The sequence below is a fragment of the Callorhinchus milii genome, unplaced genomic scaffold, assembly GCF_018977255.1.
Source record: "Callorhinchus milii isolate IMCB2004 unplaced genomic scaffold, IMCB_Cmil_1.0 Scaffold3, whole genome shotgun sequence".
NCBI classification, from domain to species: Eukaryota; Metazoa; Chordata; class Chondrichthyes; order Chimaeriformes; family Callorhinchidae; genus Callorhinchus; species Callorhinchus milii.
In genome coordinates, this window is record NW_024704744.1 from 63,193,852 (window position 1) to 63,265,940 (window position 72,089).

The following is a 72,089-nucleotide window of genomic DNA, read 5'->3' on the forward strand; positions in this document are numbered from 1 at the left end:
TAGAAATAAAGCAAAAGCTGAAAACGCAGCACTAAATTCAATAAACATTTTCTGCCAGATTTTTCACTGATAATTTAAAACTGAGGATTTATGTTCAATGAGTATTAGAATACTGTGATGTTATTCCCAAATTCATTTAGAAATTCTACACCATTTATAAAACCAGCACAGATTAGACAAAGTCAAACTGTCATTTAAATGTGCAGTAGTTATTAACTAGATGTAGCACTAAACTCATTTATTTTTGAATTCTGCCAGCAGACTAGCATTTGTAAGGATTTGAATTTGCTAGATCTGCGTAGTTGCCAACTGCCAGCTATGCTCATGTTCACTTCCAACAGCAGTCTAACAGAGACTCAATTTCATAGATGTGCTTTAAGTCTTCCAAAGCTGGAATAGGACTGAAAGGGTTTTTTGTGTACTTCAGAGGTAAAAACAATGAGATTAGAGCACTAGTCATACCACATTAATACCTGTAATCAAAAAGTGTATACAGTCTGTATCGGTCATTTAATTTGTGCAGAAACAGACTCAGCACTATGTTAATAAATGACAGCATTATTCTTCCCACAAGCAACAACTAGCAAGTCAGGAACAAAAACAAGCTAGTCAAACGGAGTGGGTTCTTGCAAAGTTTTATCAATTTAACCCTAGATTAAAAAGAAGACAGCATCACAGCATTAGGTGTTTCTCTGGATACAATGACACCAGATCACTATTACATTTTCACAGTAAACTTAAATGGTGTTTTAAGTTCTCAAATACTAGACTGAAAGGGGTTTCTGTGTAAGTGCCATTTCACCACCCTCTCCAGATGTAATATAAAAAATAATCAGCTAATCTTGTTTTTTTTCAGATAGGAATTTCTTCCTCAGACCCAGAGATAGTAAAAAGTCCTACCATTAAATATGTGTACAACTTTTAATGACATTGATGTACGACAAAGTATATTCTTATACATACTCAGTAGTGTATTTAATTTTTAATGCCATAAAAAGTGTTTTGCACTAAGGAGACATGATTTATAAAAGCTGCAAAGAACATTTTCTGTGGCATATGTAATATATACACAAACACTTTGACAAAACCTTAAAATATACAAAATTTAGGCTTGTAAAAAATTACATATTATTTCAAATATTACTTACACCAATATCATCCACCAACATCTTATCCAAACCAACTGGTCCCAAGGAGCTTTTCACAATGTTTGCAATGGAGGCTGCTGCCATCACTGAAATATATTATAAATAGCTTTAAACCAATGGAAGAAAGTAGACCACAATAATTTAATTTAAATTTTTCAATCATTTGTACGGGCACTGTTAAGTCAAGCAAACATAGAAAATATGTATTTTATAATTATATCTACTCTATAAAACATTACTGTACAAAAAATGATTGCCTTCAAAATAGTCACTACAGTAAACCCGGTGAAGCATTTGGAGATGTCCTCCTGACATGAAAGACGCTATATTATTATGCTTACCCTAAAATAGGCAAATCAAGCTTCAAAGAAATGTTCTGCCATGTCATCCTGGAAAGACAGTCGCCTTCTTTCTCAAGACACATAGCAAAGACTCTCTTTCCCATGAGCATAGCCACCCATTCTGTGGTTTCAAATGAGCGGTACTAAAATGGGATCTTTTCTCTCCGTAACTTCAAGACCCTTTAGACAAGAAAATAAAAGCTCTTCTCCAGCACAAGAGTCCCAAGTCTAAATTGCATTAAAGGATACATAAGAAAAGTATCCATTGCTTCACATCTAAGCTACGGATTGGAGAAAACAGAGAAAACAAAGGTCTTTATTTAAAGATCCAGCTTTATAATCCAGCTGTTTTATTTGATTTGAAATCCACAAGGTGGAAGATATAAACGCGAGAACCCTGAATTTATCTGCATTTTAAATTTCAGCATTTTCAGCATTTACAATCGTATTATTATGAATAATAAAAATGAACGGATATGCTATGGGACACTCGGGTGCTGGAGAAGAGCTTTCGTCCCCCAAACTACTCCCGGCAGAAAACAAAACACAGTTCACATTAATTTTGAAAACGAATCCGTGGGAGGGGAGGGGGGAGGGGGAGGGGAAAGATCTCCATTTCCACAGCAATTCTCCAGATCGGTCGGTTAAACGACTGCAGAAAATACAGATCGAAAATCATTCGTTCTGAAGAAAAATAAATCCTGGTCTGTCGAGAGGAGACATGAAATATATTACACGGTGTCAAGGCGCTGTCCTGAGATTGTGTCCACCAGAGCCTTTTGAATGGCTTTTGTCTCCTCCATTTAAACCGCTGAGTGCCCAGTGGCGGGCGGGCGGGGCCGCGGCTTCTGGAACTTTCCAACCGTCACCGGCTGCTGCCGCCCGCCCGCCCGCCCGCCCGCCCGCCGCACACAGCCCCGACCCCGGCTATACGGCCGCCCGCGACTCCACTCCCCGCACACGCCGAGCCTCTCCTTCTCTGCCCCACGCGGCCCGGGTCCCGCACTCCCTGCCTCCCCACCGCGCACGTGTCTCCGAGCCGGGCTCCAGGCTTCTCACGCGGCCAGGCCCCACAGCCCGGCTCCTCCATCCATTTCCCTCCTCTCCCGCTCCTGCCCGCCCTCCTGTCCGCTCGCCCTCCTCTCTCGGTGTGAAATCGCCACCACACGCGGCACGGCTTTTCCCTTCTCACCGTTTTGTGTCCGCACCGACTCCCCTGAGTGTCTCTGGCCGAATACATTGAGAGCACCTTCCATGGACGCCATGGCTGAACAGAGCCGGTACCGCGAGAGGCAGCCTGGGTAATCTGCTCCACCCTCGTTACCATGGACACAGCTGAGCGTCTGGTCTGCGCCCTGCCCTGCCCTGCCATCAGCTGCCCTGCCTGCCCTGCCATCAGCTGCCCTGCCCTGCCTGCCCTGCCATCAGCTGCCCTGCCCTGCCATCAGCTGCCCTGCCCTGCCTGCCCTGCCATCAGCTGCCCTGCCCTGCCTGCCCTGCCATCAGCTGCCCTGCCTGCCCTGCCATCAGCTGCCCTGCCTGCCCTGCCATCAGCTGCCCTGCCCTGCCTGTCCTGCCATCAGCTGCCCTGCCCTGCCTGCCCTGCCATGTCATCAGCTGCCCTGCCCTGCCATCAGCTGCCCTGCCCTGCCTGCCCTGCCATCAGCTGCCCTGCCCTGCCTGCCCTGCCATCAGCTGCCCTGCCCTGCCTGCCCTGCTATCAGCTGCCCTGCCCTGCCTGCCCTGCCATCAGCTGCCCTGCCTGCCCTGCCATCAGCTGCCCTGCCCTGCCTGCCCTGCCATCAGCTGCCCTGCCCTGCCTACCCTGCCATCAGCTGCCCTGCCTGTCTGCCATCAGCTGCCCTGCCCTGCCATCAGCTGCCCTGCCTGCCTGCCATCAGCTGCCCTGCCCTGCCATCAGCTGCCCTGCCTGCCTGCCATCAGCTGCCCTGCCCTGCCATCAGCTGCCCTGCCTGCCCTGCCATCAGCTGCCCTGCCTGCCCTGCCACCAGCTGCCCTGCCCTGCCTGCCCTACCATCAGCTGCCCTGCCTGCCTGCCATCAGCTGCCCTGCCTGCCCTGCCATCAGCTGCCCTGCCTGCCCTGCCATCAGCTGCCCTGCCTGCCCTGCCATCAGCTGCCCTGCCCTGCCATCAGCTGCCCTGCCTGCCCTGCCATCAGCTGCCCTGCCCTGCCATCAGCTGCCCTGCCCTGCCCTGCCATCAGCTGCCCTGCCCTGCCATCAGCTGCCCTACCATCAGCTGCCCTGCCCTGTCATCAGCTGCCCTGCCCTGCCATCAGCTGCCCTGCCATCAGCTGCCCTGCCATCAGCTGCCCTGCCTGCCCTGCCTGCCCTGCCATGTCATCAGCTGCCCTGCCATCAGCTGCCCTGCCATCAGCTGCCCTGCCCTGCCCTGCCATCAGCTGCCCCGCCTGACCTGCCATCAGCTGCCCTGCCATCAGCTGCCCTGCCCTGCCATCAGCTGCCCTGCCTGCCCTGCCATCAGCTGCCCTGCCTGCCCTGCCATCAGCTGCCCTGCCTGCCTGCCATCAGCTGCCCTGCCTGCCCTGCCATCAGCTGCCCTGCCCTGCCATCAGCTGCCCTGCCCTGCCCTGCCATCAGCTACCCTGCCCTGCCATCAGCTGCCCTGCCTGCCCTGCCATCAGCTGCCCTGCCCTGCCATCAGCTGCCCTGCCTGCCCTGCCATCAGCTGCCCTGCCCTGCCCTGCCATCAGCTGCTCTGCCCTGCCATCAGCTGCCCTGCCCTGCCATCAGCTGCCCTGCCCTGTTATCAGCTGCCCTGCCCTGCCATCAGCTGCCCTGCCATCAGCTGCCCTGCCTGCCCTGCCATCAGCTGCCCTGCCCTGCCATCAGACAGACTGAGCCAAAGCAGGGTGCAAAGGGCTCAGAAACCTTCACAGGACTCACTGTGAAGTGTAATCAATGACGGTGTCTCCATTCGTCCACAAAATGTACAGTCTATTCACTTTACAGTATATTCTGTACATTTTGAGACGTCTGGAAGACATGATAAGGCACTATATCAAATGCAAGGATTATTATTATCTTTGTTAACGATCGCTGCAGCCCAGTTTGCGCACAGCAATGCCCTACAAACAGCCGTGGAGTGAACCACAGAATTTATTTTGGGGGATTGTTGGGCAGGACACTGGGAGAAACTCCCTTCTCNTTTTGAATCATGCCAAGGGACCTTTAAGTCCTCCTGAACATGCAGTTCAGGTGTTACTCACCTTGAAAGCCATCCATGGCCTTGCCCCCTCCTACCTCTCTGACCTGCTAACTACCTACCAACCTGCCCGCTCTCTCCGTTCAGCGGGTTCCGCCTGCTCCATGTCTCCTGCCCAACTCACCCTACCATCGGTGGCCGGGCTTTCAGCCTCTCTGCCCCCACACTCTGGAACTCCATCCCATGGTCCCTTCGCCTCGCTTCCTCCCTTGCCTCCTTCAAGGCCGGTCTCAAGACCTTTCTCTTCGACCGTGCGTTTGGTCTTCCTCCCACCTCTCTGCCTTCCCTCACCCCTACACCACCCCTCCCCCATGCTCGGGCCCCGACACCTGACTGTTCAGCGCTTTGGGACGTCCTCCCGATGTGAAAGGCGCTCTTTAAATGTAATTTTGTTGTTGTTATTGTACTAATTGGTTTTATCTTCTCATCTGAAGGATGGCACCTCTGACAATGCATTGGAGTATCAGCCTGGACTGTAAAGTCAAAGTTCCATCTGAGGTTTCAATCCACGTGGGAGTTTGTCACGTTTCAGTGCAAAGGAAGTGCTTTCTGTATAAATGTACTCTCTTACATGTGGAAGAAAGCATGCATTTACTATAATTTTCTCCCTGAAGAGGGGAATCAACACTTTTCTACATTATCTGCAACAAGGGGACAGAGTCCAGAACAAGGGGACACGTTGAAATTAAAGCTAGCCATTGATGCAGAAACCATTTCATCATGCAAACGGCTGTGAGAATATGGAATGCAGACCTATAATGTGTTGAACAATAACAACAACACCAAAGTTACATTTGTATAGCGCCTTTCATGTCGGGAGGACATCCCAAGACGCTGGACAGTGTACAGCATTTTAGACCCGAGATGGGGTCAGTGGGGAGAAGCGAGGGGAGGGGAAGGGGGTGACCGATGGCATGGTTGAAGAGGAGGGTTTTGAGGCGGGACTTGAAGGCGGCTAAGAAGGGGGCGAGGGGGAGTGATTGTGTGATGGCATTCCAGAGGTTGGGGGCAGAGTGGCTGAAGGCTCTCCCGCCAAAGGTGGGGCAGGTGGGTCGGGGGACATGGAGCAGGGCGGAGCCGGCTGAGCGGAGGGAGCGGGCGGATTAGAGAGGATTAGGAGGTCGCAGAGGTAGGGTGGGGCGAGGCCATGGAGGGCTTTGTAGGTGAGGACCAGGATCTTGAACTGGATCCTCTGAAGGATAGGGAGCCAATGGAATCAGGTGAGAATGGGGAAGATGGGGGTCACGGAGTTTGATGCGGAAGAGGACATGGGCTGCAGAGTTCTGGATTATCTGCAGCCTGTGGAGGGAGAAGTTGGGAAGGCCGACAAGCAGGGCATTTGCATAGTCGAGCCTAGAGCTGATGAAGGCATGAACAAGAGGTTCAGAGGCCTGAGGGGTGAGGTAGCGGCAGAGTCGGGTGATGTTATGGAGGTGAGAGAAGACAGAGAGGGTCATGGCATGGATGTGAGGAAGAAAGGACAGTTAAGGGTCGAACAAGACACCGAGGTTCCTGACTGGCTTGGTGAGTTGAAGTGTGCAACCATGAAGGTTGATGCTGCCAGAGCCTGAGGTGCTGAGGCGCTGGCGTGAGCCAATCAGGAGGGCCTCAGTCTTGTTCACATTCAACTGTGGGAAGTTTGCCCTCATCCAGAACTTGATGTCCGACAGGCAGTCTGTCAGGACAGCAGTGGTCCTGGAGTTGAGGCTGGCGGCAGAAAGATAAGAGTTTTCACAAGAGTGTGGATAAGGTCTGAAATATATTAAAATGAAATTGACATTGGAATCCTCAGCAGGAAATGTTTTTAGTGTGATACTAGGGTTTCCATTTGACAATAAGTTCTATAATAATAATAATCCTTGCATTTGATATAGTGCTTTTCATGTCTTCTAGACGTCTCAAAGCGCTTCACAGAATAGACAGTAAAGTGAATTGACTGTATATTTGTGGGTGAAATGCGGCAGCCAATTGCGCACAGCAGTGTCCCACAAACAGTTGTGGATTGAAATGACCAATTTATTATTGGTTTCTTTGAGGGATTATCATCAGGCCTGTGGAGTAAGGACACTTGTCCAAGGTTTCACCCTGCCGGGAATCAAACCCAGAGTGCTCTAACCACTGAGCTACAGGACTCCACAATAAATACATTGTACTCTACCACGCTACTTATTTTATATCTACATTGATGTTGAAAGCTTATATAAATCATTAGGGCCCAATTTACACATCTGTTACAAAGCATGAGTTATTTTCTCAAACTGGAATGTTTTAAAAATGTTATTGGATTGTGTGCTGCAGGCTTCAAATTGCTCTGTCTGGAGCTCAATATTTTACTTACCATGAGATTATATAAGCCAATAACAAAACACACGGTCAAAAGACCTGAAGTGGAATCTTAACAATCTACATTTGTACTTCAAGGTAGTGTCTGGGTGAGTAGTAACAACAATCTGCATGTTTTTAACGTCTGTTCGTTAAAGTTCTACTAAGCCTATTTTCCAGCACCTTATTTCTGTAGATTTTTGTTAACCCTAGTGTCTCAACATATGTGTCTATTAGGAGGCTTGGGTGATACTTTCCATGCCAAGTTATGATCCATGTCATATATTTACCTCTCAGGTCAATGCTAACCTTGCTCAAGATGGAATCGGTAGCAGGACGGAAGAAGCTCAAGCATGTGTCCAACTATGACTTTCTGCTCAGATAACAGGCCTTGCTTGATCTCTTAGTGAAAGTCCCTACAGGCCAGCAATATAGCTTACACACTGCTGGTCTGTAGGGCTGACACAATATGGCAGCTAGTGTACCAGAGCGGTGAGACATTATTTATCCTGCTGTCTCAAGTGTGTGATATATGGAGGCATCAGTCTAACAATATAACAGCGGTGTTTGCTTGCTGACAAATTAAACAGTCACAACAATATATGGTAAATCCTGTGAAGTGTTTTCAGTCCTACCGATGTGCCACGTGCTGTGTCAAATGCAAAGGTAACTTTACTAAACGATCACGTCTCCTTAACTTTCAATTCCCTTATCCTCCTGAAAACCAGGTCCATTTCCAAGCCTACTCGCTTCCCCTAGTACAAGAGTTACCTCTGTTCCCTCAAATCCCAATCCCAGTTGCTCGAGCGCAGATGGACAAAACCGGCCTCACGGTTCACCGCCAACTGTGACTCAAGCAACTTCATACCTACTGCCACTCTCTCTCTCAAACTCAAACCACTTTCTTCTCACAGGTCTTTATCGAGGACAAAAATAACCCCAAATCGTGTTCTCCACAACCCACCACCTCCTCCACACCCCTCTCAAGCACTGTGAATCCTCACTTCAGATGCCAAGAGCGAAGAGATCCTGGACTTCTTTATCTCTAAGATACAACAACAACTTGCACTTATATAACATGCTCCACGCAGGATAGCGTCTCAGAGCGCTTAAAAGTGGTGGAGCCTGACTCTGAGCCGGGTGGGGGGGAGTGACCGTAAGTACAGTTGAAAAGGAAGGTTTTCAAGCAGGACTTGAAAAAGGGGAGAGAGGGGGCAAGGTGGAGGGTTTGAGAGAGAGTGTTCCACAGTTTTGGGGTGTAGTGGCTCAACCACCACCCCCCTCACCCACCTTGCTGCCTTCACCACCCTCTCCTCGCACCACAGCCCACACCCGACACTCCTTTTCCCCCATCTTTCCCTCCTCTCTTTCCCCCACCATCACCCAGATGAAGCCAACCACCTGCTGCCTCGAACCCCTCCCCACCCAGCTCCTGGTCACTCAACTCCTCTGCCCCCTGCTGGCTGACACAATCAACTTCTCCCCTGTCCTGTCAGCTTGTTTGAAGGACATCAAGGTCTGGAATAGCACAAATTTCTTACAGCTGAATGTCGGCAAGATGGAAGCCATACTCTTTGGCTTCTGTCAACATCTTCTTTCCTGCGGGTCTGAACTCCTCAACCTCCTCGAGTGCTCCCTCAGACTCACCAAACCTGTGTGCAATTTAGGCATAAGGTACGATCCCCAGCTTTCTTTTCTAACCCACATCCATCCCTGACCATGCCCTCGCACCTTTTTTCACCTCCGTCACATTGCCACCTTTGTTTGTACCTCAAAACGAAAGAGCCAAAACCCTCGTCCATACCTTCATCACTTCCCGGCTGGTCTATTCCAATGCCCTCCGCGATGGTCTCCCCAGCTCCACCATACACAAAATTCAACCAATTTAAAAACTACCCAGCCAGATACTCACCCACCTAAAACTCCATACCCACTTCACATCAGTCCTTACCAGGCTCCGCTGGCTCCCAATTATGATTTCAAGGTCCTCTCACTCGTTTTCAAATCCTATCATGCTCTTGCAGCTCCCTACCTACCCGATCTGCTTACCCCCCACTCCCCCGCTGCCTCCGCTCAGCTGGCTCCAGCCTCCTGTTCGTCCCCCATCTCCTCCGCTCCACCATCGGTAGCCGTGTCTTCAGCCACTACGCCCCGAAACTCTGGAACTTTCTCCCTCAATCCCAACCTCCCCACTTTCAAATCCCGCCTAAAGACCTTCCTTTTTCATTGTGCTTGCAGTCACCTTCCCCACTCCCTCTCCCCCTGACTCAGGGTCAGATTCCACCACTGTCATGCGCTCTGGGACTCTACCCTGCGTGAAGGGCGCCATATAAATGTAAGTTGTTGTATTAGGCCTACAATTGTGTTAGGAAGTGCCCAAATGTAAGCAAGAAAATCCCAGGAGAGGGCAGCAAAGCTCCACTCTCGTTAAGTGCAACTTTTTAAAACAATTTCCACATATTGTTTATGAACCAAAATTCCACCAAGACTTAGCATGTAAAGACTATTTTGTCCTAAAATTTCAAATTGTACAGAATTGTGGAAAATACATCAATTCATCTTAATTTGGAAGCAGGTTTCCTGCAGTTCTTAACAAAAACGGCTTCCAAATCAAGATACAGTTGACATCATCGACCACTCTATCTTCATCCACCGTCTCTCCTCTCACCTCAACCTTCACGGTTCTGTCCTCGACTGGTTCAGATCGTACCCCTCACACCACCTCCACTTCATCTTCAAAAACATCTTCTCCTCTAGCCCCTGACCGTCATGTGCGGCTTTCCCCCGGGGCTCTTTCCTTGGTCCCCTTCTCTTCAATATCTATATGCTCCCGCTTGGTGACATCGACTGCTGACGTGGGGTCAACTTTTGCATGTATGCGGATGACACCCAACTGTACCTCTCTGCCTCCACCCTTGACTCCAGGACCACTGCTGTCCTGACAGAATGTCTGTCAGACATCAAGTCCTGGATGAGAGCTAACTTTCTTCAAGGCCCAGACCCTTCTGATTGGCTCGTGCCAGTGCCTCCGGGTCTCAGGCACTAACAGCATTAGCATCCCTGGTTGCCCACTCCACCTTGCTAAGCCAGTCCGGAACCTTGGCATCTTATTTGACCCTCAACTATCCTTTCTACCCTGTGCCATGACTCACTCTGCCTTCCTCCGCAACATTGGCCGACTCCACCACTGTCTCACACTGCAGGCTGCCTAAACCCTCATACATGGTTTAATTACGTTGAAGCTTGACTCTATAAACTCCTTGCTTGTCTGCCTCCCCAACTCCTCCCTCCACAGGCTGCAGATCATCCAGAACTCTTCAGCCCACGTCCTCTCCTGCACCAGGCTCCACGACCGTATCACCCCCATCCTCACCCAACTCCACTGGCTTCCCATCTCACAGAGGATATAGTTCAAGATTCTGGTCCTCACCTTCAAAGCCCTCCATGATCTTTCTCCCCCAATTCTGCGACTTCCTAACTCCCTACCATCCTGCTTGCTCCCTCCACTCAGCGGGCTCCAGCCTGCTTCACTTTCCCCCGCCTCGCTTGCCCCACTATTGGTGGGCGGGCCTTCTGCCACTCTGCCCGCACCCTCTGGAACTCCATCCTGTAGTCCCTCTGCCTTGCCCCCTCCCTTGCCACCTTCAAGACCCATCTCAAGTCCCACCTCTTCGACCGTACTTTCGATCTCCTTGCTTCCCCCCCGCCCTCCGCCTACCCTCCCCCACACCCCAATCCCCAGCTTGGGTCCGAAACTCTGTCTGTCCAGCGCCTTGGGACGTCCTCTCATCGTGAAAGGCGCTTTACAAATGCAATGTTGTTATTGATATGTTTAAAGTATTTTCCACTGATCTGGGCAATAATAGATAAGGGCGAAAACTAGATGAAATTTCTAGCTTATAGTGTTAAGGATTTGTGATTTTTGTAGAAAACTGGCAAACTATTTATGTTTTCCTTGTAAATTGCCTGACCAACATCCCCCACCCCCCCACCGCCAGTTCATACTTGGATTTACTTGGTTAAAATGATTTACACGTACCCCCCCATACTTTGTACAGCCGTAGACAGAAAAGAAAAAATGCTCCTAAGCAAAACAATGATTTAAGTGCTCCCGGGTTGGGCTGGGTTGAAAGTGGGGGCAATAGTGGCTCTTAATTTGAGATGTTTTCCTGAAAAACAAGATATTTTGCTTCATATTTACAATCCCTTTATAAAAGTGTGGTAAAAATATTGTTAATTTTAGCTATCAAGATAACTTAAACACCATTGTATGAGAAGGGATGCAGGCCAACGTTCAATACTGGAGATGTGGGAGTGGACGCATATTCAGGAGTTTGGTTTCATTACCTTTGGGGATCGAGAAGTAGTTGTATGGAACTTTCCTACCGCAGTAAGTTGCTTGGGTGCAGTCTCTGAAAAGTTTTTCTGTGGTTTGTGAAAACATATGGCTTGATGGGATGAGTGGACTTTTCTCTTTACATACTTTATGTTTTGCTGAAGAGAACACACAAGAGAATGCTTATTTTTTATATTTCTTGATTGGTAGATTTGAAGAGCCCTAAAAGACTTCAAACAGAATTTAAAGATTGTTTATATAATAAGAAATGCCTCATAGACTAAAGATGGATAATACGTAGTAGCAGATTATTTCCTTACACTTTGTTTGGGACTTAATAATTAGGATTCAAATGACAAAGAGCCCAAACCAGAGGAATTGTTTTTACAAGCCACACAGCATCCATTTCAGAACCACGAAAACCACCATGTAAGAATTTAAGACATCTAGCCATAGCTAAATCAAAGTAATCCTAATTTTGCCATAAATTAAGCTTCTCCTCCCTCTCCTACTATATACATTTCATCTGCCATTCCAGATGTGCTGATTGGAAACTTGTGTCTGCCCAGCACCTTGGGACGTCCTCCCGAAATGAAAAGCACTATACAAATATAATTTTGTTGTTGTTGTGGATGTGAACTCAGACAGGCCCTTTATCTTGCTGGAGGGCAATAGTGAGCATTGGCATAGAAACTCAGGCTATTCTGTTATTGCTGATGTGGCTACACTGAAGCACTGATTTTCCTGGACTCTGTTGTTCTGATTTTATTTTCTCCAACCCATTTAATATCTTATACACTTCTGTAAGCATCTCTTTTAGACAGTTGTTGAAAATATACTGTAGACCACTGTACCGCCACTCAAATTTTGATGCTTACTAAAAATAACACTTGCAGTGGAAGGCCAGAAAATAACATGTATATGAAGCTCAATTTACACAATTATCACTGTAAGCAAGCAGGGAAACCATACAATAGATCCCTTTTCAAATACAAAAACAAGGAAGCAAGGTCCTTGATGCAAGACCTTGGTTAGGCTCAGTTAAGAGCTTATTTTTGCTCAGCCAGGTGTCTGACATACAAGGAAACCAATCACCATGCTTAAGAGTATCTAAACCAAACTGAGAGTTCCATGCATCCCAACTGCACATGGAAATTCCTGTATTTGGACTGGAAAGTGCACTCTCCCTCTGGAAGGTAATCCTTTTTACCTAATTTAGGTGAATACAGTGTTAGGTGCAGATTGTCAAAATCCAAGACTTGGGCACCCCAGTTTTGTGTGCATTAGGGTACTGGTGGACGTTAACCAACTAACACTGCATAGCTTGCCATTGAAAGTAGTGTTTGGCAATCTTCCTGTTGCTTGTCCAGCCAGGACCAGCCTATCCATAAGGATTTGGGCTTGCAGGGTAAACAGGAACTGAGTGGGAAGAATCCCGACCCCCAGTAATCTCTCTGCCCTTCCAAGTCTTACGTCATACGAATGAGCAGGTTAGCTGGTCGGTTATCAGTAGTTGCCAGGGCACTACAGACCCACCTGACTCAGGAACCAGAGCCAGCTGGGTCTGTGGAGTCCTGTAGTTTAGTGGTTAGAGCACTCGCCCCGCAAGTGAGAGGATCTGGGTTCGATTACCAGTAGAGCAAAACGTTAGGCAAGTTTCCTTATTTCACATGCCACTGTTTACCTAGGAGTATGTAGGAACCCGGTTGTTAGTCGATTGCAAATCGCTTTCTCAGGGATAATAATCCCTTCAAAAAATAAATAAATAATATATATTTTTTAATTAGGTCACTCAATTCATAACTTCCATCCCAATTCCATCTCAAAATTCAATTCAATTCACATTTGTAGGCAAACGGCTTCCACGTTTCGACCACAAAATATACTGTCAATTCACTTTACAGTATATTCTGTGAAACGCTTTGTGATGTCTCAAAGACATTAGAAGGCACTCTATCAAATGGAAGGATTATCATTATAATTACCACACACATCCTAGCCATTAAGTAATGGTTCCATCAGTTGAGATGTGTAGATGGAGTAGCAGTTGCTTACCTCTCTGCATACCAATCGGTGGATTCCAAGACCTGCATACATGAACAACAACTTACATTTCTATAGCCCCTTTCATGTAGCCCCTCAAAGCGCTGGACAGTCAAGGATGTGCATCCGAGCTGGGGTTGGGATTGGGTGGGGGTGGGGTGTTAGAGGGCGGGGGGCACTAGAAGGCAGGGGTGAGGTGGTAGGAGGGCGCCCAAAATTACGGTTGAAGAGGGCTTTGAGATGGAACTTGAAGGAAGCAAGTGAAGGGATGAGGTGAAGGGACTGTGGGATGGAGCTCCAAAGGCACTGAAAGGAATGAAAGTGTGTTGATAAACTCGGACTCCAGGTAATGGCTTCAAGCAGCTGTTGTCCAAGCCTCAGAATTTTCTTATCAGCTATTTGATGGACATCTATCTTCAGTGTAGTGGGAGGACATTTACAGGATAGCCTGTGATGTACCAGCCAACTTGATGATCTAGTTGTGAGTGCAACGTACAGATCCGGATGCCCCATTGGAGAAAGGATATCAGAATAATGGAAAGTGTTTAATGTGGGTTAACTCAAATTATATCAGGGACAAGAGGTTATTATATTAATAATCCTGGCACGACACGTAGCACTTATCACATCATCGAGATGTACCAAGGTTCTTCAAGACTTTTACTGAAAGTATAGTGACTATGTATTGTGAAACGCTTTGAGATGTCTCAAAGACATTAGAAGGCAACAGCATTGTTCACAGCAATGTCCTACAAACAGCCATGAAGAGAATAAACAATTTTACCTGGAGGATTGTTGGCCAGGCCACTGGTAGACAGACACTCCCTTCCCTTTCCACATAGTGCATGGGATTTTCAGCATCCACCTGAACAGGCGGATTCTATTTAATATCTCATCCAAAGGATGGCACCTTTGACAGTGCAGAGCTCTCCCAGGACTACACAGGGAGTTTTAGCCTAGAATTTGTATGTAGTAATAAACTCGGCATTGTCAACTGAGAGAATTAGTGGTGGCAGACCGAAGAAACATTTTCTATATCATTTTCAGGATTATTTAAATGTGGAATGGTTTGCTACAAGCTGAGACCATAACAAAATTTAAATGGGAACAGGATAAACATTTAAAGAAGAAGAATACAAAACAATAAATTGTATTAAAGTAGCTGGCTCCAGCTAAATAGCTAGCACAAGCCAATTTAGATTTGATGGGCCAAATGGCTTTTGATGCTATAATTTATTTGCTTCTATTCCTATGAAAATAGAGCCAAAATTTCATGCTTTATTGGAGTGTAATAGTGGTTGAATATATTAATTTGTTGTCTATCTCCTGTGGTCCTGGTTATTTCCAGCTCAATCAGCTGTGGAATTTGTCCCTTTCGTTCCCAATTTCCTGGTAAATCATGGGCTAGGGAAAAAATTCTACCTGGATCTGGATCTAATCCATTAACATAACATTTTAGCAGATCCAGAATTTGACAATTTCTTATACGCAGCCTTGATTTTGAGAACTACAAAAATACAGCTACAAAGTCAAAGTTGAAGACCACAATTTGCCAAATTCTAGACTTACTAAAATGCTATGTTAATAGAGTAATAATAATCCTTGGATTTGATATAGCACCTTATCATGTAATTGAAACATCTCAAAGCGCTTCACAGAATATACTAAAAACTAGATTGACTGTGTATTTTGTGGGGGAAACAATAATAATAATCCTTGCATTTGATAGAGCGCTTTTCACGTCTTCTCGACGTCTCAAAGCGCTTCACAGATTATGTTGCAAAGTGAATTGACTGTATATTTGTGGGTGAAACGCGGCAGCCAATTGCGCACAGCAGTGTCCCACAAACAGTCGTGGATTGAAAATGACCAATTTATTATTGTTTTGTTTTGGAGGGATTATTATTAGGCGTGTGGAGTAAGGAAACTTGCCAAAGGTTTCGACCTGCCTGGAATTGAACCCAGGTGTCTCGCTTGCAAGGCGAGTGCTCTAACTACTGAGCTACAGGACTCCACACACTTTGTTAGAGCCCAGCAGTTCCCCACACACACTCTGGACTCCCCCTTCCCCTCCAAGCCTTGGCTCTCACCAACCTGCACCTAATACTCTCTGGAATTCAGTAAGCAGGGGGCATCCCTCCAGGGAGAGAGAGGGGGATGGGGGAGAGAGAGCGCATTCCAGTCCGACAATCTATCTCTGGGGTGTCCAGGTGTGGATGGGATGTGGGGAAGAAACAAGGCAGGCAATTGCACACAACAGTGTCCCGCAAACAGTTATGGATTGAATGACTACTTTTTTTTTGGAGGGATTATTACCGCGGAAAGCGATCCGCCAATCGACTAACAACCTGTGATCCTATTTAATGCTCGGTAACCAGAGGCGTGCGGAGTAAGGAAACTTGCCTAACGTTTCTCCCCTCCCGGCAATCCAACCCTGGTCCCTTCGCTGCCGGGGCGAGCACGCTGACCACTTACGCTACGGGACTCCAATCAAGTAAATACTAGATTCGGGTGAAATTTCTCCCCTGCAAGCCTGCGGAGCCAGGGATACAGCACCAGCCACGGGACAAGTCAGAGAGGGTCCATTAAAAGTGACATTACTGCGGGTCTGATAGAGCATTTTCACTTGCGCCACTGACGACGGGATTGCACCATCCCCAGAGCCGCCCTCCCTCCCTCACTCCCTCCCTCCCTCCCTCACTCCCAGCGATCGATCGATGTCTGGCGTGAAGCTTCCCATCCTGAGGTGGGAGGGATTTTGAGTGCGAATCACATGAGGGAGACTGGGGTCTGTCCCAACCTCGGGAGGGTTGTGGGCTGCATTATGTTGCAGAATCTGATCAATCAGCGGAGGATCCGCAGGTCTGGGAGGAGAAACCGCATCAGCAGAGGCAGGAACTGAGGGAAAGGAGAGGACTTCGAGATGTGAGGAGTTCCCACACTGCGGTCAATCCAGGACTCGCTGCGACTCTGCGCTGACACTCGGGGGTGTGAGTGAGTCCTAATCTGGTGCACTGAGCAGAGCAGACACGGACCTAACCCACACTGTCTGTGTCAGTCTGTCTGTCTGTCTGTCTGTCTTCTCAAGGGAGTCAAGAAACCGCAGGAGGCTTCATCAACCGAACAGGGAGGGCAGACAATACTGACCAGGAGACGGGCATCACTGGGAAAAGCCAGAGACAGGGAGACAGACATCCTGGAACATGAGGGACAACAACCTGAACACATAGTGGGAAGAAAAATACCGTAAACACTGAGAAGCAGAGAGACAGAGAGAGACAGAGAGAGACACACAGAGAGAGAGAGGCAGGAATAAATCTAGAGATAGGACAGAACTAAAGAGAGACACATAGACAGAAATAAATAATACGATTTAGATAAATGGATGGATGGATGAAGGAATAAAGAGATAAACAGTGAGAAGCAGAGGAAAGTGCATACAGCGTATTTAGAATCAAAGGGGAAGAACACGAAAGGGTAGAGAAAGAGACAGTGAATGAGGACAGTGGGTGAGTGAGGCAGAGTGAGAGCTGCAGACGCTCAGTGCTGATGGGCAGGCGGTCAGCCTCAGTCCAGGCTCCACACGCACTCCTCAACATGTGGCTCACTCCCTCCTGCCTCCTCCTGCTCCTCTCCCTCCTCACGCCAATGCAATGCTCTCAGAAATTCTCGGCACTCAAGGTAAGTCAAGCCTTGTTCCGTAGAAAGTCAAGCAGGTTATTTCCCTGAGTGGGGGAATCCTGGACTGTTCACAGTGGTGGGTGCAGGTTTGCGCTGCGCTGGGAAGCTGATGTGGAGCCCAGTCTTATGATAATAATAATAATAATAATAATAGTAATCCTTGCGTTTGATATAGCGCTTTTCACGTTGGGAGGACGTCCCAAAGCGCTTCACCGAACACACTGTAAAGTGAATTGACTGTATATTTGTGGGCGAACGCGGCAGCCAATTGCGCACAGCAATATCCCGCAAACAGTCGTAGATTGAAAATGACCAATTTATTATTGTATTTGGTTTTGGAGGGATTATTATTAGGCTCTGTGTGGAGTAAGGAAACTTGCCCAAGGTTTCGCCCTCTGCCTGGAATTGAACCCAGGTGTCTCACTTGCAAAGCGAGTGCTCTAACCACTGAGCTACAGGACTCCACGATTATAAATTCAGAGTTTTTTTAAAAAACACCAGAACTTGTACAAGAGGGAGCAAGACAAGTGTTATTTGTCATTTGCTACAAATGTCTGGTGGTTCCCTGTTATCATCTTGCTGATGAGCAGTTCACCCAACTCGTGAGAGAACCACGTGAAAAGTTCCCAAACTAGATAGAAATGATTCGAACATTATTGCGTGAAATGTTGTGAGAAACTGTGACTGGATGAGGATTGCACGGGGAACTCGAGCCTGGTTTTTGACCCTGATATGTTCAGGTTTCTTTTAATATCAAGTCATCTTTCGATCAGTTGCAGCAGTGTTTCTGTTGCTAAATGCCAGTCGGTAACTTCTACTTTTATCCTACGGAGGAGTCCTGTAGCTCAGTGGTTAAAGCCCTTGCTTTGCAAGCGAGAGACCTGAGTTTAATTCCAGGCAGGGCAAACCTTGGGCAAGTTTCCTTACTCCACACAGAGCCTAATAATAATCCCTCCAAAACAAAAACAATAACAAATTGGTCATTTTCAATCCACGACTGTTTGTGGGACATTGCTGTGCGCAATTGGCTGCCGCGTTCGCCCACAAATATACAGTCAATTCACTTTACAGTATATTCTGTGAAGCGCTTTGGGAAGACGTGAAAAGCGCTATATCAAATGCAAGGATTATTATTATTATTATTATCTGCCACGAATGTACATTTGACGATCACAGCAATTTTCAGGAGAGGTTAAGATATTTTTTGTTGAGGTGACCCAGTGTTGGCATCTGCTAAATTAGAGAAACAGAGACAGACCGCAGTTCTACAAGGGAATACTCACAATCGATTTGCCAGATACAGTATATAAGAGATAAAAACAGAAGTCGACTTCTGTTTGTTGCAGATTTTTCAGCGTTTGCAGTATTTTGCCTTTTGTTTCCAGTATATAAGAAACTGCACGGTGGCTGTCTGTCTGTCTGGCTGAACAGCCCTTTCTGGCTCTGCCATTGAGTTCCTCGGGGGCTACTACTACAACTACAACTTGGACTTATATAGTGCCCTCCACGGCGGACGGTGTCTCAGAGCGCTTTACAGTTTCGGATCCCGGGACCGAGCCAGGAGGAGGGGGGGGGGAAAGGTGACCAAAGGCGCGGTCAAAAAGAAAGGTCTTCAGCAGAGAGGCTGACGAGCACTGAAGCTGAAATGCCAAACCCATCCAGTGAGCCAGTTACTGCTGCACAGTCTGCAACGATTTGGTGCGATTTCTACCTCAAACCAAGCTGGTGATGGTACTGTATGTTGTGAGCCCCAACCCGAGTCAGAGAGTCAGAGAGCGAGAGTCCGTCCACTGACTGCATCCTCACTCTCACAAAGATCCACACCGAGTCAGCACTAAAGCCAACCCTTAAACTGTAGTAAGTCACCCTCAAAAAGATTGCTCTCTGCCTGGTTGCCCCTGTAGGTTTATGACATTATTTTAAGGACAGTAATATTAAGATAATTAATGGACTGATATCCTGACTGTTTAGTAGAGTTTACAGTGTGTTTTTCTTGGTGAGGATTATTATTACTGCGCTCAGCTGAGATGGAGAAGATTGTAGCAGTGTTGCACACAATGCAGTCCGTAGTAACTGACCGGACCTATTACTCGTCACATTTCACCAGCTGTCTGTTAAAAACTCTGTGCATTGTAACTCCTGATCGTTCATCTGTGTAGAATAGAAAATTGGAGAGTGATGTGACCAAGTGCTTGCTCTGATTCCACAGTAAGCGTGTCTCTATAGTGGTTTATGGATGTGGACAAGAATCTCTCTGTGTTGAACCACAGCCTTCAACTGGCTGCCAGACATTTGTTATTCTTTATGTCACTTATGATTGCATAACACTTATTTTTGGAGTGTGTGATTTTCTTGCTTTCCTCTGTGCTGTGAGTGCACCGAGCACAGTGGAGGCGTCTTGGCATCAGGCTAACTGTTTACAAAGATAATCCTGATGCAGAAGCCAAGAGCTGAAGGTACATTACTGTATATCAATCCATGCAAAGTTACACCAGCCTTTATTTCAACAGAATAATATAATTTTTTAGTGACAGCACGTGTTAGGTACGACTAGGTATTCAGAACCCACACTGTATAATGTATATTGCATGACACTGCTCACCTTTATAGTGTTACAAATGTTCCCTCAGTAGATTTCATAACATTATTCCTAAGAATGAAAATTGAACAACAACAAATTGTATTTATATAGCACTTTTCACGTCCGGAGGATAAGATAAGCATTTAACAAACTAATGCTGAGAATATTTTTTATAGAGAACACTGGAGCTCAACATTCTAATAATAATAATATAATAATCAATGCAATTGATATAGCGCCTTATCACATCGTTGAGACGTCTCAAAGTGCTTCACATGACTTTACTGTAAAGGAACGGGATTTTGCGTGAACTCGGCAACCAATTTGCGCTCAACAATCCCCCGCAAACAGCCATGGAGTAAATGAACAATTTTATTTGTGGGAGTGCTGGCCACCTTATGGTGTTAATATTTAAGGTTGTTCAAGTGCTCTGAGACGCTACCCTACCAAAAATAAGTGCACATTGTTGTTGTGGTTCCGGTTGTTCAATCAACATTGTAGAAAATGTTTGAATTCAGTCTTAATTTTGAAGCTCATGTTCCACATTATGTTCTTGACTACAACTGAATTTAAGAATTTTCCCAAATTCTACACAAGTTTAAATTTTAAGGTAGTGTGGGCTTTAGGTTAAGCCCCATGGGAATTTTTGGGCCTTTGATTCTTAACGGGAGACAGCGGATATTTTTAAAATTCTGATAGGAAATTTGCCCTCCGATGATAAGTAGGTGCCAATAAATTGCGTCACTAATTGCTAAGTAGGTGTTGATAAACATTTTGTTTGAAACATCCTAAATGCTATTCAAATAAACAAGTTTATAACAACCAGTTATATTTACACTTAGGTAGAAGTAAAACCTCTTCAATATTTTTGAGCTTTGCCTGCCTTTTTATTGTGTGGTTTATGCTTTTGCTTTCGATTTCTTTGTTCAAATCCTACTCCAGTCACTGATGTAGAACATTTACTGCAAACGTATTGTCTTCTGATTCTTCTTTTTGACCTAACATAATAAAACAAGAAAGTTGAATAGTTTGAGGCTTTTTTTTAGTTACAGTAAGTTTATCCAGCTACATGACTCACAACTTCTTTCTCCACCGAAAAACAATTGTTTCATAAAAGGTAGTAATACATTCAAAAGTCAAAACATATTTTGGTTACGAATATCATGCTTGCCTTTTATTGATCAGTTTAATAAGGACACAACAGCTGTAAAGTTTGCAAACAAACAGTGCTTTTTCTTTTATTAGTTTTTGAGAGTGGATCAAGATAAGAACAAGGAGTGCAATATTAACTGTCTAGGATCACAGCAGAAACCAGTTTGTGCATCTGATGGAAGGACCTTTTTGTCACGATGTGAATTTCAACGTGCTAAATGCAAAGATCCACAATTGGACGTAGCCTACAGAGGCAGATGTAAAGGTAAGCACAATTGTATTCATATATTAGGTTATTAAAAAAAATGTTTCAGCCAAACACTTAATTTAACTTGAATAGATGTATTACAAATGTTTAATATTAAACACAACTGGGAATAATGCAATGTAATTTGTGCTTGTTACGTTTGTCTTGTTTTAAAACCATTGCCACTGGTAATTTGCTGCCACAAAGGCTCTCTTGCAATCTAGAAATTTATGTTTAGATTACAACTCTTGCTGTGTGCTTGCTCCAGAGTTAACCAACTACACCTTCTGCACATGGATTTTATATGGTCATGTGCCATACTACTCAAAACACCTCAACAGATCTGCAGTTTACCAACTAACATAAGGTATTCAATCTACATAAATAGAATAGAGCAAGCATTCAGTATCACAGTTTCAAAGCAAACGTCCATAAAAGGTAATTTACCCCACTAAACAGCTGCAGACTTTAGCTTGAAAGACCTTTCGAAACACACAGCGAGTGCTTCAAGTGGAACATAATCTCCCAAATCTTACTATCAAATAGAGCTTCAATGGTGAGCAACTATTTCTCTGAACAATATAATTATTATTATAATAATTATAATAATTATAATAATACTTGCAGTTGATACAGTGCCTTACATGTCAGGAAGATATCTCAAAGCATTTCACAGGAATTACTGTTAAGTGTAGTGACTATGTATTTTGTAGGCAAACTTGCATATAGCAAAGTCCCACAAATAGCCTTGAAGTGAATGTCCAATTTTATCTCAGGGATTTTTGGCCTGGACACCAGGAATAACTCCCTTCTCTTTTTGAATAGTGCCGATTAAACAAGTAGACTGGATCTTGGTTTAGCGTCTCATCTGAAGGATGACACCTCCAGCAATGTAGCAAGGCTCATTGTGTCTCGGTTTGAAAAGCTGCATTCCTGTGTCAGTGACAATTGAACAAATGCAGTTTGCCAAAAAACTACATTATTGCCCTTACCCCCATACTGGGAGAACATTGCATTTTCAGAGGTGCTGTCCTTCAGATGAACCATTAAGCAATTCAAGTAGTGCCACAGGATCACTACCATTTTCTTGAACCCTGTTCAGGGAAATGTGAGAGATCCCGTGACACTATTTGAAAAGAGAAGGGAGTTTCTTCTGAGTGCCTGGCCAACAATTCTCCAAACAAAACTGATCACAAAACATGGCTGTGTTGTGGGATATTTCTGTGCGTAAATTGTTTGCCTTCCGAATACATAGTCACTATGCCTGGCAATAATTTCTGTGAAGTGCTTTGAGGCATTTTGATGATAAAACAAAGTCTTTTGATGATAAAGCACTATATTAAATGCAAGGATTAATAGTATCATAGTTAGAATCAAAGAATATTTATAACACAGAATGTTCAGATTTGGCCCATCATGTCTGTGCTGGTGCTAGCTCTTCCCAGTGCAGCTGTCTGCTCTAATCCCCTTTCCATGCTCTTTCACCATACTCTTTAAAATGATTTCACTTCCAAGTATTTACCTAGTTCCCTTTTAAATGCTATCCAAGCACGTCATTAGCCAATTCTACACCTGCTTTACTGCAAACCACACAGCTGGGGATAGCCTGAAGCTGCCTCCCAGAAGCTGCTTCTTCAGCTCATGAAAACATCAGGGCTGAGTTTCTGCATGTTGGTAATGTTTCTAATGGTGTAAAAACTCATGGAATCAGCAGTCTACGTGCATGGAACCAGCCACCCATTGCAAGCAGAGGTTATGACATCCTGATAGGTGTCAGAAGTGGGTTTGAAAAGCTACTGCAAAAAAAATTAAATGGGGGGAAATTCCTCTGGTAAAGTTTAGCAGTACATTCCACATTTATCCCATCAAATATAATAATAAATAATCCTTGCATTTGCTATATCACCTTATCACATTACTGAGACATCTTAAAACACTTCACTGGGATATACTGTAAAGTGGTGTGACTGTGTTTATATTATGGGCAAATGTGGCAGCCAATATGCACGCAGCAATGTCCCACAAACAGCCATGGAGTAAATGACAAATTTTATGTTTGGGGCTTATTGCTCAACATATGTACCAAGATGTATGTGGGAGGTGGAAAACCTTTCTCCACAACTTTCTGAAGTCGGATCTACACCATTGGTTTTCCAGAGAGATAGATCAATGCTTTTGATTGCCACTGGGGATACAAGCTTCTTGAAGGTTTGTTTTTGATACATTTGATGGGATAAAGAAATGTCTCAATAAATTGACCTCTTTAACAGTAAATCATTACTAATAATTACCACTTTAACCCTATGGATTTTCAGGCAATAGCTGACCCGAGATACAGCATTTAAAAAATAGCATAATGTTTAAAAAACAAATGATTTATATTCTGTAACGCCTTTCATGTCGGGAGAATATGTCAAAGTGCTTCACACAAATGATTGGGCACCCGAGCTGGGGTTGGGGGAAGGGAGCTAAGGAGGGAGGGGGGAAAAAAAGATGACCGCAAACATCCTAACTACAAGATGATTTTGCTCAAACCCGTCTTGATAATCCATCATACCTTAGGTGATCAGTTCAGGAACAGTCTTTAGGCTGCTTGAATGGTTAGCCATCTGCGAGTTGAAAAGGTACCAAGGAGGGATTTTGAAATAATCTTCATTGTTCGATCCCTCACTCTGTGCGAAGGTGTGACTGGAAGATGACATTGTGATGTAGCGTGCTCTTTCTTTAAAGGCTTCTCTAACATTATTCATATCCATGTTCTCTCAGTCTTTTGCCCTCTAATTCATGCAATTAACTTGATTTAACGCATGCATTAATAATTTTTCTACGAATGCTTGAAAGTCCTGTTTTATTTCAGTGATTATAGTTCTCTCAGTAAAGGACTGTTTATACTGCCCAACTTGGAAATCTGTCATAAATAATAGTTAGTGTTAATTGACAGAAATGCAGTAAATGTTTTTAACAGGCTTCAATTCTTAGGAGGGCAAAACATGCTGGGAAGTTACTCACTCAGCATTAAACCTTTAGGACAGTTCTGTGACAGATTAAATACACAGTGTACCAAACAGGTCTCTTTTTGTTTGCAATGAATAAGGAAGTTCAGTTAAGTTTAATCCTTCTCTCAGTCAGTATTTCTCATATTTCATGTTGCAATATGTATTGTGAACGCGAGACAAATTAGAAGATGGAATGAATCTGACCTAAGGAATAAACCGTAGGCAAGTTTCCTTACTCCTCTGTTTACATAGCAATAAGTAGGAACCCTGTTGTTAGTTGATTGGCGGATCGCTTTCCGGGGTAATAATCCCTACCCCCAAAATAATAATAATTTGGGCACTCAATCCACCACTGTTTGTGGAGAAACTGCTGTGCGCAATTGGCTGCCTCATTTTGTCCATAAAATGTACAGGCAATTCACTTTACAGTATATTCTGTAAAGCGCTTTGAGATGCCTCAACATTGTGATGAGGTGCTATATCAAATGCAAGGATTATTATTGTTATAAATCCTGCTGATCATTTGATTACTTAACAATATATTTGTTTGATGAATCATATTCATTAAATTTATATGGCTATTCTTTCAACTAAATCGAAAACATTTGAAAAATAAAAATGTAATCATTCAGTAAAATTCCAACCAGTGTCCAGATGTACTCCAATTATGTAGCATTTTAGAATTCCAAGATTTGGAAAGTTGTTGAATTTAGTGTTAACTTTGAAGGCAATGTTCTGTAGATCTTCAAATGAATTTATATTAAATCGGCTTCAAAAATAAGGCTGTATTTAAAAATTTGCTTAATTCTGAAAACTCTAAAATGCTCTGTAAACATTTCAAATTTATAAAATACAAAGTAGTCAATGCCCTGATGATATTACCCACTGTAATGTTGGGATTACACAGTGTAGTGTTGAGATTACAGTGTAGTGTTGGAATTACACAGTGTAGTGTTGAGATTGCACAGTGTAGTGTTGGGATTACACAGTGTAATGTTGGGATTACACTATGTAGTGTTGATATTACACCATGTAGTGTTGGAATTACACTGTGTAGTGTTGAGATTACACAATGTAGTGTTGAGATTACACAGTGTAGTGTTGTGTAATGATTACACAATCAGTGCTGAAATTATACAGTGTAGTGTTGGGATTGAGGGTGTGGGAAGGGGAATGATCACTGAAAGTGACAAATTGTAACATTATATTAAAGTAATATAATAATAATCCTTTTGTTTGATATGGCATCTTATCATATCGTTGAGATGTCTCAAAGAATATCCTGTAAAGTGAATTGACTGTGTATTTTGTGGGTGAAACACGGTAGCCAATTGGGCACTGAAATGTCCCACAAACAGCCGTGGATTGAAACAACGATTGTGGATTGATATAACTCCAGCATTTACAATATTTGCATCTCTAACAATATTTGCATCTCTAACAATGTGCCTGGTATCAGTGATCTATGCTGTGCTTAGTCACCTGTCCCCAAATGTCCCTTATACTCAGCCCTTCTCATTGTTAGGAACACATGGAAGATGTAGGTTTGTTTGAATCTAATGGCCTGCACATAATAAACCATTGTTAGTTAATAAATAATAAAATAAATAATGGTCCTATGCTGTTCATCACACTCTCATTCAGCTCCTTCAATGCCCACCTGACTTGCAAACAGAACGTTCTGGAGCCACTGGCGTTGACCCAACTTTGATCAAATGATGCCAAAAAAAACTGTGTATGAATGTCATGAAGGCCACTGATAGGGCCAGCTACTTCTTAGAACTCAGTCTACTCCTGCCTCGCAACAGCTTGGATAATAATAATAATAACAATCCTTGCATTTGATACAGCACTTGATCATGTCGTCGGTATATCTCAAAGTGCTTCACAGGATCTTTACTGTAAAGGGGAGTGACTGTGTATTTGTAGGTGAACGTGGCACAGCAATGTACCACAAACAAACATGGATTGAGTGACCAATTTGATTTGGGGGATTATTGACTTAACACCGGGAGAAATTCCCTTCTCTTTTCGAATAGTGCCAAGGGATCTTTAACGTTGACTTGAACAGGCAGATGGGTCCTTGGTTTAACATCTCATCTGACGGCACTATATCAAGTGTAAAGATATTATTAGATCATTAATATTATTATGAGAACATTAGCATTATTCCTTCCTCTCTTCCTCTTTTCCTCCCTCCTTTTCATGCAGCTGGTTTGCCTGCTGCCGATTTAACTCAAGGAAAAGAATCAGGATTTAAGTCGGCAAGTTCAATGGCTGGCACAGGCGGCTTTGAGCCCATCTATTGTGATGAGGATAAGGGGTTATTCATACCTCGGCCAGTTAACTTTTATCAGGTTTCAAGTGGCCTCATTGGCCATAATTACCAACAGTTATCACCAGAACATCACAGGTTGCAATTTTCACCCTGTAGTTTGATAAAATGAATGAACATAAAAAGTATAATTGTACTCTTCATCTTTTCTCTTTTTTTCTTTTAGAGGCCTCCAGATGTGTGGCAGAACGGAAATACTCCCAAGCACAGGCTCGTAAAGTCCTCCAGGAGCTTTTTGTCCCAGAGTGTAATGAAGATGGAACATACAGTCAGGTTTCACAATACCTTTCACTCAGTCTTTATACGGAGTAATATTTTACCCAGTATTTTATACACAATTAAAAACTTTTCACCCAGTATTTTATACAGAATTTGATGCTTTAATCAAAATGGTCAGGGATCTCTCATGGTTTGTTACATCTTCCGCAGGTCCAGTGTCACAGCTACACCCGATACTGCTGGTGTGTCACTCCTAACGGCCGGCCTATCAGTGGCACAGCTGTAGAACGTAAAACACCCCGCTGTCCAGGTATGGAGCCCTGCAGCAGTATGCTGTGTACCTCATCATGTTCTGTACAAGTAGATAGCAGGGAGTCTCAAATCCCTCTGCTTTTTTAGGCTGAAGACCATTGTTTTAGCATTTCAAATTGTCCAGAATTTTGAATACATAGGGACAGGAATAGGTTATTTGCCCATCAAGGCTATTTTGCCATTAAGTCTCTGCCAACTCTTTAATCCTACTCCATAATTCTTTAATCCCCTCACTTCCTAAGAATCTGTCTCTATCTTTCTGTACTGCCTCAATTGATGCTATATCTATGGCCTTCTGAGACAATGAGACTATGTTCTCACAACCTTTTGTTCAACTGCCTTCTAACCAGATACGTCAATCCTCTCTCTATAAACACATCTGCTTGCCTCTTCAACCCCTGTAGACTGCCTGCCTGCTCCAGTGGCTTTCCTTGATAACGTCATTCACATATTTTGCACCAGGTGCCTGATTAAGCTTCTCAAATCCAAAAATAAAAACAAGGAGAAAAGAAATATTCATAAGGAGTTATTGGATAGTGTATTTTGGTAATTGGCCACCACCATTAAGACCTATTTGTTTTTCTCTTGTCATGCCGCGTGTAGCTCTTACACTGTTCATGGGCGATGCTCACCGTAGAAAGGCACACGATGTTCCCTTGACACCGTCTGTCCAAATTTTGAGTGCAAAAGAAATCTAATCTTGGCATAGCTCAAATACAATTTGGTTTCACTGTCACGATGAAGAATTCCTGATCCAACTTTACGTTTGCACACAGTTTATGATCCAAGAAGAAAAAATATCCCTATTTATTTGTCGTTGTTGGCATTCTGATCAATTATTGCACAGAAAAATAATCTGTATACGAGCATTTAAAAAAAACTAAACTCAAATCAGAAAGAATCGTGGGATGGCAAAGCTTTCTCTTTATAACAACACTGGAAATGCTAAACATACAAATCTGACATACTGTCTACATTTTCAATTGTATGTTAACATTATGTTGCCAAATTTATCTTCATAGTATCATTATATTTTTAAAAAATTGAGAAATAGGATTTGGGGGCGTTTGATAGTCAATAAAGAGTAATTATTTCCGCTGGCCTGTGAGTCAGTGACTAGACAGCATCAATTTAAAATAGCCAAAAGGGAGATTAGGAGGAATTTTGTTAGGAAGTTGACTGCCCTGATGGGAGCAATGATTGAGCCGGGATCCATGTTGGCTTTCAAGAAAGAACTAGATAGAAATCTGAAAGGAGTAATTTGCAGGATATGGTGAAAGGCAGGACTGATTTGGACTGAATCTTCAAAGAGTCAGTAAGAGCACAATAGGCTGATTGGACTTCTTCTATGTTGTAAATTTCTGAGGTTCTAGGATAATAGCATTATGCTCAACAGGCCAATTCTCAACGCCACCCACCAACCATCTCACCATGGAGTCTATCTTATGCTAATTTTCTAAAGATAGTGAGCTTTCACAACAATTACAATTCACATTTACTGCAACACTTTAGTGAAAATATTGTGTTTTTATAGATTTTTAAACAGATGGTTTGGAAACAGCTAATCCTACATTAACTGTGTGTTTAGTAAACATGTCATGTGGCCTGCTGACCTTTTATTTGGACTTTGACCAAATCTTGGGATTTACAATTGGTTGTTTGCAAATTTTGCAACTAAACAGCTTCTTGTATTCCTAAACAAAAAGTTACAAGTAACGCATTGAATCAGATTTCCAAATATCGCAAATTACATCCCACTGCCTCAGAATTCTTTGAGCTTGCCAGGATGCACCATGGGTGTCTCCTCAGAGCCAATTCAGCTCCAGAGATAATTTCTCCCCTTCCAAGATCAAGTATAATTTACACTCATTTTGCTAGGGCTATATAGAGAACCATTGGCCTCTCCTTGATGTTAAGACATTGCCCTCTAATAAGTCCAGCCAATTTAAATTCAGAGAACTTCTGAAAATGCAGTGAAATGTGTTTAAAGAAGCACACTTCTGACCATCTGATGTGTTTATTTTGCAAATCAGAGTCAAACAGATCTGGCCCTGCTATCCTTGAGGTTGCTAGTGCCAATGGATTGATTCCATTCCATTTACTTTAGGGGTGGAATCCACAGCACTAGGAGCAAATCCCTATCTGTACAACTGGTACCAAGTCAAAGGACACGTTTACTGTGTGCTTGGACCTCCATTGCTTTATAAGGATTGTCAGTACAGGTCAAACACTTACATGCTAGCCTGTACACATACATGTGGGGGAAAATTCTGGTCAGCATTATGCACATCACCTTTGGTATGTGCGATTATAATGAGAAATCCCATTAGGGGCCGATATCGCCAAAGGTGCTGTGTGTAATACTCAATGGAATTTTTCCACAATGGAAAGATTAGCATATAAGTGCTTGATCTATACTGATTAGCAGTAGTGTGACAAGGCCCCAGGGGTGCAATAGGTTAGGTTCCGGTCCCTTCCTGATTCAGAAATCTAACATTTTTCTTCTCTTTACCATCTCTGTCTTCTTAGTGTTTTCTCTTTCTCCCCAGAGAGCACCTGCATGACACAGCCATATCAGAGCAGGGAGTGAGAGAACGCAAATTGTGCCACTGCCCATGTGTTGGGCCTCCATAGCCACATGGGCGACTGCACCATTTGTAGTTACGCTGCTGCGCGATAGAGACAAATAGAAGTCAGTGCAGGCAGAGGGAATAGGGGGGAATCATTTATCTTATGTCAGTGGCATTGTCTCCAGAGGTGGTACAAAGACCCATCTAGGGCAGTGATAGTCAGCCCTGCAGAGGTAACAGAAATGCATTATTCCCATTATAACCGAAGGCAGTGCTTCTATGGATGTGATAAACAATGGCAGCAGTGCCATTTGCTGTGGAAGGTTTTGAACTGAATTGCTATGAGCGTGCGAGGCACACCTGCTGGCTTGGCTCTCTGTAGTCAAGTGCAAGGAAAATGTATTATAGCTTTATCCAGTGTAATCGGGGGCAAACATCCTCCCGACATAATAGAAACTATATAAATGCAATTTATGTTTTGTAAATGGATGCAAGAAATCAAATACCATATTAAACATCCCAGGTCACAGACTATCAAATCCAGACACTACAGAGAGAAAGCAAACTCATGTTGTTTTTCAGGCTCTGCCACAGAAAAAGTGCCCCAGCGAGAAAAAAGTGGTAAAAAAGGTAAATATCTAACTTCACCTGCATTTTTGGTCACACTTGTACAAATCTGTGTTTTTAATCAGTGTGGTTGTGTATGTTTGCAAGATTTTCTGTTATCGAATGCGCTGTATTTTGAATTAATTTAATAGAGCAGGACCCTTTCTATAACATTCAAACCTGTTGAATGTTTCCATTATTTGTAGATGGGAGCTGCATATAAAATAGTCAAAGTGGGAACTGTTGCAGTATTTAAAAAAGACCTTTATTTAATTAGGGAAAGGTCAACAATTACAGAAAATGTAGTGCTTGGTTAGGAATGCTTTGAGTTACAATCCACTGATCTCATCAGAGAGGTGAAGCGACTGAGAAGGTCATTGCGTTCCCTTTCCTAATTTCCTAATGAACATGTTTGCAGACGGTTAGGAGGTATCGAGTGGCCATTTAAAGCAATACATTTCATGCCAATAATCCTAATTTTCCTCTTCTTTGGAAATGGTTCAAAGATTAGTTTATGAAAAGCGGTGGGAAAGGCCCCAGTGAACTTGTTAAGACCATTTTAAAATCCACGAGGGGAATGAGAAATGTAGAAAATTTGAATTCTAAAGGCTCTTTAAAATTTATTCCACTTCAGATCTGGTGGGGGAGAAGGCAGCTCAAGCCAGATTGCGTGAGAAAGCTGGGTAAAGATGTGTGGTGGTTGGTTACTGTGAGTCTTATTGACAGTTTCCTATGACCTCCATTGACAGCACAGGTCCCCTGTTGATCAGTCCCTGTTGACCCTGCTCAAAGCACTGGTCCAACAAAGGAAGGGTAGATAATGAGCAGAAAGCTCCAGACAGATAAAAACCAGCCTTTCAAGTTAGCTAGAACAGGTCCAACATCATTTAATACAACATTTATTTTTCAATCAGCCGAGCCATTAGACTGTTCTCTGTTAATGTGTACACATTTACAATGAAAATCCTCCATTTACTTATCTGATTGTCTTTTCTTAGTTCTGTATCCAATAGCTTCTTTCATCATTGCTCATTTTGTCCTTTCATTTTCAATGAAAGGCAGGACTGCACAATTACATAACCATACAAATTGCCTTGAAGGTATAGAATCTTTAAGAACTTATGCTTTCATGTTTGCCAATGGTGATTCATGAAGTTTTCCTGGTTTATTGTATGTGGCTCTCCATGTGGAAGGAATAACACCAGTGAATAGTTGCATTGGTAACTGTGAAGCCGCAGGGAGAAAGCCCTCTGCCCATATCTTTTATGGAGAAAATATTTCCAATGGCGGGTGGGTCGGTAACCCGAGGACACCAATTTAAAATAGTTGTTAAAAGAAGCAGAGGGAAGGTGAGAGAAATTTTTTCACATAGTGATTTGTTCGAATCCGGAATGCATTGCCTGAAAGGGTGGTGGAAGTCAATTCGATAACAACTTTTAAGAGAGAAGTTGATAATTATTTGGGGAGAACAAGTTTGCAGGGCTATGGGGAGAGAGCGGAGGAGTGGGATTGATTTGGATAGCCCTTTTCAAAGAGCCAGCACAGACAGGATGGGCCGAATGATCTCTTTCTGTGCTATATAATACTTTGATACTATGATTCTTTTCCAACTGCCATGAACCTTGAACAAATGATTCTGGTGTTTTAGTCGATATGGGTTCTGTGCTCCCAGATGTGATATCAACTGTATCTTGTTCAGTGCTACAAAAAAACAAGACAGCTATTCCTATGCTCCATCTCTTTTGTTGGGGGTAATCTACATTCAGTCGGCTGTGTTCAGTCGAGCATACAGCAATTGGCTACCATGAGCTTTCTGAAGTCTTTTAGAATTGTTGCCCTGCTCTGGAACAGAGAAGCTGCCCCTCTAGTTGTTGCAGTTCTACAATCTCCCCATCACCAGAGGAAATACTCCTGATGTTGCTGCTCTGTCTATGTCCTGTAATGAGCAAGGTCTGCATGTCTCAGAGCAGAGTTCCCGCAGACAACGTGACTCGTTTTTGGTTACCGGCAGAAGTTGCTGCTTGCAATTTGGAGCAGCTATTAGAGAATCCAGGTAGTGAATTTTAAATTTTAAATTTTAAATCCTAACATGTGAACATGCACACTAATAGCCATTGCTCCACTCTAACATCTGTTTGACCCAGGCCAAGGAAACTCTCCTTCCCAAACAGGTCATATATTGTCTTGTTATAGCCATCTAATGTCTGGTGACCCCCATTTATTCATCCCGATGTTGTGTCGGCCTGGCTTAGCTGGTAGCACTCTTCCTCTGAATCAGAAGGCTGTGGGTTCAAGCCCCAAGTTGGGACTTTAAACTCTTGTTCTAGGGGACACTTCAATGCAGTGCTAGGGGAGTTCTGCATTGTTGAAGGTACCTTCCTTCGGCTGAAATGCTAAGCGGGGCGTCTGCCTGTTCAGGTTCAGATCCCATACCATTCGAAAAAATTCTCCCAGTGTCCTGGCCAACAATACCCAGATAAGATTGATTATTCACTTCATGGCTGCTTATGGGATAATGCTGTGCACAAATTCTCTACCGTGTTCACCTACAAAATACACAGTGTAGACTTTACAGTAAATTATTTGAAATTCTTTGAGGCATCCTCCCAGTGTGAAAGGTGGTATTATTAAGTATTATTATTATTAAAGCTCATCTAAGAATATAGAAATATTGGTGATTGCGACTCCACCACCACTTTCACCAACATACGGAGTACATCATCAGTGAAGTTTCTTTTACAATTTCTGTACGCCAGAAACTCTACCATCCATGGCTGGATGAACAAACCACTTTAAAAGATAGCTTAAATATCCACGGATGGGATCTTCCTGCTTCTCTGTCACTCTGGTTAACAAACTCACATTTCTCACAGCGCCACTGAGAAAAATCAAACAACGTGGGAATCGTTTGGTAATACCTGAAAGATATTTGACAATATGCTATACTCACATTTTGAACAGAAAGTCCATCATAACCCCCTGGTTGTGACACGTCACAAGATTTGATGTATTTTTCTTTAACTGCAGGTTCTCTCTGGGACACGATGAAGACCTCACAATCTTATTTCCAACATTTCCTTTCCTGAACTCATTCAGCAACTCGATACAATCTCTTTGGATCTTATTGCTTGGAGAGCAGAAGCCTGAAATTTTTCATGGTCTTATAAACTTTAAGATCATGTAGAATTTGGGAAATTCCTTAAATCATTCCTATTTGGCGAACCCGGGTTTCTGCAGTTCTTTCAAAATAAGCTTCTAATTTCAGAATTTGAGGATTTTGCAAAATTTTAAAATAATGATCTTAAGGCCTTAACACCATGAGAAATGTCAGGCGTCTGCGCAGTCAAACACCAGTTCTAAGAGAAGACAGGATGTATTATATTGGACTGATGTATCCTTTTGTAACAATCCACAGCCTCTGGACAACCTGAACAAACCATTGACAATTTCAAAGCAGCTTACACTGAACAGTACTGCCCTTCAATATAATCAGGCCTTTTCTTTTTGTTTTAGGCATCCGGACTCAATGATTGGATCTACAGCAATCTTATTTATTTATAGGTGGCCGGGCTATGTGCAAAATTTGTAGTTGATCCTAAAACAAGACAAATATTGTTTACTCTTATAATTGTAGTCTCTTTTCAAATTTTTTCGTTTCTAAACTCAGATGACATTTCAGCTCCTGTACTGAACACTCCGCGTCAAGTTGATGAAGAAGGTAAGTATAAGTAAGCGACTTTCATCTAATTTCTTATGTTGTGCCTCGTTAGGTGCTTTCTCCACTCTGGAGGTTGGTGATCATTTCACTGTACACTTCCTGGTCACTGGACAGATGGTTTCTTTCATTGCCTTTTCCATTATCCCATCTATTACCATTCTTCTTTGTCTTCCTCGTGTTCTATTGGAAAGTGAAGGGAGTTTCTCCTTATTTGAAATGTTCTCGCATATGAAATTTGCTATAATTGTTAACAACAACTTTTCATGTGCTTTCCAATAGTTTGCCCACAATGAGGGTGGGGGGTTTGAGAGGAGCATGGGAAGGAAATGGTGGTTTAATTTCCGATATTTGCAAATAGAGAATTAGAATAAAAGAAAGTGATAATTGCAATTTCTGAAAGCTGCCAAACTTCAAAAATGGGATTGGGAAATGAAATGCCATCTCCCCATGTTCTTCCATTTCACAGTCTGGCTTTGTTTTTGTACTGTGGTGTTTTTCAGAAATCTCCAACCCCAATCCCATTGCTCAGGTCAACAGACAAAGCTCAAAGCTTAAATAATCACTTTCCCAACTTTTGCCAATATTGCAAATTAGACCAAAATGTGCCTCTTTGCTCATCTGATTAGACTCATCGTTCCTTCTTGGTACTAATTCAAGAACTCTCTTAATTAACTATTTTTTATTTAACTATTTTTCCTGCACAACATGTGAAAGTAACTAAACAATGGATGTTTTATGCTTCACACAATTATTCTTAATACAAGGCATTTTTGATAATGTTGTGAGAGGTTGATAATTTGATAGTGTCTGCAGCTGATTGGTTTTCTAATAGTGGCCATGGCTTAGGAAGAGGACAGAGTGAAAAACAAGGGTTTCACTTTACTAATAGAACTGGGATAAGAAGCAAGTTCTAGTTTAACTCTTTTCATAACATGTCTGGATTCCAACCTCTGAAGACTAACATTCATTGGAGCAGTTACAATATTGACTTATAGGACCAAAATGTCATTTGTACACTGAATTTTGTCAGGTTTATTAGCGGATAGTAATAAAATCCTATAAATAAATAAAATGTTAATACTTTTAAGCATAGAGAAAGAAAAAAATCACTCACCATATTCTTGTGATGCATTTTCAGACATTGCTACCCATTACCCAACATTGTGGACTGAACAGGTGCGAAGTCGGCAGAACAAGACCAACCGTCATCCAGGTAAGCCCAGTGTAAAAGGTAGGGGTAAAGCTGAGGCGTTAAAATAGGTCTCAATGTTCCCCGTCTGAGCAAAGGAAAAATCAACCAGGGTTCTTGTTCATGATAGACTCAAGAGTGATCAGGAACAAGAATCCTAAGAGTTGCGAACCAGCGAGCGGCAGGGCCTCGAAAACCCTGGTAAACTGAGCGGGACTCAGGAAGGTAAGTCAGGCAGCGGCAGGGAGTCACAGGGCTGGTCTCCTGGGGATCGGAACCAGCGTTAGCCAGAGCGGGGGCCAGGGTCCTGAGGATCGAGACTGGTGTTAGCCAGAGGCGGGGGGGGGGGGGGGGGGGGGGGGGGTAACTGCCGCTTGGGCCGGGCGTCTCGTGGACCTTGAGGTGGGGTGGGTGTTGCGGGGATCGAGCGGCGGCCATTACCGGTCAAGGGGAAGCTGCCATTTTAGACCTCCAGATTTTTCCGCCATTCCGCGTGACGTCACATCCGCCCACCAAGTTTGAATCCCTGGTAGCAGCTATTGCATAGTATAGTACAGGACAGCCTGCAACAGTCCCTCCCTCCCTCCGTCCGTCCGTCTGTCTGCCCTGTCCTTGCCCTGCAGGCTGCTTGTTGCTTTCCACAATGAGCGCCTTCCCCGCTCTGCGCCAACTCTAGCCCCCCCCAGCCTCCTGCAGGCTGAAAATGTCCTGCTAAACCCGCCACCTCTTATCCCAGCGTGCGCATCTCGGCTGTCGCCCCCAACCCGAGCTGGCTGTCCCTCAAAATGCCCCCCTCCCTGCAACTCTCTCGCTCTGTCCTGCTCTCTCTCCGCTCTCCCCGCCTCCTATCTCTGCTTGAACCCCCACTGTCTCCCTCTGCTCCAGCCTGGGAATCCTCCGCCGGGCTCATTGCGGCACTCGGCGCTGGCTGTCCAGCAGCAGCCACACCGGCTGCCCCATTCCCCACTACCGCCGCAAGCCACCCCCGACCCTGACCCCGGGGGCTAATCTCCTCCCTCATCTGCATCCCCACCCTCCCTCCCAACCATTCCACTACCCCCTCCATCCCACACATCCCCCTGCCAACTGTCCACTCCGCTTTGGACTTCAAAATGTCCGCTCCATCTCCAACAAGACGCTGGTCATCAATGAACTCATCCTCGATGAGAACATTGACACCATGGCACTCACAGAAACCTGGATCACCCCAGGTGACGCCTTCCCCCTGACTGAGGCCACACCACCCGGCTACACTTACCACCATACCCCATGACCCAACCGTCGTGGCGGTGGTGTGGCCCTCATATCCAGGGCGTCACTTGCCTTATCCCCCTACTCCACCGGCTCGTTCCCCTCTTTCGAACACCTTACCCTCTGCCATCCCTCCCACCTCTCTCTGAAAATTCTCTTACTTTACCGCCCGCCAAAATCCTCTCCCACCTTCATCTCCGACATTTCCACCCTCTTTGCTTCCCTCTGCCTCTGCTCCGACCGCCTCATCATCCTAGGCATCTGGACCCTCCACTTCACCCCTTCGTGCTCCATTTCCTCAGACTTCTCCTCTCTCCTCACCTCTCTCAACCTCTCCCTCCACATCCATTCTGTTACTCACACCCATGGTCACCCGCTCGACCTGGTGATCACCCGGGGCCTCAGTGTCTCGGATGTCACCATCACTGACAAAACCATCTCTGACCACCATTTAATCTCCCTAAACTCCCATATCCCTCTCCCCGCTGCCTCCAAACCCACCACCATCTTCTACCGCCCATGGAAGAATATCTCCCCGCAATCGCTCTTCGCTGCCCTTGAATCCTCTGATATCCTCCCCCTCTGTCCACCTCTCGCAACAATCCACTCAATGCACTCACTCTTCTCCACAGCACCACACTCGATGTCCTTGCCCCCCTCACCTCCCGAACTCCCTCCTATTCCCAAACCTCACCCTGGTTCAGCAGCCACCTCCGCTTGCTTAAGGGCCAGGTGCAGGCTGCCGAAAGCACTTGGCTCAAATCTGGCCTAACAGTCCACCGCCACATCTGGCTGGACCTCATCAAGAACAACCACTCCGCTCTGGCCTCGGCCAAATCATCCTTCTATTCCGGGTTAATCCTGGAGGCGAGAGGCAATCCCAGGCTCCTGTTCTCCACCACTAACCGGCTCCTCCGCCCTCTCCGACATGCCTCGTAGACAATTTCCTCCGATTCTCACTGTGAGAAAATGCTGGACTTACTCAAGTCCAAAATCGAGGGAATCCGCTCAGCTGCCACTGCCCTCCCAACTTCCATCTCCTCCCTCCCCCCACCCCACACAATTACCCATCTGACAACTACCCATCCCTCCTTCCACTTCTTTGAACTTGTCACCCCCTCCTCTGTCTTCAACACAGAAACCTCCATGAAGTCCACCACCTGCTCCCTCGACCCGATCCCTACCCCTCTCCTTAAATCCCAGCTCCACCTCCTTGCCCCACTACTCGCCGACATCATTAACCTCTCCCTGTCATCTAGCACCGTTCCTTCCCCCCTCAAAACAACCACTATCACCCTCGACCCATCACAGCTATCCAGCTACCGGCCCATCTCAAATCTTCCCTTCCTATCCAAGATCCTTGAGAGAGCCGTTGCCTCCCAGCTTCGCTCTTTCCTTTCCTCTCACTTTCCTTCATGAACCCCTCTAATCAGGTTTCCGTGCTGCCCATAGCATGGAAACTGCTCTGGTCAAGGTCACAAACATCATCCTGACCATGTGTGACCAGGGCTCCCTCTGGCTCCTCAAACTCCTCGACCTCTCCGCCGCCTTTGACACCGTGGACCACTCAATCCTCCTCCACCGTCTCTCCTCCCATCTCAACCTTCAAGGTTCTGTCCTTGACTACCTTTCACACTGCCTCCACTTCGTCGCAGCAAACAGCTTCTCCTCCAGCCCTTGCACTGTCTTGTGTGGTGTTCCTCAGGGCTTTGTCCTCGGTTCCCTCCTCTTCACCCACTACATGCTCCCCCTTGGTGACGTCATCCGCAGACATGGGGTAAATTTCCACATGTATGCAGATGACATCCAACTCTACCCCTCTGCCTCCATCCTGAACTCCAGGACTACTGAGGTCCTGACCGACTGCCTGTCCAACATCAAGTCCTGGACGAGGGCCAACTTTCTCCAACTCAATGTCAACAAGACCGAGGCCCTCCTGATTGGTTCGCGCCAGCTCCTCCGCACCTCAGGCGCTGGCAGCATCAGCCTCCATGGCTGCACACTCAATCTCACTAAGCCAGTCAGGAACCTGGGTGTCTTGTTCGACCCTGAACTATCCTTTCTCCCCCACATCTGTGCCATAACCGTCACTGCCTACCACCACCTCCCTGCTTGATTACGGGAACTCCCTCCTCATCGGCCTTCCCAACTCTTCCCTTCACAAGCTGCAGATCATCCAAAACTCTGCAGCTCATGTACTTTCACTCACCAGGCTCTTTGACCCCATCACTCCCACCCTCGCCCACCTCCACTGGCTCCCCATCCTCCAGAGGATCGAATTCAAGATCCTCATCCTCACCTTTAAGGCCATCCATGGCCTTGCACCCTCCTACCTCTCTGAGCTGCTGACTCCCCACCAACCTGCCTGCTGCCTCCGTTCATCGGGCTCGGCCTGCTCCATGTCTCACGCCTGACCCGCCCTATCATCGGTGGTCGGGCTTTCAGCCTCTCTGCCCCCACACTCTGGAACTCCATCCCGTGGTCCCTTCGCTTCGCTTCCTCCCTTGCCTCCTTCAAGGCCAGTCTCAAGACCCTTCTCTTTGACCATGCCTTTGGTCTCCCTCCCACTTCTTTGCCTTCCCTCACCCCTACACCACCCTTCTCCCATGCTCGGGCCCCGACACTTGACTGTTGAGTGCTTTGGGACGTCCTCCCGACGTGAAAGGCGCTCTATAAATGTAATTTTGTTGTTGTTGTATTAGCACCTTGGGACATCCTCCCAACATGAAAGGAGCTTTATAAATGTAATTAGTTCTTGTTGAATTGCCTGCCCAGACTAGAATCTCAAGTCTCGATTCCTGATAGTCTTTATCCATCTTACCAATCTTTATCTATGTGGACATTCTTCAACAAAATACCCAGTCACTACGATTTACAGTTAATCCTGTGAAGCACTTTGAGATGTCTCCCTGACATGAAAGGCATTATATCAAATGCAAGGATTATTATTATTATCTTCCTTATGTGACTGAAACATGAGTATCCAATTGACAAGTCAAACTTCCTTCTTTGGTTTGAGGTCTGTCAACAATATTTTTTAGGCTTGAAAGATTCCAATGAAATAAGATTGATTTCCATTGAGGGAGCAGAAGGGAACCACATACGTTTTCTTTCTATTGAAGAAGCCAGGCCTCACACAGAGTATGTCTGAGGCACTTAAAGCAATAAATAAATCTCCATAAAAGCCTTAAAATAGAGGACATACAATCTTTCCTTCTCTAATCTAATTTCTAATTCAGCCAAACCACAAAGGTCTGTGAGGGACATAACTAAGTGTTTGGGTCTGTCGTAATAATAATAATAATCCTTACATCTGATATAGTGCCTTATCCTGTCTTCAAGATGTCTCAAAGCGCTTCACAGAATATACTGTAAAATGAATTGACTATATATTTTGTGGGTGAAACGCAGCAGCCAATTGCTCACAGCAGCGTCCCACAAACAGTCATGGATTGAAATAACCAATTTATTATTATCTTCTTTGAAAGAATTATTACCCTTGGAAAAACGATCTGCCAATCGACTAACAACCAGGTTCCTACTTTCTGCTGGGTAAACAGAGGCGTGTGGAGTAAGGAAACTTGCCCAACACTTTGCTCTGCTGGGAATCGAACCCAGGTCTCTCGCTTGCGAGGCGAGTGCTCTAACCACTGAGCTACAGGATTCCACATGTAAATAATAAAAATGCTCTCTGTGAGCATTTCTTAATATTATTTGAATGTATATACTACTACAACAACAATAATATATATATAGCATCCTTCATGCAGGATAGCGTATCAGAAATCTTAAATTGAGTGTGTGATTTTTAACTTTTTTAAAATTTTATATAAATGTAACGCATGCAGGTATTTTTCTAATGTTCTCCCGACTGGCATATACCTCTCTGTTTCTGGTTGCAGATCCATGAGCATTGGTTGCCCTCTGGCACATTGTTCATGTGTGAGCCTTGGCAATGAGTGTCAGCTGGCCACTTGATCTTAGAGAGTATCATAGCTGAACCAGGGAAGGCCAAGGCCAGTCTAGTCCTCTCATGTAGCCCCTCAGCAAACTCGGCACCGACTGGGATTCAGATTGGGCACTTCCAATTCACTACTCAGAAACATGGGCCATAATTTGAGGTTAATTCTCTTTAGCAACTTGTATAGTATTTTTTATATGGTTACATTTCTCTTTAAAGCTTTACAGAGATAGAGTGAAAGCTTGAGCAGAGTGGGAGACAGGATAGGAGGGGGTAGGAGGAAGATGTCTGAAGATACAATCAAAGAGTAGGTTACTAACTCTTTCCAGTGAATTCCTGAGGCAAAACACTTAGTTTTCACTTTGTGTCTTTTTTAAGGCATGGCTGGTTCCATTTTGTAGTAAGTCCAACAAAAGGGACCTTAAATATAAGATAACCACAAGTAGATCTAAAAAGGGGTTTAGGAAGAACTTCACTTAGAGGTTGGCGAGAATGTGGAACTCGCTGCCAGAAGCTGTTGCTGAAGCAGAAAGCATCAACACATTTAAGAGGAAACAATGCATGGATGAGGAGGAAGGGAATGGAGAGGTGTAGAAGAGGGGAATAGGAAGGGTGGAGAGACCCATCAGTTGTAGAATCCCAGACAGTACCTCATACTTTATCAGATTTAATCGCTTAATTTCCCTAAATGGTTTAAATGAAAATAATCACATATGCAGCATCAATTTTAATTCATTAATCAGGAAATGTGTTAGAATTCCAGTTGAAATATCATGAATTAGACTTTCCACAGTTGCAGTGGTTGTAACAAAAAACAGTGAAGAAAATGATACAATTTAACAATGCACCAGATCATGTCTTGGGGGAGGGATAGTGGATGTTTTATTTGCAGTAACTGTTGTTATCGGCGCTTCTCATCTTCCTCATTCTCATATCTGATTTGCAGCCTCGTCATGTGACCAGGAACATCGATCAGCTTTGGAAGATGCGAAAAGGCATAGGAACGAGGCTATTTTTATTCCAGAATGCGCCAGTGGAGGTCTTTATAAACCCATCCAGTGCCACCCCTCGACTGAATACTGTTGGTGTGTTCTGATTGACACTGGCCGCCCAATCCCAGGAACCTCCACACGGTACTTGCTTTATTTACGTTTGCAGAACAATGTCAGGCTACAACTGGCATTTATATCGCACCCTTCATAGAGGGGCATATGAGGGGAATAGCAGGGATGGAGGAGTGTATGGAGTATAAACACCGGACTAGTTGGGCTGAAAGGCCTATTTCGATGTGGTGATGCTCTACGTAGTTCAATTTAATTATTTTGCATTGAAATGTGGTGAATTGTAAACACGACCGAATAGGTATACAATTGTAGCTACAGAGGGACTGCTAAACAAATAACAATCCAACAACCACACAAGGAATGCCAGCAGGACTTTGAGGAGATCAGTCAGAACATGCATGAATATTCACTCAGGGAATTTACAATTAGGGTATCAGATTAATGACAGGCCAGGCAGAGTTCCAGGCAGTGCATTAGAGCACACATCTTGGAGATCCTTGCTTCTTTTTCTTGGCACAACATTGAGGTCATCCATCAACCATCACAAGCCAGTCCTACTCAGCACATCAAAGCTGCTTCTATCATTCCAGCTCCTAAGGCACATTATTCTCCGCAAGATTACTTAGCATAATCTTAAAATTACCGCAAGGACGTATGTCGAAACATTTTTAACAGTTTGTGTTGCAACTTTGCGTAGCGGTAATATAATTCTGGGGGTCATTCTGACACAAGTAATGCAAATAGGTATTTATCGAACTTCGGGGTTGCACCCTGTTAAACTTATCTCTTCTTCAGTTCTGATTATTCTGACCTTTTTCAACCAGTCAACTGCTGGTTCCTTTTCCAGCATGGTTGATCCAACTGAGATTTGTTGTTTCTTCCTGGCTCCCCTGTGCAAGAGAGCTGCAGAGAATTATCCCCAATACAGTTCTCTGGGATTAACCCAAAATATATTGTTTCCAAAAAATGATCTTTCCTTTTGCTTGTTTACATGTCTTGGCTTTCTTCAGTTGTTTTATTCCAGGAAGCAGGAAAAGTCACTGCTGGGCCGATATGCTTTTCTCCTGTAGTTCAATTTAATTAGTTTGCGTTAAATTGCAATGCAATTCCCTAAAAAATAAACAATACTCCTTGCATTGATATAGGACCTGATTACATCATTAAAATATCTCAAAGTGCTCCATAGGATTTTACCATAAGGTGCAATGAATGTTCTGTAAATATTTGTTGTGCTCTGCTGCCTGTGAAATGTATTACTTCTACTTTGTCAGCTTGACTCATAGCTCTCTCGCCTCTCAGTTGGAAGGTTGCGGGTTCAAGCCCAATTTCGGGACTTTGAATTCATATATTCTAGGCTGACACTCTGATGCAGTCCTGGGGATGTACTACATTGCTGGAGGTGCCGTCTGTTGGATGAGACAAACCGAGGTCCCATCTGCCAGTTCAGGTGGTTAAGGAGTTAAGGATCCCACGGCACTATTAAAAAAGAGGAGGGAGTTTCTCTTGGTGCCCTGGCCAACCATCTCATAGATAAAATACTTCATAGTGTGTGGGACATTGCTGTGCACAAACTAGCTGCTGCACTCCTGTGCTGCATTTGCCAACAAAATACAGTCACTACCTTACAGCATATCCTGTGAGTGATTTTGAGACACCTCCCCAGGTGAAAGATGTTATATCAATGCAAGGATTATATTTTTACTTATAAGTGATAATCATGTTTTGCTGCAGAATATAATAAGAATTATAACTTGCATTTATATTGAGCATTTCACATAAAGATTAAACATCTTGTAGCACTTTAGAAAACATACTGATCAGAAATGAAGCAAGAATGAATTTCTGAGCCTAGACTCACTGGGACTATAACATTGTCAAACCCTCCCCATGATAATCCACACTTGCGGGCTAACCATGCCTCATTGCCCCCGTCACCCAGCCCCCCCGCCCCACCCCACCGTTCACTCTTGTCACACGTGCGCCTTTTGGGTACTCCACTGACCCAAGCTGTTTCCCCAAAATGCTCCTACGTCTGTCCTCTACCCTCCACTGCTCCCAGTCGTTCCTCTTCTCACACCACCCTACCCGACTCCTATCCCTGCTGGACTTTCCCACAGGCTCCAGCCTGCGAATCCTCTGTCGGGCCCACCATGGCAGACGCCACTGGCTGTCCAACAGCAGCCACTCCCTATCCCCCATTCTCGCCGCAAGGCTCTCAAACTATTGCCCCATATCCAACCTCCCTTTTCTTTCCAAGGTCCTGGAACAAGTCGTTGCTTCCCAGGTTCGCTCCTTCCTTTCCTGCCACTCCCTTCATGAACCCCCCCAATCAGGTTTCCGTGCCTCCATATGCAGATCATCCAGAAATCTGCAGCCAGTGTCCTCTACCGCACCAAGCTCCGTGACCTTATCACCGTTATCCTCGCCCGACTCGACTGGCTTCCCATCACACAGAGAATACAGATGAAGATGCTGGTCCTCACCTTCAAAGCCCTCCATTGCCTTGCTCCCCCTCTACCTCTGCGACCTCCTAACTCCCTACCAACCTGCTCGTATCCTATGCTCAGCGGACTCTGGAATGCTTCATGTCCTCCACCTCGCCCGCCCACCATTGGCGGGCGGGCCTTCAGCCACTGTGCCTCCGCTCTCTGGAACTCCATCCCACAGTCCCTCCGCCTCGCCCCCTCCCTTGCTTCCTTCAAGACCCATTTCAAGACTTTCCTCTTTGAGTATCTGATTTATTTTCTAGTTTGTGTAATACAGTATATTGTGTTATTCACTATTCATTCACTACACTTGTATCTTCTCCAACCTCCATCCTTTGTTTCCTTTGAATCTTCTCCAAACCCCAATGCAATCCAACACTTACCGATCACACAAAGACAATGATGCCAAATGCCTGTTTCAGAAGCATTGAATGTCTTGTAAATATTCTAACCTTTACACTTTCTTACAGACATCAGCTGCCGAAATGCGACATCAATGCCAGAGCCCAGCCAGTGAAGCACAAGAATCTGTACAAAGACCGGTTACTCTCAGGTCAGCAACATACCCTGAACCTGTGTTCAATGACTTGTTGTTATTGCAAAAAAAAACTTTAAATAATAAAAATATAATACTGACATTTTAGTTCGATGGTAATAGTTTAAGGCAAGAGTGGACCAATGGCCCATCTAATCTATTCATGTATCTTACTAAAAGGTTCCTCTGACTCATCCTGAATCCTTTTCATCTCCTGAAACTTGCCTAATTCCTTTTTGAAACCTTTTATAATAGTTCCTTGTTCTACCTCCTGACTTGGTAATCTGTTCCACTTGCCTATCACCCTTTTACTAAAATAATTCTCCCATTAGCTTCTGCTGTCTCATATTATGAAACTACGATACTTTGTTCATTGAACACTGTACACTGGTTAATTGTTACAGTTTAACTGCAGCACCATGTAGCCAAGTTTCAACATGCCATGGTGGAGCTATAGTAACCTAATGTTATTGCCTCTTCATATTGAAACTGCTGTGACTCAAACACCTTTTCTCGAAAGCTAAAAAGTTATTTTGCTTTCTATCTTTTGCCTTCATTCACTCAAGATAGACTGAAATAATCCTTATAAGGGCAACTCAGAAAGGTGGGGGGGGGCGGGTGCGGAGTTGATGCGGAGGTGGTCATGAGTCGGAGATGGTACAAGTTATATTCTAATAATTAGTGTTTTTACAGATCAAGGTGGGTGAGCATTCCCCATCTAGTGCTTATTAGGTCCTGACTGGTGGTCAGTCGGTCCCACCTGGTAATTCGTGTGTACCATCTAGTGGGAAGTGAATTCCACAGATTTATTTAAAAGGGCCAGTGATCAAAATAAGAGTGAATTTAAGAATGTTTCACAATTCTACAGACTAAAGATAATACTTCAAAACAGTCTTTAGGCTAAGACTAGGTGAAATTTTCCAGCCTCTGATTCAGCAGCCCTGTACATCTGCTTTTGGGTCTTAAGCCTGTGGTTTCTCTACTGTCTATCTTCAACTGTGCCAACTGAGGAAACGTTTCATCAGTTTTGCCACTGAGTTAGGAGGTTGTGGGTTCTAAACCCCATGTCAGGACTTGAACTCAAATCTCCATTGTATTACTGGGGCAGTGTTGCATTATCAGAGATGCTGTCTGCCTGCTAGTTTGGAGTAGATAAACTATTGTAGTAATTAAAACACTTAAAAAGCTGGTATACCATAAACAAACAGTTGAAGACCAAGCCAGAGATCCAATAATAATTGTTGCATTTGATATAGTTTCTTTAACATCGGAAGGACGTCTCAAAGCACTTCTCAAAGGATTTACTGTAATATGTAGAGGCCGTGTATATTTATTAGTTGTGCTGAGGCCGAAAATCAGCTCAGCTTCAACGCTGCGGACTTAAAGTGAGAAAGCAGCAAAGGAAATCCCTTATTTGTAATGATATGTGCAGTGTACATTGGTGACCAGAGCTGGCTGCAACCATAGCCTATTCTGTAGTTGAGAAGCCCAAGGGTTCCTCCTGTGGAAAATACACTTTCTAAATATAGCAGCTGCACATGTGCACCATTTATCCAAGTTTGAGAAACAAACTTTTACTATAGGTTTATGTTTTGGAAAAACTGCAGTACCATGTAGGTACAGTATTTAAAGCACTATAATGGTAACTATTTTGCAGTATTTCTTAACAACTTTCTTCATAGTTTCCCACGGTGTGGAACTCTCCTAAATCCCTCTGCCTCGCTCCCTCCCTCTCTCGCCACTTTTAGAACTCATTTGAAACCTACCTCCTTAACTGTGCCTTCAGTAATCTCCCTTCTATTCCTACCTGATTTCCCACCCTGCTCGGGTTCCCACTCTATCTCTATAAAACGTTTGAGACTATGTGACGTGAGCTATGTAACTGCAAGTTGTTATTGGATTTCTCAAACATCAAATGTGTTGGAAAAAGCATTGCTTCTCTTTTTAAGAAATCAGTTAACAGATATGGCAAATATGAACCCTATGTTAAAATGCATTCTTAGTTTTATATCAAAGATTCTTAGTTCTACTCAGCATTCTTAGTTTTACTCAGCAATAATCCAGAGAAAACATCTAAAATGTTTGTTTTATCAAGTTTATGAAGCAGAAGAGATCCTTGCTGTTTCATAATGTTGATACTGATGAACTTCCACTTAGTTGACACGTTGTTGAGACACTACCTCTCGGTAAAATTAAGTTCTGATAGTTTAGTGCTGTTGGAAGCAGGATGGGAACACTCTAAAGAATCGAAGATTTAACTTAATACAAAATACAAGTAAGTTCTTTGGGTCCTTCCACTGAAACAAGGTTTTTGTGCTTACCATGTGTGTGGGATCTGTTGCCATTCGTTTTCTGAAGCGCATTACCTCTATGAAAGGAGGACATATTTGTGGCTTGAAATATGCTGAAGGTAAACATTTAATTCTGTATGACAACTCTATACCTGCAGTGTAAGTACATGTGGTTTAACCTTTCAATTTATAAGAAGTAATTTATGGAGCCTGTGAAATGCCCTACAATATAAGCAGCTGTAAAAAAAAAAAGAACTTGTGCTGAAATTTGGCACGTGGAAACTGTGAGCAATTCATAGCTTCACCTCTTCAAGACTTCTCAGGGTGAACTCATTACAATAAACCTGCATTCCAACACGGTTGGTAGCAATCTTGCCTCTGAATCAGATGTTTTTAGGTTTAAGCCCCACATTGGGACTTGGAACTCATATACAACAACAACTAGGTCATATAGTCTAGGCTGAGTTTCTAATACAGTGTTGGTAATTAGTAATTAGTAATTGGTAATTAGTGTCCTAATACTGCGTTGTTGGAGGTGCCGTCCTTCAAATGATATGTTAAACAGAGGTCTTGTTGGCCTGTTCAGGTGGTCATGGCACTATTTCAAAAGAGAAGGGAGTATCTCCCACTGTCCTGGCCAACAGTTGCCCAAAATGGAATTGATCGTTCACTCCATGACTGTTCCAGTGCCTTGGGACGTCCTCCCGACGTAAAAGGCACTATACAAATGTAATCTTGTTGTTGTTTGTGGGGCATTACAGTGCACAATTGGCTGCCGCATTTGCCCACAAAATACATTGTCCCTACACTTTACAGTATATCCTGTGAAGTGCTTTGGGATGTCCTCTTGACATGAAAATCCTTACACCAAATGTAAGTCTTATTATTAAAACAACATGTCAGTAATGAGCATCCAAGTGGGTGAAATTCTAGTGTAGAAGAGTTGTGGAACTCCTACCAGAGTTGGCCTACCTCGCCCTATCCCTCTCTCCAGCCCCAATTAAGACCTATATTTTTGATTGCGCTTTTGGTTACCTTTCCTTTCCCCCAAACCCATCGCTTGGGCTTCCACTTGGCTTTGTGAATCATTTTAAGCTGTCTTCTTTTCGTGTAAATTGCGGTATAAAGGTAACATTTATATTGTTCTCCAAGCACTTTGGCTTTTGTGATTCAATTTACTCTTAGATTGTGTTGAATCCTGGAAAATATACATTGTTGGGCTGTAAATCCAGTTGGTGTTACATGTAGAGCCTTTGGGATGGGCTGCCCTTATTGGGTACCTACCCTGCATTATAATTGCACTTTGCCAAAGATGCCACAGGTAACACTTACCAGATTTCATCCCAACCAATATAACATGAGATAACATTTAATTACAAATAGTTTCAGATCTTTGAATATGAATTATTTAATGGAAACAGGCTGCTTGACCCACTAATCTATGCCAGTGCCCGTGTATACACCACATTAGCCTTCACCTCTCCTAAATCCATACTCATATACTCCTCTATTCCTTTCAGATGTTTAAAAATGATGCACTAATTTTCAAACATCTGGCAGGAATAGAGGGATATGACCGACAATCCCTCAAATAAAAATAATCATTCACTTCATGCCAGGATATTGTTGTGCGCAAATTGGCCGCTGCATGTGTCTACAAATACATAGTCACTACACTTTACAGAAATGCATTTGAGACATTTCAATATGATAAGGTACTGTATCATATATGCATGGATTATTATATGCTATTTATGTATTAAATATTAAATAGATTTAAGGAGAAATTTGATGACCGAGTGTAGTGAGGCATTTGGACACCTTACCTTCAAATGTCATTAAAGTATTGGAAGGATTCAGAGAAAAGTAACAAGGCTGAATCAGGATTCAAGTCATGAGCAGCATTTCACAGAGCTGAATACATTATTATTAGACAAAAGAAGAGGGGAGAACATGATCCCTCTTAGTGTTTCAAAAACAAAAGAGACAATAGGATCGAAATTGGGGGTTGGGCTACTAAACATGGGCTAAACATATTTAAATACATACATAATTTTGCAATTAACCACTTTTGATTGCGTAAGATGTCAACAGGTCATTTGATTATTGACCGTAACAGCACAGCTAGCTTTAAATTCAAAGGCCTCGAGCTTAACAAGAGATCTATCCACAGAGTAGTGGTTATATGCAACAGACGTCTAACAAAAGCTGTCAATGCAGCATTGATCCTAAAAAGGAACTAGATATGTACCTTCTCAAATACACTCCATGAATACCGTACATTAAAAAAATGTATATTTGTATAATGCCTTTCACATCTGGAGGATGTCTCAAAGTGCTTGACACTGCTGGCTGAGCTGTAGGGTGGAACCTGAAAAGAGGGGATGGAGAGGGGAAATATGACTGAAAGTGCGATCAAAGAGGGAATGATTTCTGTGGGGTGGGTGTCGGGGTATTTTCCATGAAGGGTGTGGCATCTTGTGTGGTGAAGGGAGGGAGGGAGGAAGTAGATTTTGTGTGTCTGTGCTAAAAGATGGTATTATAGACCGTTATTGTTCTTAAATGAGTCTTTGGTTTCTTTGTTCAATGTCAAAAAAGACTGGACAGGTTAGAGCTCTTATCTCTGGAGCTGGAATAATTGAGAGAGGATCTGATCAAGTTGTTTAAGATTATCTTAGGATTCAATAAGTTGGATATTACTAAGCCGTTTCTATTTGTTGGTGAATCCAAAACAAGGGGGCATAAATATAAGATAGCCACTGGCAGATCAGAAAGAGAATTCAGGAGGAACTTCTTCACACAGAGGGTGAGAGACTCACTGCCAGAATCTATGGTTGACGAAGAAACTGTTAATGTTTTTGGAAAAAATATTTTCTTGATTTAGTGAGAGGGAAAAGCTGCATATCAATTTCACCAGCCAGATGACGCACTACGTTGACAGGATGATGCACTGTGACAGGCTTTCTACGATCATACTATGCGTTGGGCAAACCTTTGGCTTATTTTCAAAAATGTTTCATTTAGTCAGTGCCTCTGTTTATAAACATTATAAAGAGGAGGCTTCAGTCTGGGCTGGATTCAAACCCAGATTCCAGAGGGCGAATAAAAGCATGATCAGCCTGGCTCAATTGGGTACCACTCTCGCCTGAGTCATAAGGTTGTGGGTTTAAGCCTCACAATGGAACTTTGAACTCGCATTGTCTATGTTGATGCTGCAATTCAGTGCTGGGGGAGCACTGCATTGTTGGAGGTGTCGTCCTTCAGATGAGATGTTAAATCGAGGGCCCATTTGCTTGTTCAGGTGGACATTAAAGATCCCATAGCACTGTTCGAAAAGAGAAGGTGTTTCTCCTGGTGTCCTGGACAACAATTCCCCTAGATACATAAGAATACATTAGAATATACAGCACAGAAACAGGCCATTCGGCCCAACTGGTCTATGCCGGTGTTTATGCTACACATGGGCCTCCTCCTGCCCTTCCTCAACTAAGCCTTCAAGCATAACCTTCTATTCCTTTCTTCCTCATGTACCCATATAGCTTCCCCTTAAATACATCTATGCTATTTGCCTTAACAACTCCTTGTGGTAACATGTTCCACATTCCCACTACTCTCTGTGTAAATAAATTTCTTCTAACTTTCCTATTTGATCTATTTGTGACTATTTATATTGATGGCCCCTGGTTTTGCTCTCTTCCACAAGTGGAAACATCTTCCCTATGTCTACCCTATCAAAACCTTTCATCATTTTAAAGACCTCTATCAGGTCACCCCTAACCCTTCTCTTTTAAAGAGAAAAGAGTCCAAACATATTCAGCCTTTCCTGATAGGTATAACCTCTCAGTTCTGGGATCATCCTTGTGAATCTCCTTTGCACCCTGTCCAGTGCCTCTACATTCCTTCTATAATGCGGGGACCAGAACTGCACACAGTATTAAGTGTGGTCTAACCAAGGTTCTATAGAGGTTTACCATAACTTCCCTGCTTTTCATTTCTATCCCTCTAGAAATGAACCCCAATGTCTGGTTTACTTTTTTATGGCCTTATTAAACTGCGTTGCTACTTTTAGTGAATTATGTATGTGTTCCCTAGATCCCTTTGCTCTTCTACCCCATTTAGGTTTGTATTTTCCATGATGTGTGTGACTTCCTTATTCCTTCAACCAAAATGTACCATCTCACACTTTTCTACATTGAAATGCATTTGCCATTTAAATGCCCATTCAGCAAGTTTATTAATGTCTTGTAATTTGTTGATAAAATTGGATATTCACTTCAAGGATGTTTGTGGGAAATTACAGTGCATCGTGTTTGCCTACAAAAAATAGTCACTTCACTTTACAGTAGATCATGTAAAGTGTTTTCAGATGGCTCCATGACAAGAAAGTTGCTATATCAAATGTAAGGATTATTATTATTATCTAAATGCCAGCCAGTCCCTTAACACATGATCTTTGAGAAGTGAGTTGGCAACAAACTGTTTGGAACAAACGAGACGGATTACAATAGTCTTTTCTGGTCCTGTACATTGCCAGGATCCTATACTCCTCTGACTTTAGCAGATCATTTGCTTGTTCGGTTGGATAGTGGATGTTTTCTAAAGTAGCTGAGGTACAACAGGGCACACAGTTAAATGCATGAGTTGTTCAGTAGAAAAAAACATGGAACTTGAGATCAGCTGGTATCTACAGACCATATTTTTGTATCCATGTGCTCATTAAGTGATAATGTCCCAAGGCAGATCATTCAGAGGTCCATCAGGTAGCCTTAAGGGGCTATTGTAAAGTGTAATAGGATAATACTGATTGATGAATCCTCCCTCTTCCTTGGGGCCAAGCAGCCCTCTGCAGTTGGAATGAATCCAAAATAACAAGGTTGCTCAATGTATTCCCAACAAATCTTTTTCGGAGCATTTTGAAATGGGGTCTAAGTGTGTCAGCCTAAGCCATGCGTCTCTTGTTTTGGAGTACAACAGGTCAGTGTTATGCACTCTTGATCACCAGATGGAATCTCCACATACTAATGAACCCTATCCAATTAATCCCCAATTCCCTTTTAATGTTAACGTTCATCTTGTGTGCTTCGGGTATGTTACTTGAGGATAAGTTGAAACCCAACTTCATGTTATTGGTAGCAGTTTAGCTTACAGTGTCACTCTGCTGGTGTGATGTGATAACCATGTAACCATTAAAATCACCTCTTTGATTAACAAAATGAACTCTGAACCCCGTTCTTGCATCTTGATGAAAGGTTCTCTTTGACACCTCTTTTGTGTTTTTTGTTTCCCGTTTAGGGTGTCCCGGGGCAAAGAGAAATGAGTTTCTTACCAGTGTGCTGGATGCATTGTCAACAGATATGGTGCATGCAGTGTCTGATCCATCCTCTTCTGCTAGCAGGTGGGTTATTAAACAATTACAATGACCTAGAGGCAATGCTCCAGCAAAATAGTTTGCTGAACCAGATACTGCATCTTTGTGCTGTGGAAATAACAACCATGAATAGCTGGCCAACTGGTCCAAAGATCTAAAGAAAAATAGCGTCTCGTGTAAATTGATTTACAATGACCTCCATTCAGCCCTGGCTAAATCAAAAGCAATAATGAGATGTCAGAAAGCAAAATAGTTTATAGATTCTGCAGATTACGGGTGGTAGAAAAATGTACTCATTGTAATGTAAAAGATTCATATTGAATATATTCACTGTTAATGAGATAATAATACCTAGCGGCTCCTTTGTAAATCTGGCATGCACTAAACTGAAAGCTGATATTAGGAAAGTTCAATTCACTTGCTGCATTTAACTCACATAGCTTGTGTGTGCCATGGCTAAGATGGGATGTTTTGCCACCGAATATAAATCTGCTGACTTATAACAGAAGCGTGTTATGCGGTGGACTCTACAACTATGTTCTGATGACAATCAACCGAGCTGTGCATTTCCAACTGCAACTTTCTGTATTTAAATTCTGAAATCAGTGAGCAGTCATGTTTCAGCACAGAAACACATCATCCAGGCAACCGTGCCATGCTGGTAAAGTCACGTTGACATTATGGCCTTGCTTTTGGTAAAAGTGCTAAATGTCAAGATTGCAGGACTAGAAGGACGGGGTCAGGGTCACGAAGGGTAAATTTAGGACAGGAAGTGTTCCCTTACAAGTGTTCTAACAGGTTCCCATAAAGAGTGGTCAGGCCAGGATTCAGGATTCATTTAAGTCAGTGCTGGCCAAACTATGGCCCATGGGCCAGTTCCGGCCTGTGTCAAGAAGCAGCACCCCCCCCCCAAGCATCTGCACTAGTCTAGATAAATCCATGTTTTATTGATAATGTGTTTCCAGGTCTTTTTTGATTGGATATTTCTTGGTTGATGGCATGAATTAAGAATTATTCAATCGAGAAAATTTATTCTGTTGGACAACCAAAAAGATTGGCCACCACTGATTTAAGTAAGAGCTTTATGTCTTCATGGCCATTTGTTGAACTTTCCTTTGCACAAATTGATTATCGTGTTTGCCTACAAATAAACAGTCACTTGAGGCGGCACTGGCCTGCTTCATATCTCCGGCCCTATCCTCCCCGCCATCGCCAGGCAAGCTTTCAGCCATTCTGGTCTCATTCGCTGAAACTCCAGCATAAAGTCCTTCCAACTCGCTTCCTCCCTCCCTTCTTTCAAGACATATCTCAAAGCCTACCTCTTTGACTGAGCCTTTGATCATCTTTCCCTCCTGACCCCCTCAACTCCCTCCCCCAGCTCGGGTGCCCATTCAGCACTATGAATGCACTTTGGAATATCCTCATTTTCATGGTGAAAGACACTGTGTAAATGTAAATTGTATTGACAGCAATTCACCATGAAGCACTATCAAGCATTTTGACATTATAGGCACTATATAAAATTTCAGGATTTTTTTTGGAGGTTTAATTAATTTTCTTAACTTTAGAACTGTCTTGTAAGGAAGCCTGGTGACATAACCATGCCTTAAACTCTGATGACCATCAGGATCTTTGTTGGTTTTAGAGATTAATGAATGAGTTTCACAACTGATCTTTTTCTCTCCAGAATGTCAGAACCAAACCCCAGTCATACGCTTGAAGAAAGAGTGGTTCACTGGTACTTCAAACAATTGGACAAAAACTCAAATGGTGACATTGGGAAAAAGGAAATCAAACCCTTCAAGAAGTTTCTGCGCAAAAAATCTAAACCGAGGAAGTGCTCAAAGCGATTTATCGAATATTGTGACCAGAATTCTGACAAATCCCTATCAATCCAGGAGCTAATGGGCTGCCTTGGAGTAACTAAGGAAGACGGTAAGGATCAAAGCAATGGAAAGTTCAGTATATATACTGGGGCCTTGCTGTAAGGCAGTTGTGGGTGCCCATAAAATTTGAACCCACCTTATAAAATGGCCACAATTGTCAGTGCCCACAGTGGACTGACTTAAAAACGATCGAGTTCCAGGTGATCAGGTCACCGCTGACATCACTTCCTTGTGCTGCGTACGCGCATCATAATAACGGGGCTGCACTGTATAATACTAAAACCATGTGGTAAAATAAAGGAAATTATTTTTAACCTTCGTTGAACATTCTTCTTTTTCTGTTGCCTTTCGTCTAGCTGTTAAAGGGTGAAAAACACAATGCCTAATGTGATAATTCTCACCGGTGACAATTATCCATATTGCGCATCGCATTTCTCACGGCCATAGAACAGATCGCCAAGTAAAGGGATGATAGTGATAGTTTTTGGCCAGACATATGGTTTTGATCTGTTTGGAATGATCCTGTTAGTGATCAGAATTTGTTTGTGTTTCTGTAGCTCCCAAACCCAACTATGCAGGCACTTCAGCAGCCAAACAGGTTTGTGAATATCTACTTGTTCCCTCTTTTACACTAAATCCTATGATTATTTTTCTATCCACACTTTATTGCAGCAACAATTAATGTATTAGTTAAGCTGCAGCTTTGAAGAATAGGCCTCAATATTCATCTGAAAATAAATACTAGCTTCACCTTTATAGTCATCTCAAACTAAAACGCAAGTGCTTGAGTTAATATTTTATATACTGCAATGTCTAGGTTGAAATGGGGGGAGATATTCAGTGGTATGTCTCAGGAGTTTACACTCAGACCCCTTGTGTGCATAAAGACCTGGATTCACAGACTCAATTAGTAGCAGTGATGCCTGAGTCAGAAGGTTGTGGGTTTCAATACCCACCTCAGGACTTTGAACTCATAGGCTAGGCAATATAATAATAATAATAATAATAATCATCATCATAATCATTGCATTTGATATAGCACCTTATCAAGTCGTTGAGATGTCTCAAGGCGCTTCACAGAATATACTGTAAACTGAATGGACTATATTTTGTGGGCGAAACACGGCAGCCACCAGTGCTGTGGAAAGCGCTGCATTGTTTGAGGTGGCGTTCTTCAGATAAGATGTTATTCAAAATGAGAAAGCAGTTTCTCCTGGTATCGTAACCTGCAATCCCCCAAATAAAATAGGTTATTTACTTCATAGACATTTGTGGGGCATTGCAAATTGGCTGCTGCATTAGCCTACAAAATACAGTTACTATGCTTTACAATAAATCCTGTGAAGCGCTTTCAACATGAACAGCACTGTATCAAGTGCAAGAATTATTATTTAGGTACAGTAGTCATATTTTCAGATGTCACCAAATAAGGGGGAACTGTGCAATCAGAGGAGGAAGCCAAGATAGGAAGTACATCTAAACTGATGTCTGGCAAATAAAGTTCAGTACGGACACCTGCAAGGTATTGCACGTGGAAAGTAACAATGGGAGGCACGGGTCCTCCATGGACGGTGTGAAACTTCCCAGAGCCAGTGTCACAGCTAAGATCAGTAATCCAGTGCACTCCACCACTCCACTCTTAGTGTACTGATGCTTGAATAGATGCCAAGGCAGAGCCAAGCTGCCCAGTGGATGGTCCACGAATCAATTTAGATTTTTTTGTCCGAGTTCCCATGCGGTTTAATGCAGGTGAGGATTGTCTCTGTGCTACTGGGGGAGGGTGATAAGTGGACACATTTCATCAGGATCTTTAGCTGGTCTTGTGGCAGGACTGCTGATCCTTAGCTTCCTGCCAGTTCAGAGGGAAGAACTGCATTGGCGCTCCCTGATAATGCGGCTGACAGAGGCTGCATCTGAGTGAGTTCAGTATTGATCCAGAGAGGCTCTCCGGGCTCTCCCTGCTCACACATTGGCCCATTTTACATTTAGGTTTCAGAGTCAAAGTTTCCAGATTTCAATGGGACTAATTCAAAGACTGACTTAATATGAAAGCTCATCCATAACCACCCACTATGTGGAAAAATCCACTTTTAAACTAGCTTATTTCACCTTAATATACAACATACACACAGAGAAGATAGCGTGCGAGAAATGGCCGACTGCCAGAGTGACAGCTCAGACATCCATCCTTTGGGCATTTTTGACAGAAAGACAGCATTAGCTATTCTGACTTTGTCTTTGTGTGAACACGACAACATTTAAAAAAATAATCAACGTGAATTTAAACATTGAGATGGAAATCATTTTAAATAATCAGTTTCACCAATTTGGATTTGAGACTTTTCTATGTGACTATGTAAAAAAACTGCAAATAGTCAAATGAATCGTTTTATAATAATAATATTAATGCTTGCTAATAATTTAATATGGTATCTTTCACATTGGGAGGACAACTCATGGATTTACTGTAAAGTGTAGTGACTGCATTTTGTGGTTGAACGAGACAGCCAGTGTGCAAGCAGATTACCACAAACAGCCATGTTTGTGGGACCATTTCTGTTCTGGAAGATGGAGATACAAATGACAGGAATATTTCTGAACTTACCATTGACTGTAATTTCATCAGAGACATGGCATCTGATGTTTCTACACTTTTCTCCCCACAGCAATCATCAAAGAAGCAAGGTTGAGACCTGTCAACATCCCTGATCCACACCCAACAACTGTGGCTTAAAGGAGCCAACTGCAGCAAAAACAAAGCAATAACAATATAGTATTTGCACTTTGTACTTTATATGTAAATTCACATTTTAGAAAGAAGATATTTAAGCAGACTTTTCAATCTGTGAAAACTTGTAGTTAGGTTTTATAATTTATCATATACAATGTATGTGATCTCTTTCTTTTGAAAGCTCTATTTGCCCGAGATTTCGACACTTTTCTTTTGCAGAACATTTATACGTAAATACATTGCAAGAACCAAATACTTAAAAGAGATTTTCAGTGGAATACCTTTCACAACCATAAGCAGAAAAATCACGCATAGTTCCTTGATGACCTGCATTTATTGATTATTTTTTATCTTGAAGCTGTATAATTGTAGGGATGCTGCTATCTAAAGTAGATCTGGATTCCCTTCCTTACTCATAGTGATCAACAGTTATAAACACAGTTCCTGCATTTTGACCTTCTTACATTTTTGAATGTTCATTTCTGATGGGACTTTAAAGTAGCCAATAGCAGTGAAAAGTTTGGAGTTTACATAGGTTTAGAATTATTTCCTTTACTTTGTATATTTTAATGTTTGGCTTTTATTTATTCCATGACTTTGAGTAATCACACAATAAACTTGGAGTGGGAATGTTATGGATAACTGTGTTACTCTTCAGTGATTGTGTACCTCCCATCCTACCCTCCCCTCAAGCATATTGCTACTGTCAAAGCACACATTGTAAATCTAATCTCTGGGGGGACAGGAAGGATAGTTTGCTGTTCTCTCTTGCCTACACCTGGTGCAAACACCCTCAGGTGTTCCCTGACCCAGCAAAACCACAAATCTTTATCAGTCGCTTGAAGGAAGAGCGCTTCCTGCTATCAGTCAGCATGATCTTTGACTTTGGCTGTTTCCTTGCACTTTGGAAAAATTCCTTATCTGTTTTCATATATCCCAATGATGTCTATTGCAATAGTTTGTGGAATTTGGAACTTGCAGATGCCATACAACACATCCTGGAAAAACTACTTGAAGTGCACAAGCATCCTATATATACAAATTGCATATCTGCATCTGCTTCAAACTTTCGCTCAGTTATGTGAAGAGCTGATATTATAATAAATAATAATAATCCTTGCATTTGATATAGTGCCTTATCATGTCTTCAAGTTGCTTCACAGAATATACTGGAAAGTGAATTGACTGTATGTTTTGTGGATGAAACGCAGCAGCCAATTGCGCACAGCTGTGCCCACAAACCGCCGTGGATTGAAGTGACCAATCTTTTTAAAGAAATTATTACCCACGGAAAAGCGATCCACCAATCAACTAACAACCGGGTTCCTAATTACTGCTAGGAAAACAGAGGCGTGTGGAGTAAGGAAACTTGCCTAACATTTCGCCCTGCCGGGAATCAAACCCAGGAATACATAAGGTTTGCAAGGCGAATCTCTAGCCACTGAGCTACAGGACTTTGATTACAGTGATTACAGTGTACTGCAATAAAAAATGTGTCTGGTTGTGATACATAGAGGAAGCGTCAGCTTATTGTTTGAAAAATGCAGCAAAAGGTCGGCTAATTGGATCTGCTCCTCAGTTATTCATTGATGCTTTACTTCCCCAGAGTAAACACCTCGGTTCCGTCAATCCACGACTGTTCGTGGGACACTGCTGTGTGCAATTGGCTGCCGTGTTTTGCCCACAAAATATACAGTCAATTTACTTTACAGTATATTCTGTGAAGCACTTTGGAACATCTTGAAGAAGTAATAAAGCGCTATATCAAATGCAAGGATTATTATTATTATTATATTCTGAACAGCAAACTGGGGCTTTCCACCAGCTCTGTGTTACATTTAGACCATACTTGCAGCACCGTGACAATATGATTCAGATGTTTTTTAACGGTTGAAAGCATTTACCCTATTCAAGGAATGTGTGCAGCTCCCAAGGTAATAATAATAATAATTCTTGCATTTGATATAGCGCTTTTCACTTCAGAAGGACGTCCCAAAGCGCTTGACAGAACACACTGTAAAATGAATTGACTGTATATTTGTGGGCAAACGCAGCAGCCAATTGCGCACAGCAATGTCCCACAAACAGTCGTAGATTGAAAATGACCAATTTATTATTGTTTTTGGTTTTGGAGGGATTATTATTAGGCGAGTGGAGTAAGGAAACTTGCCAAAGATTTCGCCCTCTGCCTGGAATTGAACTCAGGTCTCTCGCCTGTAAAGCGAGTGCTCTAACTACTGAGCTACAGGACCTCACGAGGTATTTGGAGACATCAATCATAAATGTTCTCCCGCATTGTGCACTTTACAGCATTATTTTGGAACAGGTGCTTCAGAAATAGATGCAAGTGTAGCATTGACACGGAGGAGATAGTTTCACTGCTGCACTGGCACTAACTGAATGAACAGTTTACGATTAACAGCATATAAACGAGCACCAAACAGTTGAGAAACCATCAGACCGAAAGGGAGAAGAGCCAACCTACTGGAACCTTTAAATCGTCAACAACAACAAATTATATTTGAGTAGCGCCTTTGACGTCAGGAGGACGTCCTAAGCTTCACATAAAGTAGGATTACAAACCTGGCATGGAAGGAACAAAGAGAACACTGGAGACAGACATGAAAAATAAAACCATTTACTTCATGGAGGGCAAGATAAATACTACAAATGAAATGAATGTTCCCATGTTCTTCGAAACCAGTAAATATATCAGCATTGTTTCCTTGACTACAAGCATCTTTATAAATAAACATGGATCTAAGAAGGAAACTATGAATTTGAAAAGCATAAATACACAATTTCTGGCATCCTTTTGCCAGTGCTGCCGTAGTTGAAATCATTGCTGGAACATTGTGCGTCACAGTAGTAGCAGTCAATAACAAAGCGATGGCTGGAATTAGCACATAACATGCATTAAAACTGTGTTTAGGCCAGCTCCTCAACTACAAAGATTCTGGCCCCGGAAATCCTCACAGAAAGAATGTCGAGGGATTTCAAAGTGCTCCAAAGGACAACTCAGGGAAGACTACTGGTTCTCATATGTGTGATGAGCACGTTCAAAAGGGAGACAAAGTGCTCGTGACATGTGCTGAACTCAAACATGTTACTAAAGTTTAGCCAGGTTATACCCTAACCCTAACCCTGAGGGTTATACTCTTGTTCTCAGGGCCTGACAAAGCAGGTGAAGACCTTCCTCCAACTCCATCAAATTGTGGTATGCGGGTGGGAGTTTTGGAAGCAAAAACCTCATTTTACCATTCATTCGTATGGATTTCACATAAAATGCCCTACTATGATACAGCACAAAAACATGCTATTCAGCCCAACTACTCCACATGAGCTTCTACCTCTCCTGTTCCCCTCCTCCTTCCCACACGCATGCATCAAATTTCCTCATGAATACATTGATGCTTTTTGTTTCAATCGCAGCTTCCGGTAGTGAGTTCCACAATCTCACTCTGGAACTGCTCCAGAGTGAAAGGTAAAATACAGCAGAGGAATATGGACACAGGACATTTCAAATGTGCTTTTCATGACTTTACAGTCTGATATGCACGAGCAGATTTCTGAACATTTTTCAATTCGATGGGACAATTTGACTTGTTTTCACACTTTCCACTACAGTTCAGATTCAGACAAGGTTCTGTTTCTCTCCTCCATAACTTTACAATGTTTGGTAAGCATTCTGAGGCCAATTACACTATGTTTGAAAGAGATCTTTGTGTCTTTGGTTGTGATGTGGAGCATTGTCTGTTGCAAATGATTTTGATTTTTACTATTTCTTTGAAATCATTAATGCAATTACAGCAATGGATGATGGAATATTGCTGTGTGCCATTGGCTGCCAATTTTCACTCACAAATACACAGTCAATCCACTTTACAATATATTCCATGAAGCGCTTAGAGATGTTTCAACATCGTGTTAAGGTGCTATATCAAATGCAAGGATTATTATTAATATTAAAAACTGTTGGCTTTACGTACAATTATATTCTCATTCTTCTTATGATCTTTCTGGGATTTGATTTTGCATCTTAAAAGACATCCTTACGTTGAATGATTTATTCAAGAAACATGTTTGTCCCTTGCTTCCCATTACTCTCACCAGACTTTTTACTCCAATATTTTCCCCTCTCCTCCTCTTCTCCTAAAAATATTTGGCTCTCTGCCTTTCTGATGGGGTACAGTTTCCTGGGTGCCAGGCTCTCTCTGGTATCTCAACAAAAAACAACCATTTACATTTACATACAGTGCCTTTCACTTTGGGGCAACATCTCAAAGCACTTTACACAGACTTAAATGATAATAAGTGTAACAGTATATCGTGTAAGGTTGTTCAATCCTGTCTTACACCTGGGACCTCTGGGGAATAAAGTGGCTGGTTGATTTTTCCCTCTCCAACCCAGGTGAACTGAGGCCAATGCTAGAGCCCAAACTACAGCCCCAGTCTTTTACATCCAGCCAAGTAAACACAGGATCATTACAGCTTAGTGCTCTGACTGGTGAGGGCTTTTCCTAACAGTTTCTCTCACCAGTTATAATAGTAATCCTTGCATTTGATATAACGCCTTATCATGTCACTGAGACATCTCAAAGCGATTCACAGAATATATTGTAAAGTGTAAGTATTTTGTAGGCGAAACGTTCAGTTCTTAAGCATCAGTTAATCTATCCTTCCCTTCTCCTCCCAAAGGTTTGTGAAATAGGAAATAATTGGAACCTGCCAATAATACAGGATGACCAAAAAGTTGTGAAAACTACTCTGTTATCTAATTTTTAAAAAAAATTATTTAAGACTTATTAGACATTGTATTAGTATCACAACTTTTTGGGCAACCTGTATATATTTCTTGTACCTCAAGTGGAAAGTGGAAGCACATATCATCCTTTTTGTCTCGGAGGAAAATTAAATGATTCACAAAGATGTCACAGAGGTAGCTGCAATGGTGGGTATGTTTTGAATGTTTCATGTGACTGGCACGTTCCCTAGTATCATTGCAGACTCTAAGCGCTTTGGGATGTCCTCCCGACGTGAAAAGCGCTATATCAAATGCAAGGATTATTATTATTTACATGTGGTGCTTCAGAGAAGCCAGTGAGGAGGGTTTGTGGATCTATGTTTTCCTGTTGCTGTGATATGGTGGGAATTGGTCCCTAGGTGGCATGTTACTGCTGCTGGCTGTCCCCTTTCAGAGGATTCAGCATACTCCATGCCATCTTATCTCCATCCTCCAATATAGTGATTGCTTGAGAATTGGATCCAGCAAGTTGGGATGAAAGACAGTTGTCATTCTAAGAATCATTTGGACGAATCATTCATTCATTCGGAGGCAGCCATGACTTAAGAATCTACTTCAATTTTAATTGCATCTCATCATTAAGGTGCCTTGCTTTCATTTTGGATTGTATGAATGCCCCTTTGTTTACAGATTATTTTCATTACTTTCTTTCTGTTCCATTGGTTTCTCTGAGTCAAGCACAAAACTTCTCCCAACTCAGGGTTGGTAATTATTCTGAACCAGCCACTCAGTGGCATGATAAGACTCTGCTTCTGATAGGAGTGGGTGGCCTATCAGCCCTTGAACAATGAGGACTATGTTATGGCTTCATCTCATCTATCCATAATATTGTGTGTTAGTCTAACTGGTTCAGGGTTACAAAGGGCATGTTTTGGATAGACATGGGGAAGTATTTCTTTATCCAGAGATAATAATAATAATAATAATCCTTGCATTTGATATAGTGCTTTCCATGTCTTCTCGACGTCTCAGAGCGCTTCACAGAATAAACTGTAAAGTGAATTGACTGTACATTTGTGGGCAAAATGCTGCAGCCAATTGCACACAGCAGTGTCCCACAAACAGTTGTGGATTGAGTGACCAAATTATTATTATTTTTTTTGGAAGGATTATTATCCCCGGAAAAGCGATTCGCCAATCGACTAACAACCAAGTTCCTACTTATTTCTAGGTGAACAGAGAGGCATGTGAAGTCAGGAAACTTGCCCAACATATAGAACCCAGGACTCTTGCTTGCAAGGTGAGTGCTCTAACGACTGAGCTACAGGACTCCACAATAAAGGATGGTGAATAGTGACTGGAATAAGCTATTAAGAATGGTGGTTGAGGCCAAAACACTGGACTCATTTCAAAATACCAGCTTGATGCTCTGATGGGAGGACCATCGGGTTGGTATTCTGAAAGGATAAGCCAAATCAAATGAGCCAAAGGGCCTTCCTCATCCAGACCTCCCTTGGGATTTTGTAAATCAATGCACTACATAATTTTTTCCTTGATTCTGCCAACACCCTATTTGACAATTTATTTTCACAAGAAACAATTGTTTTAACTTGTCATGGTGCACAATTTCTAGGGCAGAATTCCCTGCCAATTCTAAATCAATGGGGGCGATTAATCTCTTTAATCGGATTGAAATTAAATTCAGATAGATACAATGACATTTGATTTTGCACAAAATGTTCCCTTTTGTCTCAAAAGCACAGCAAGAAAAAGATTCCAAAGTGAAGGGACCAAAATACTAGAATGTTTTTTTTAAAAAAGTTTGAAGAAGTGTGGTGAACAATTACCTTGAGGCACCATTGGTAAATTGTTTCTTGTAACTTGTCCAATTTCCTCTAGCGTGTGTGAAATGCATCAAGCTCAACAGTCAATCCAGGCTTGACTGATTAAAAATTACCTTGTTGGACATCCTGCTTGCCTCTAAAGCCTATCATCAGCATTATTGCGTCTTGAACACTGACAATCAACTACAGCTCTAAATGATAGATGTTGGTTCGTAAATAACGGTGTACACACAAAGGTCAAACAGACAAGGATTGGATACCCTGCATTTATTATCACATTTAGACAATGAGATGCAGCTCTAGATTGGTCTGTGGAATTGAGCAGGAAATCTTGGGGTCAATTGTGCTTTGTTTTTTTGAATGGATGTCTTAATTCTGAAATTGATTTCTTAATAATGAAATCCTAGTGGGTACTCCTTCTGGTAACTGGTAATAGCTCGCGTACATCACTCCAACTTGATGGAACCTGCCCCAAAACAGATCGAGTTGCAGTGGCGATGCTGTGAGTCACAGGCTCACAGATTTCTTAATTAAAAATCCATTAAGAAATATTGCAAAATCAACTCCCAGCCCGTCCCCTTCCCACCAAAATAGCATCAAAGACTCCATTCAACATTCCACTTCATTGATGGTCTTAGACTCAAGTCTTAACACATAAGGACATGCCAAAATTGGGAAAACAGTCTTAATTTTGGTCATAATTTGAAGGACACTTTTCACAGTATCAAAAAAGAAATACAGATAATTTGTCTTCCAAATTAAGACTGATTTCAAATTTAATAATGTTTTCCAAAATTCCACATTATCTTACATTTTAAAGCAATGTTCTTAAGCCTAAGAACGTTGGTAATTTGGGGTCCCGGATTCACAATGGCTGACCATATGCGAGGTGACTGGCTTTGTTCAGAGAATCTTTCTGTCAACAACTGCTTCGGGGCTTGTGCTGAGCTTCCTTCGTGCAAAGGAATGAGATCAAAGACAGATGTTTTCATGGTCAGGACACACATCAACATGACAAACACAGAATAATCTCATCCGTGACAGAGGCAACTGTTGTATAAACGTCAAGGCTTCGAACGATCCTTTGATCTTAATGATATTATAAGGAGTAAATGGTGCTTGATGAAGAGCGTAACAGTCGCTCTCTTTTTATTGTGATATTTTTGGATTTGAATTCATATGAAAATGTTATCAATATTGATATAAATAGACAACATATGGCAGGAAACAGCTAACTGCTAATTTACAGTTCACTGGCAAAGGTGTTGTCAGGGTTCAAGAGGAGAATGCTGTGAGTGATTTGTATGGATAAATGTCACTGGATAAATGCACAAGTCAGCCAGGGCAAAAGTGAGGTGCGGCAAGTCATCTTGGCTGCTTCTGCTTGCTGAAGACCATTCAGAAGGAAATCGTGCTGCTTTGCCTGATGGAGAAGGCAAGTTATTAATACCAGGTCACAAGTTGGCAATAGTAAGTTTAATAAGGGGAAAAGTCCAAAGATATCCAGCAGGGCCCCTGCATTGGCAGGAACTGCTACTCGAGAATCTTTTGCGGTCAGTTTCCTTTTTCTCTATTCTCTGCGGCCCCTGAAATTTAAATTTACCGTGAACACTTTCAGTTTGCTGTTATTAATATGTACTTACTGTTGATGTCCAGTAACTGCTCCTATCTTCAATATTTAGGCTAAAGAACAAAATCCTGTGCAATGCCCCCAGTATTAATATAATCCTTGCATTTCATACAGTGCCTTATCACAATGTTGAGATGTCTCAAAGCGCTTCACTGGATATACTTTAAATTGGTGTGACTGTGGGTATTTTGTGGGCAAACATGGCAGCTAATTTAGCCCAGTTAACCTCAAACCAGGTTGACATTTCTGCTTGAAAAACAGTAGAACCAAAGTGAAACAGAATAAAACAGAAACAAACAAGTCTCAACTGGCTATCACGCAGAAATCCCAATCTCTTTTGAGCCTAGCCTCTTCTGCTATCTTTCTCTCGCTTATGTGTACAAATGGATGTCCAATTCTTTTGTTTTTTATGCGGGATTCTGTTACGAAAGCCAACATAAATATTGTGGGGAAGCTTAGACTCCAATGACAGTCCACCACAGCTAATGTTGCGTAATACCTTCATGCTTGACGTATATGGGCCATTGAATTGATTTTGGAGCTGTGAACTGAAATGAACCATGACTGGAGTCTGCACTTAACTCACTTTGGAACAGAAAATCTATATCTCCAAAGCCAGCAAATGCTGTGCCTTTGTTTCTCAATAGACATTGGACAGAGCTGAAAGGCGAGTATTTCAAACACACATACAGTTAAATAGAATATTACAGCAAGGAAATAGGTCATTCAGACCATGGAGTCAGAAGGTTGTAGGTTCAAGCCCACATTGGGACTATGAACATACAGTCTAGGCTGACACTGTAATTCAGTGCTTGAGGAGCGTTACATTGTCGGAGGTGCCGTCCTTCGGTTGCGACATTAAACCAACTGTTCTGCAGTTCAGGTGGTCATTAAAGATCCCATGGCCCTATTCAAAAAGACCCTCCATTAATGCAGCTCTCCCCCAGCCCTGCACTGGAGTGCCAGCTGGGATGATGAGCTCAAAGACCCAATGCGGGGGCTTGAACACACAACTTCTGATTCAGAAGCGAGAGTGTTACTAACTGAGCTAAGCTGAGGAACCTCAGATTTTTAGGAGCTGTTTGAAGTTAGGTCAGGCTGGCTTGTGGGATTGTGAAATAGTGAACAACTAGTGTACATTTCACAGAGTGTGTGAAGTGTACACTCCACTAACTGCCTCCTTCGCTCAGCTGACTCTGGCCTCCTGCACATCCCTCATCCACTCTGCTCTACCATTGTCAGCCATGCTTTCAGCCTCTATACCCCCAAATAACGTAACTCTCTGCCTCAATCCCTTTGCCTTGCCCCCACCTTGCCCATCTTCAGATCGCACTTGAAGACGTCCTCTTCAACTGTGCCTACAGTCACCGACCCCTCTCCCTGGCTTGGCGTCAAACTCTGCCACTGTTAAGCATTCAGAGATGCTATCCCGCATAAAAGACTCTATATACATGCAAGTTGTTGGTAGTGGTGGTGAATATGTGGAGGCAGTGGAGGCAGATGACATCAACCAATTTAAGAAAGAATTATATAGCTATTTGGTAAAGAATTGAATCGAAAGGTATGAAAGACAGAGAAGTGTAGGATTTTAGGTTGAAAGAGAAAGAGGGCACCACCATTCATGATTCAATTGCTGGGCCACTTGAAAAGTCTAAAGCTTTGGATAAGCCATGGGAGATGTAAAAACCTCAGGAGCGTCCGCAGAATAACCAGCATCAGAGAGTCAGTGAGTCAGAGCGCCATTCTGTAACCTGGAAAATATTCACAGGTCCAACTATCATGGTGAAGAGCTGTTATATCATTTCTTTCAGACTTTCTGTTTACGTAAATATTGGGAAAATAAGTATGTTGTATAAACTGGATAGCATTCTAATTAAACCTGTGTATTAGTACACGGAGAACAGGTTGAGTCATTTTCCCCTCTCAGCTTGGACATGTTACTTGTCAGACTTCCTGTAAGAATTGTTTTGGTCAGCTGGGCACTTGCCACAAATGGAAACTCATTGCCATACTTAATAATAATAATAATAATCCTTGCATTTGATATAGCGCTTTTCACGTCGGGAGGACGTCCCAGAGCGCTTCACAGAACACACTGTAAAGTGAATTGACTGTATATTTGTGGGCGAACGCGGCAGCCAATTGCGCACAGCAACGTCCCACAAACAGTCATAGATTGAAAATGACCAATTTATTATTGTTTTGGGTTTTTGGAGGGATTATTATTACTTAAGAGTTTATAACTATTAATTGGTCACTTCAATCCACGACTGTTTGTAGGACACTGCCGTGCGCAATTAGCTGCCACGTTTCGCCCATAAAATATACAGTCAATTTACTTTACAGTATATTCTGTGAAGTAGTTTGAGATGTCTTGAAGACATGATTAGGTGCTATATCAAATGCAAGGATTATTATTTTATATAATGTATATAACTAGACTGAGAGTTCCACATATGCATGGAAAATTTCCTGCATCTGGAATGGAAGGTGCACTCTCTCTCTGGAGCAGCACACTCTACTTCTCAAATTCCAAAGAGTTTTAGACACAGGTTAGCAAGAGCCAGGCTTGGGGACCCCAGGGTGTGCATTGCAGTACCACCGCAGTTTAACTAACGAAAACCACATAGCTTGCCATTGAGAGCCCTGTCTGACAAGCTTGTTCAGTTAGAAGTACACTACCCATTAGACATTTGACTTGTAGGATTAACAAAAGACAAATGGGAAGAATCTTGTTAATCCTGCAAGTGATTGGTCCTGCTGATGAATCAGGCTGGCTGGTCTGCCATCAACAGTACCCTTCGAACATTGCAGATCCACCTGGTTTAAAAACTATATTACTGAGACTCCCACAAAGAAATGACTTGATTCTGATTCCATTTCTAGGCACATCACACCAGAGCCAGCTCAACTCAAGATAAACCCTGGTTCCCTCCTCCCAACGCAACGAGTCTGGGGACGGCAGATGGTAGTATGTCAGTATGACTTTCTGTGTCACTGTGGCTGGTTTACTACCTGTATCCTAGATTGGCCCGATAAAGTTCTTAGACCAGACACTGGCATTTGCAGCTCCATTCCGAATAACAAAGAGCTACTGTCCTTTACCAGGGAGTAGACAAGTAATTTTTAACAGGGTTCAAACAGTTACTCTTTCTATGTTGCATGACTTTCTTTCTGCACACTGCTCACCATTTGGTCTTTCTTTGCATAGCTTGGCAAACGTGTATTTCAGAATCCAAATAATCTCCATCTGTGTGAGGATGCCAGACTGTGAAGTGTTCTGTGCTAAGCAGTGTTTTTCTTTTCAGTTGTGGTCTGTGCGTACTTTTATTGGGGCTGGTGGGAGAAGGAGGAGGGAGGAGAATTCATCCAGAATATGGTGTGTGTGGTTACATTTAGATTTGATGGACTGTCTGATGAATGATTAGATTCATATTCTGACAAATCTAGCACCAGTGCAGTAGTTAGTAACTCTCTTTAATGGTACTTTACGATGCTCCAGAAACGGCAAAGAATATTGGCATTTTTTGCAGGATTGGCAGAAATTTTTTGTTAGTCATTCAAGTCAGTCAGTTAGTCAGTCAAAGCAAAACAAGTCGTGGACCCATGAGCACTAGCATGTTATTCCTCTTTTGTGCAACTGCTGTTATTTGAATAATTTTAGTGGGACATCATTTATTAGCACCTCCTCATGCTCAGACAATAAGTAGATCAATGCAAGTCAATCCAAATAGAATCTAGAACAGGAGTCTCTTAAGTATTTTTTCTCACTGTTCCAAAACTTTACCATTAGTTTTTGGGCTCTCAGTGAATATAGTGGGGAGTATGTTTGTTGGCACTTAATAATATAGTTCTGTTCCAGCGGCATTGTGACTGGGAATGGTGGCTAGCAGTAGATCTTCCTATTCATGAAACCACTGGAATGGAATTCCATGGGGACTGATTCAAAGATTTAATCAACCATCCATAAGCTATATTGTCAAATTAGTGAAGTTTGAATCCACAAAAATTATAATCCAGCTGGACAGTGCCACAGATAAGGAGTATAGATCTGGTCGCTGCTACAGAAGAGGCTGTCCTAGAGGCATTTCAGAGAACAATAGGGTGATCCCCAATGTTAGAGGAATGAGGTATTAGCAATGATTGGACATGCTGGGGCTCTTCAGCCTTGAAAATGGATGTCTCAGTGAAGACCTTATATAGAAGATTTTAAATGGAATTTTGAAAGTAAACCCAGAGCAATTATTTCAAGTCCAGTATCTCTTTACACAGAGGACAATTAATGACTGAAGGCAGTTACCAGGAAAGGTAGTCAAGGCCAGGAAGCTAGGCTTATTTAAGAAACAGCATGATGGTGTAATGGATGGATGGTGGGGTGGGTATCCTGGAAGGATGAGATCAAATGGGCCAAAGGGCCTACTTCCTCTGAACCTCTCTTGTGATAATGTAATTTATTTGTAGATTAAACAGTTCACACATGAAGGAGACAGAGTGTCACAGTGGATTGAATTATATTCAACCCCCAACTAATCAAATAAAACCTCCTCTCACCATTGACTGTGACAGTCCCAAGATAAATGATTTTGGCATCTCTCACCCCAGTTCCTAGGTGACGGACATTTAAGGTAAAGTGTCTCAAATCTGCCTATGCTATAGTTCTGCACAAATTGATACTCAATTGACAATTTCACTCAAGTAGTTTAATGTGATGGTTGGTGTTGGAAATAAAAGAAAGTCACATAGATTTGGTGCTCTCCTAAGATCAGGGTTAAGGTACCCTACTGGGGTAGAGCAAAGTTGGAACAGGAGTCCTGTAGTTCAGTGGTTAGAGCACTCGCCTCGCAAGCGAGAGACCTGGGTTCGATTCCCAGCTGGGTGAAACCTTGGGCAAGTTTCCTTACACCATACACCTGATAATAATCCCTCAAGAAAAAAATAAAAATAATAATAATTTGGTTACTCAATCCACAACTGTTTGTGGGGCACTGCTGCTCGCAATTGGCTGCCGCATTTCGCCCACAAAATATACAGTCAATTCACTTTACAGTATATTCTGTGAAGCGCTTTGAGATGTCTAGAAGATGTGAAAAGCGCTATATCAAATGCAAGGATTTATATATTTTATAATGTTTTTGGAAATTCAACAAGTTGACATTTCTGCTTGAGAAATATAATAAATAAATAATCCTTGCATTTGATATAGCTGTTAAGAAGGGCTGCAAATTGGACCCCATGATTTGCCTATTAGCCTGCCAGCTTCATCAAAAAGTCAGAAAGCAGTCAATTCACATGATAATATATCATGTGAAGTGCTTTGAGATGTCTAGAAGATGTGAAAATATGCTATATCAAATGCAAGGATTATTATTATATTATGTATTATTACTCTGCTGTATCTAAGTTGGGGAGAACATTCAATGCTCACAGTGGATGGCAGAAGTAGAAACTGCATTCGATTCACCAGGACTGACATCCCTCACTTTAATGATCACTGAATATGTGTTTTTGCATCCTATTATTTTACAGTCATTCCCATTATCAGTACAGTCATTACAGGTCAACTTTGGGGGGTTAGCCATGTACCTGACATAAAAAGATGCATCACCATGCTTACGAGTATCCAAACCAATCTAAGAATTTCATGCATCCCACCTACACATGGCAATTGCGTTGTGTGGTGCGGTGTGCCATTGATTTGGTAATTCAGTAAGTAGGAACCCGGTTGTTAGTCGATTAGCAGATTGCTTTCCGGGTGTAATTAGCCCTCAAAATTTGGTCACTCAATCCATGATGGTATGTGGGACACTGCTGTGTGCAATTTGTTGCCCTGTTTCATCCACAAAATATAGAGTCACTAAACTTTACAATATATTCTGTGAAGCTCTTTGAGACGTCTTAACAATGTGTTAAAGTGCTATACCAAATGCAAGGATTATTACTATTAATTTCCGTGTATCAATATAGAATGTGCACTCTCTTTCCAGAGGGACTCATACAGCACACCTAATTCTGGAGAGTATTAGGCGCAGGCTAGTAAGAGTCAAGGCTTGGGGACCTCAGAGTGTGCGTTGGGGTAACAGATCATGTTCGTTATTTCATTAGTGAGGAGGAGGGGGTGACTTGCATTTCCAATGATACTGTATGAAACAGCTTTGATCACATATTCTATGCCTTACTGCAACCTTAAATCACACCATGTACTGACTGCCTCATTGTAAACAGTTAGAAGAGACCTCAAATGTCACCCAATTAAAGGCAGAGCAGAAATTGGTCAATGCTCTGCTGTTTCTCTGTGGTCTTGAACAGCGCCTGTTTCAATACTCTTTTGGAATCACTTTTACAGATCAGTAAAAACAAATGCTGAGCAATTGAGCCAGTAACAACATCAATAAATGGTGGTTTTGCAATGCACTCTCCATCTAGCGGTTTAAGGAACTTGAAGGTATTCTCAAAACTGGCCAGGTACCATTACCATCCCAGTAAAACAGCACCACAAAATATGTTCCAACCCTTATTTGACAAATTGCTCCTTTCAGGGCTTGGTGTGGGATTGTGGACAAGAATAAGATACAGTTGTGAACTATGTAAACCAGACACTAGCTGTTTGTCACTGTCCTGAAATGGAGCTCCAAAGTCATTCCAAATTGCAGTGAGCAATTGAGTGGATGTGGATCTCTTCAAATGCAAATACACTGATATTGTTTTGATTGTAGAATCACAGAATGTTACAGCTCTGAAACAAGTCTTTCAGCTAAAGTCTGCGCTGGTGTTTTTTTTGAACTATCTAGTGTAATTACAATCTTCCAATGACTCCCTACATCCATTAAAATTTCCTTCTCTTCAGGCACTGAAAGGACAACTCCCATGCTAAAGCTGAGCCGAGAAATGAAAATGGCCAACCTCTGAGTGGTCAGGTCGCCGCTGACATTAATTGCTTTGCAAATTGCCCTCAGCGGCACTTCCTGCACACAGCACAGCACCACCACCACCACCGACAAAAACAAATTGTATTTGTATAGTGCCTTTCACGTGGGAGGATGTCCCAAGGCACTGGACATTGAAGAGTGAGCACCCGACCTGGGTTTGGAATCAAAAGGGGTGGAGGGCAAGACGGGTGGGAAGAGGACCAAAGGCACAGTTGAGAAGGAAGGTCTTGAGATGGGCCATAAAGAAGGCAAGGGAGGGGGCGAGGTGAAGTGGCTCCGGGATCGAGTTCCAGATGAGGGCCAACTGCTGACGATGGAGCAGGCAGAGC

The 72,089-nt window shown here is 42.9% G+C and overlaps 2 protein-coding genes across 3 annotated transcripts in view; one reads left to right on the forward strand and one right to left on the reverse strand.

The window, feature by feature from the left end:
• LOC103172844 (T-complex protein 1 subunit alpha-like) overlaps positions 1-2,810 on the reverse strand; it is a 4,055-nt gene extending 1,245 nt beyond the window's left edge. Inside the window, exons 1-2 of the mRNA XM_042333606.1 lie at positions 2,682-2,810; positions 1,149-1,234 (exon numbers count right to left, since the gene is read on the reverse strand). Of these exons, the coding sequence (XP_042189540.1) occupies positions 1,149-1,234; positions 2,682-2,754 (159 nt within the window). The 5' untranslated portion in view covers positions 2,755-2,810. The remainder of the gene's footprint in view (positions 1-1,148; positions 1,235-2,681) is intronic.
• Positions 2,811-16,223: 13,413 nt separating this feature from the next.
• smoc2 (SPARC related modular calcium binding 2) lies at positions 16,224-57,453 on the forward strand. Of its 2 annotated transcripts, none has more exons than XM_007895403.2 (13): positions 16,224-17,118; positions 20,945-21,116; positions 26,596-26,702; positions 26,859-26,958; positions 30,113-30,160; positions 33,771-33,854; positions 34,993-35,067; positions 41,202-41,388; positions 44,276-44,358; positions 51,924-52,026; positions 53,687-53,934; positions 54,443-54,483; positions 56,552-57,453. In XM_007895403.2, the coding sequence occupies exons 1-13, from the start codon at positions 16,987-16,989 to the stop codon at positions 56,573-56,575; spliced, it is 1,404 nt and encodes a 467-aa protein (XP_007893594.1). In that variant the 5' UTR covers positions 16,224-16,986; the 3' UTR covers positions 56,576-57,453. The 2 variants fall into 2 exon arrangements, with proteins under 2 accessions (XP_007893594.1, XP_042189532.1); XM_042333598.1 differs by having other exon boundaries at positions 33,804-33,854.
• Positions 57,454-72,089: the final 14,636 nt, after the last annotated feature.

Coding starts and splice junctions, on each gene's coding strand:
- smoc2 (XM_007895403.2), top strand. CDS start 16,987: ATGGGCAGGCGGTCAGCCTCAGTCCAGGCTCCACACGCACTCCTCAAC. Junction 44,359..51,923: donor CAAAGACCGGTTACTCTCAG/GTCAGCAACATA, acceptor TTTCCCGTTTAG/GGTGTCCCGGGGCAAAGAGA. Junction 53,935..54,442: donor TGGAGTAACTAAGGAAGACG/GTAAGGATCAAA, acceptor GTGTTTCTGTAG/CTCCCAAACCCAACTATGCA.